Source organism: Molossus molossus, unplaced genomic scaffold (genome assembly GCF_014108415.1).
Source record: "Molossus molossus isolate mMolMol1 unplaced genomic scaffold, mMolMol1.p scaffold_m16_p_23, whole genome shotgun sequence".
Taxonomy (NCBI): domain Eukaryota; kingdom Metazoa; phylum Chordata; class Mammalia; order Chiroptera; family Molossidae; genus Molossus; species Molossus molossus.
Window position 1 is genome coordinate 18,018,114 of NW_023425359.1, and position 72,089 is coordinate 18,090,202.

Sequence of the window (72,089 nt, forward strand, 5' to 3'; positions counted from 1 at the left end):
GATAGGCATTGAAATGCGTCCAATGTTATACTGATCAAACGAACGCCAAGCCCGGTTCTATCCTAGGATGCGAATTCTCTCCTGACTCTGTTTCCTAGTTCACATTTTGTTGAGACACGTAGCTCCATTATCGGAGCAAATGCATGGAACAAAGTGACACAACACGGACCCTTCAGTTGTGCAGAGGGAGCCTAGAGATGTCTCGGATTTGATTAGCGTCCCTTTTGTCACCAGATCTGCAGGGAATAACTACAGTAAAATGTCCTTGCTCTAAGTTAAAGTGCCATGAAAATGTAAGTTCGGAATCATTAAAATCTGAAACTGTGCTCCCCAGTGATCACTGTCACCCCAATGCCTGGGTAGGGTTGAAACGCCGTTGGCAGCTGTAGATGGGAATGGATGAAATTCCTTTGGAACCCCAGTGGGTGAGCCTCTAAACGTCCTGAGATGCTCGTCCCCCTACCCAGCATGTTCAGATGCTTCCCAGTTGTAACTTGATTTCCCCTTTGGACCCCGGAATTCTGAAAACGTATACTGAAGATGAGCTCTCTCAAAAGATCATAACCTGAGTGACTGACTGAATGAACAAATAATAAACTGATGGCCAACAGGCCTCTTGCGACCTGTATCACGGTTGCTACCATGGTCTCTGCCTACGGAATTGCAGGCACAATGGAAACTGGGTCTCAGGGACATGTTTCCAGGTGGAGACTCCCCTTGGGCGCAGTGCTCACGGACAGAGCTGTTGATGCTGCGCTGCGGCCTCTCCTGATAGGGCCTCTTCCTCCACCCTGTGGTCCACAGGCAGACTCCCGCTCCACGTGGGGACTGTTGGGGCCTGGACTAAAGTGCTTACCGACAGCAGGAGCAGAGCAACCGGAGCTGTCCTCCCACCAGGCCGGTGTCTGACCAGACCCCCTCTGCTCATCACCGTCCGCCTGGTTTTCCTTCAGGAGCTGGAGCCTCCCTGCGCCTTCCTGCATATGTCTTACGGGGCATGTTCTTCCGGGGCACAGGCCCTACCTGCAGCCCCCGCCCCGCCCACACTGTGTCATCGCCACGGTGACCTGATCGTTAATTCCCAGTCTTCAGGGGCTGGTTTTCTAACCGGCCTTATTGACTTCCAGTAACGCCTTGGATTTCACACGGCATCCCATTGTCTTTTGCAGTTTGGAATCACTGTTAGACAAGTGTTTAATGGGAGTGGAAATACGGGGATCCTTTATTTGGCCCAGCTAATGTGCACCTTAATGATCTTTTGTAAATCTATTGATTACTGTCTGACTAGGGAAAAGTCCGATGATCACATAGAAATGAGCAGGCGAACACACTCAGCCACGGTGATTGGATTAAATGCCTGCAGGGAAAAGTGCTGTAATTTCTCTTGACTCCAGGCCTAGATGTAAAGAGTTAAAATATTATGATGTATTCTAGAAGCATACTTGAGGAACTGCCAAGATCTCCATTATAATCCTTTCATGTCAGGAGTTTATATTCTGTCACATTTAGTTTGGCTATAAATTGGAATATAATACCTAAATCTCACTTTCAAGTTTAGACTTTATTGTTTTAAAACTATTATATGTGCTAACACAAGAAAACACACACACCACACGCACACACATTGCAAGTCACCAACACATACTGAAAGTCACAAACACTCGGAGACAAAAATCCTTTCTCTCTCCCCCAAGACAGCACTTCTTCCTACAGGAACGTCCAAGGCCATCGGGACCGGCTCCCTGAGCCATCTTCACATCCCCAGCCCCCCCAGCTGCTTCTGGAATCCCATCTTGTCATCTATTTACTCTTTTGTTAGTTCAACAAACAAACTGTGCGCGTCCCGTGTTCCAGGAACTGCACTGGCGACGCGGTCAGAGCAGGGGAGCTGGGGCAACACCAAACCTCAGCAACTCCGTGTATTTAGAATCCCCCGCCCTGCAGGCTGGAAGGAATACGTTTCCGGTCACAGTGCCTGGCACATAGCAAACTCTGAGCGAAGGCTAACTGGTATTACCCAGCAGGCTCCCGGGCTAGGCCAGCGACAGAACGGTGAAGACAGACAAATAAGCTGGCCAGCGTGGCTCACTGGTACAGCATCAACCCCCACACCAACAGGTCATTGGTTTGATTCCCGGTCAGGGCACATGCCCAGGGTGTGGGTCTGATCCCCAGTGGGGGGTGTGCAGGAGGCGGCCAATCGATGTTCTCTCTTATCGATGTTTCTATCTTTCTCTCTTCCTCTCTCTCTAAAATCAATAAAGAAAAAAAAAAGACAGACAAATCAAATGATAATTACAGTAATTTATCCTGATGTACAAATTTTCTGGGACAGACCCCCATCAATGTTAATACCCTCTCGAGATCATTCCCTCTATACTCAAGATGACATCTGCCATATTCTTTCTCTTCTTTAATTAATTTCTGGTTGAATTCATACAGACAGTGGCCAAAATATATTTATCTAAATAATGGTAATAAGGTTATATGTTCATCTTCATAGTCCGATTGCCTTCTTTTGTATTAAGCTTATTTCTAAAATGGCTGATAAGGTTATCAAATGAGATAACATTCATATTATTATCTGTGCTGGTATAGGTAAAATAGGGTCCCATTTTATTTTGTTATCTTTTTTATTTTATTTTTTTATTTTCTGTGATGGTTTGGACATGGTAGAGCAGACAGTACATACAAAGTCGGCAACAGTTCCAGACCTTGACTTCAGGGCTAAACGAGTGCTCTGTGTTTTGGGTTATTCAGTTCGAATGTGCTCATAGAGGTAATTCTCCCTCAAGATGTTATTTGAAGTTCAGAAGAACACCCCTCAGGCAAACGATGGATCCGCCAAGGAAGGGTTACTCTGAAGGGCTCGTCACAGAAACACACACCCTGGGATCTGTAATGTCTTCAGACATCATCTCGCCCACACCTCTCATTTGGAACTTGAGGAAACAGGGGCAGAGAGAGGCGAGTCATTTGCCAGGAGCCATACACACTGTTCATGGCAAGGTCTCGAGGTCAGGCCTACAGATTCTCTGATGTAGATTTATTCATTCATTTTTTGCATGCACTCCATTTCATTCATTCAGTAAATATATGCTGGGCAACTTTTATGGGGCAGGGACGGAGCTCGATGCTGGGGAGAAGGAGGCCAGTGAGGGGGTTCTGCCCTCACAGAGCGTACACTGGGGAGAACACATCGGGGAAGGGAAGGCGAGGCAGGCGGACGGAATATTATACAAGGAAATGGAAGTAAAACGGAAAAGGAAGTACTGGGTGCCATGGGAACACTCAGGGGAAGCCCAGCTCAGTCTTGATGCTGCTAAAACACCTCCCGGAGGAAGAGAAGTCCAAGACGAAATCTGGAAAAAAAAGATGAAAGCCAGACAAAGGGAAGAGAGAAGATGTAGCTAAAACTAGTGGAAAGTTAATATTCGAACTGGACCCAACAGTAAGAGAACTCATAAGACTTTTTAGACAAAGGGGAGACATCGTCACTGCTCTGAGACAGTGCCATTTGTTATCGTTATTGACACTGCCGATGAATACTGTGGAGCTTAGTGTCCCGTTACCCAATACCGTGTGTTGATGAAGTATTTGGTGGCTGTTGGGATTTTGTCCCTGCCACTTTCTGTCTCCCACACACAGGGGCTGAGTCATTGTCAGGAGACGTCCTTGGGTCAATGTGATTCCCAAATCAATGTTACGTCGGGGGGTGGGGTGGTAATTTTCATGTTGCACTGAAAATTTAAACATTGAAATCTGTAGTTCATACAATCTGTATTTTCTTCTGTTGATTTATTCAGTACAGGGTCTCATCAAAATGTCCTCGACCTCGGTGAGTAGCAGGACTTTCGTAGTGGGCCTATCCATTTGCGCTCCGTTTTTATGTTGCTCTGGCCATTGATGCCCTCTGTATCAAACACTCAGTTAACAGCGTTGCTTTCTATTTAGTATTTTCCATGAACCCAGGTTCAGGAGTGAGGACAGCAACAATCAAACACCTGAAAAATGCTTTCTCTTATATTCAACTGGCATTTCAGTGATTTAAAAATTCATTAAAAAGTTCAAGTAGATTATTCAACTCTAATTCTGCCATCGTTTTGGTACTTTACACTGTCACAGAAGACTAGGGGAGCTTTGGAGGATTTGAAAAGTATAGTTTCTAGGATCACATGAATGAAGGGACCATTTTGGTAGAGATACATAAGGTGATACTTATATATTTTTTTTTTAATCAGAAGATTGTTTCATTCATAGACGTTCGATGAAGGTTTTGACTGAATGAGTGTCTGAAACTACAAGTGAATGTATGCAATTAACACGAGGTCTGATGTATACAACAAAAACCTTGCAGGTATTTGTAAGATAACTCTTCATACGAAACAGAGGTACCATTACTTGCTTTGAGATAACAGCGGATGCTAATTGCTAAAGCTGCCTACGCCGTGCATCTTCGTATCCCATTAGCCAATGAAATGTGTTGGATGAAACCGTGGCAACTGTTGAAATCTTTGCTTCACCCCTATTTCTCCCCACAGGAAACCACATCTTCTCACATCCAACACCCCTAGACAGTAAGAGCAGTCCCCTGCCTGAAAGAATCCTGTGCTCTTAAAGGGATAGAATCCAGACACACATGTTAGTGGATGACTTAAATCATCCCACATGGGATCCATGTAGTTCACATTTTCCTTTTTTTAATTTTTAATGTCCATATGTTTGTTTGGCTGGAAATCAAGTTTCATTACATGCTCCTATTATTCCACTGTATAACAATTTTATTTATAGGCCATTCACACAAGGACTAATTTCTTTGATACAAAGACTGCTAATGCTTATTTAAGCTCACTATAATGAGAACAATATTGTTGGAACTACAAATAAATGTCGACCCTTCAAGCTATGCCTTTGGTCCGTTCCCCGATCATGGAGCTCCACAATTCTTTTGGCTCCTACACAAATGTGCCCAAGGTAGACAGGAACTTTTTAAATTGCTGGCAACTCGTGTATAAAACAAGCCTGGTGCACTTCGTCTCTGTACTGGCGATGAGCACCCGTCCTGATGCCAAGGCTATGCTTGGATTTAGGACTCACATACATAATGAATATGTCTCAGCAAACTACGTAGGGAGTTCTCTTTCTGAAGGCCCCGTGTGTGCGCACGTACACAGTGGAAATGGGGAACCTGATTTCTGTACCACCATGCACACACGCCTGTGGTCCTGTCCCTCTCTCCAAGGCTGAACGTCAAATAGATGGTCTGAAATATTGAAAGCGTGTTTATGTCAAGTCAGATCCTGGCCTGTTTTCCCACACTGATCCTTAGGTAATTAGATTATGTTCTGTAAACAAAGGCTTGGCTTGACAACCTCGTTTTTTCATTCAGCGCGGTCTGGTAGTAATCAAAGATGCCTCAGTATAACTTTAGAATGTGTATGTTCTCAGTGAAAGAAGTTTTCTGTTTCAAGAATGTCACCTTTATGCTTCGGAGGCTTACGTTTTTGCTTACAGATGTCGCTGTGAGCACATACATCGGCTTGTGTGGTTTAATGGTGTGGTTATTTGCACTGCTGCAAAGTATCTTGTCAGTCATTGAGAACCATATGTTCCAAGTCAAGCCCCAGTAACATTTTAATTAAATTAATATTTTCTTTTCCTCAGGACATCTTGGTCAAAATGGATTATGATATACACAAATGATAGATCTCATATTGCATTAGGTAAGAACTACATAGCAAACCGGTGTGAAAATTTAATACTTTATAAAAATCATTTTGAGTGTCTCTGATCTTTGTCACATTCTTATTCTCATCAAATACAAAGATAAAGAAATGAGTGATCTTAAGCATTTTGCAAAGTGATATAACTCTCATCCTACAGGCTGTATAGACATTATCCATGGGCAAATATAACTTCTCTCAGGGACTCCACAATGTACACTCAGTAAATGTTCCTAAGTGATAGATACACCAGCTCAGTCATCAAATGTTCTGTTGTACAAAGGAACCAAATCCATTTCAAAATGTCAGAATGTCCTTCCTTGTCAAAGCTGAATAATAGTCCCTTGACATACACCCCACATTTTGTTTGTTTATTTATTCATCAGTGGACACTTGGGCCGCTTCTCCTTCTGGCTATTGTGAATAATGCTATCAACACAGATGTACAAATATCTCTTTGAGACTCTCCTTTCCATTTGTTTGGATATATACCCAGAAGGCATATATTGCTGGATCATAAAGTAATTTTATTTCTAATTTCCTGAGGAACTGTCCTACTGTATTCCATTCCAGCTGCACCAATTTTTACTTGCACCAACAGTGCACAGGTTCCAATTTCTCCACATCCTTGACAAAACGTGCTTTTTAAAAACATTTTTTTTTTTCCTTATTGATTTTTAGAGACAGAGGAAGGGAGAGGAAGAGAGAGATGAAAACATTGATGAGAGAGACCATCGACTGGCTGCCTCCTGCACGCCCCCCACTGGGGACTTGGCCTCCAACCTGGGCACGTGCCCTGACCGGGAATCGAACCAGTGACCTCTTGGTGCATGGGTCAATCGATGCCCAACCATGGAGCCACACCAGCCGGGCACCTCCTTTTTTTTTTAGTAGCCAACCTAATGAGTGTGAGTCCCCTTGCTCATTGTGGCTTTGATGTGCAAATCCCTAAGGACTAGTGAATTTGAACATCTTTTCATATTCTTGTTGGCCATTTATATATCTTTGGAGAAACGTCTACTCAAATCCTTTGTCCATTTTTTAATCTTGTTGTTGATGTTGAGTTGCTATTCTTTATATAGTCTGGATGCCAACCCACCTATCAGATACTTGGTTTGCAAGTATTTTCTCCCATTGTGTAGGTTGTTGCCTTTCACTATGTTGAGTCTCCTCTGATGTACAGAAGTGTTTTTATTTTGATATAGTCCAATTTATATTTACTTTTGTTGTCTGTGCTTTTGGTATCATATCCAAGAAATCATTTCCAAATCCCATGTTAGGAAGCTTTCCCCTATGTTTTTGTCTAAGAGTTTCATAGTTTAGCTCTTGTGTTTAGGTATTTGATCCATTTGAGTTAGTTTTTGTATACAATGTAATGTAAGGGTCCAATTTCATGTTACTGCTTTTTAAAAAGTGTGTGTGTGTGTGTGTAAATAAATTATAGTGAGGCTCTCTGAGCCTGGGCATTACTGTTAATTTATAGAAGAGCTGGGTCATTTGGAGTAAAGAATACCACTTTATCCAAATCTAGGTAATAAATATCTGCTGAAAACCCCCAGGCTTTGGGTAATAGAGGTGATACTTGTTTATGTATAAGGAAAAGTGTTTGTTTCTGAAACAAACACCTTATGATAGCTAAGAAGTTAAAATTTAGAATCTCAAGGGTAAACTTTGTTTCCTGAAATCAGGCAGTCAGTTTTATGGGGGAAAAAACTGCAGTAGAAACATGTAATTTTAATTACATATATATGGACAGAGTCTATAGTGAAAATTCTGTACTAGGTATTCTGTGTGCGTGTGTTTTGGAGAACAAAGGGGAAAAGGGCTCTATTTCTCAAACAGCTTAGTATTTAGTGAAAATAAGACAGCTGTATCTGCACCTAAGAAATAATTACAAGTAACACTGGTAGATGTTTGGCATAGACTTTACCCTTACGAGAACATACATGTAGTTGCAGGGGATATTGACGTTCACCATGTAAAGGAGGTACGCCAAACCTGTCAAGAAATGCCAAAGAGTCTGTAAAGAAATTGGTGCCGACGAAACGTCAGTCTGATTATACTTCCCCAGAGAGTGTTTTCCCATGATCCTTTTTATTTTTATGTTTTCTAGTTTGGGTGGTATTATTTTTTAAAAATTTAGAAAAATAAAGATGTAATAATGAACATTTTCTATCCTCTACTAGTGAGATATGTCCTTAAAAAATACACACACAAATATATGCACACATATATACAATGTATGTAATATATATAATATATATTGCATACTATGTGTGTTTATTAGCAAGCATGCTTGCATAAATTTATTTATATATCAAGCTCATCTCTTCCTGACAGAAAATACAAATATTTGTAGACCAGAGAAAGACTAAACGAAGATACCATGGGTTTTGACATCTTTGAATCCGTGCGTCGTTTTAGGGTTTAGGACAGTTATCTCCACTGCTTACACTCATGGTGTTTGATGTTTTCCACGTTGTCCTCTAGCATGTTGCAAACGACCCTTTCTGCATCCCCATCATCTGGATCTCATCCTCATGCGTGCAAGGCATCCACCCACGTGGCCCTCCATCTGCACAGAATTGTTAGGGGATCTTAAGGATGATTTACTTAAAATTCCAAGCATTTCCATGTACTGGCAAGAGAGACTAATTTAAAAGAAGAATTAAAAAATAAATAAAAGTAGAATTCTATTTCTTTAGTAATGTGCCATACAAGTTCCTTGTCCTTATTTGCTGCTTTATTAGCTATTTTCGAGGATTTGTAGAACTGCATTTTGACAAGTAATTTTTTAGAGGGGCCTCTGCAAATGACTTCTGTGTCAGAACAATGTCCACCTGGGTGGGTGGCCAAGTGGGATTTAGTGAGGCTGGCGTGACGAGTGGATTGGGACTTGTCCTGGCATGGTTCTCCTGCAGAACTCAGCTTCTCGTCTAGGGTTGCCCTCGTGAAAACTACTTCCGGCCAGCACCCTGAAAAGCTTCTTTGTACTGATCCGTGGGGATTCAAACGCCACAAAACTGGATCGCATTACAAACCAACGGAGGTCATAGAATCAGGTTAAAGGAGACACAGGTGGAGACAGATAATTACATCTGGGAGTTGGAAGTTGTCTACTAAACTTTGATTACAATTATGCCTAAGATTTTTAATGACACGAAGTTTCCTTTGTATATATTTTACTTGTCTTTTGCTCTTAGACGCTATTGAGATGTATGGTCAGGACAATACAATCCTAGCTACACTAATTTCCTCTGGACCAACGGGGTGGCATTGCTAAGCCAACCAAAGAGCAGTAAGAACCTCCCAGGCAGTTGTTAAGTAGTTGAATAGTACAAATCACTCAGGTCTTTTGTTCTTGCTTTCAAAATGGCCTCCATCTTGGCCTTCCAATGGGGTCCATAAGAGCAGACTTGGAAAGTTAGGAGAGACACAGATTAAAATATTAACCAAAAGTTAAAATAGTCTGCGGTAGGCCAAATATTTGTGCCTCCCTCATCAAATTCATATGTAAAAATCCTAATGCCCAATGCGATGATATTAGATGAGATCATGATTAGGTGCTTAGGTCATGAGGGAGGGGCCCCCATGAATGGGATTAGTGTCTCCATAGAAGGCCCCAGAGACCCCCCCTCTCCCCTTCCACCATGTAGGGCCCCAGCCAGCAGCTGTCGGTCTGCAGCCTAGACAAGGATCCTCACCGAGGCCTGTCCATGCTGGCACCTTGATCCTGAAATTCCAGGATGTGAGAAATAAATTCTCGGTGTTTATAAACCCCCATCCAATCTGCGGTGTTTTGTTGTAACAGCCCAAAGGACCTAAGACGGTCTGTGTTTTCTATTTCATGCTGTTCCAAAGCATCCAAACCGATAAAATGTCCTTTTAAAATAGACATTCCGAATAAGTTATTATGTAAACATGTACTATACCCCTTTAAGAAAACCATATTATGGAGAGTGATACAATAACATTCCCCTTTACTTCTATAAGGTGTCAAAATCCAAGGATTATTTTTTAATGTCATTCTTCGACCAATTATTTTCATTGCCAAGTCCTATACAATCTAAAAACATTCCTGTGGCACTTTTCCAAAACCATTTGTATAGCAAAAGTTTCCATTTAAAGTATAAGTTTTTTTCTTTTCAAATGGGACACACTAAACCGAAGGAAGGGTGCTGGTCAGTGTGCAAGACTAGAGAATTCTCAACACCACAATGGAGCAAAATGACAAAAATATGCAAAAATAGCATTGGGAATGTTAGTACTTAAAAGTAGGAAGAAGCCCAAGTTCGTTTCACAAACTAAGAAATATTAGCCAGGAAAAATATAATTTAGGTCAGAGTCAAAACACACCAGAAATCAACACCCAACTCCTGTTTTTGAAAGAGTCAAGCAGAGGGCCAGGAAGTAAGTGGAGGTAATTCTGGAAAGACCTGATCTTTTCTGATGAGATTTAGATTTCCTCCTTTGAAGCAGAGATGCGTCCCACCAGAACGTAAGCTCCTCCAGGGCAGGGACTTCTATCTGCGAAAGCGCATTGAGTTACTAAGTACGTGTTCTGCCATCTTGGTGGAGATGGGCCCCCCGTAGAGAGGTGAACAAGTTTACAAAGAACAAGTGTGGTTTGGGATACTGTCCACATAGCATTCACCCAGCAGAAAGACAGAAGAGTTGGCATAACTTTCAAACTAAAAAAAAAAAAAAAAATTATATATATAATTATAATTTTTTTTTTTAACAAAGTCCAACAACTTTGGCTAAGTAAGACTTCACCCTCGGGAAGGTGGGTTCCGGTAAGAGTCTGGGAACCAGGCTGGGCGGAGACGGCTGGGAGAGGTCTGGGAACGGCCGTGCTGCCTGAAGACGAAGTGGAAGACCGTTCTCATGGCACACCTTGTCTATCTCCTTGCGCTGAATGCTGGGTGTGAAATGCATTGTTTGGTCCCCTGGCAGCCGTTTGGGTGACCAGAGGATGACGATCGTCAGGGAAAAGGCCACCGTGCAGGGACAATGGCAGAATAAACAGACAGAAAAGGCTCGCTTCACGCCAGCCTTGGGCGGCTCTGCCAACCCGAGGACACTCTCCAGCTGCTGTGTGACATCAGAAACTGTTCCGGTCACAGTTGATCAGAATTTCTACAGCCAGAACCACTCTGTGCTGATCATTTCCACGTTCCACACGTTTCAGAAGAGTCAGAGGTATTACAATATCATACATGATCATTCGTTCAAGGTGAGACATTTATGAATTCAACTGACCAGGCAACAAGAAAAGAAAAAGGCTAAAATAAGGCTGTACCAGTGATAGCAGGGAGTTAAAAAGAAGAGGGTGCATAAGAAACACTTCACAACAGAACAACTCGATGTGGGAAGGTCAGGTGAATAAAAATGATTCTTCTGTTCCTCGTGTGGGCGACAGGGGGAGCTGCTTTCTTAGCTGCAGTAAGAAGAGCATCAGGAACAGGGCTGGGATTAGGGGAAGGAGGACCAGGTTGTCGTCTCCGGGAGCGGGGCTCATGGGGTGGTATCAGTGAGGAGGCAGGTATCTAGCAGGAAAACTGGGTCCGGCGTTCAGAAGCAAGATTAGTTTCAGTTGCAGATATGTGAACCAGATTTATAGGGGGGAGTGTTTGTCGATTTCCATGGTGTAAAGATTCCCGCCATGGCCAATTTCAAGCCACCAGCTTGTAAAATTTCTGAAAATTTTACAGTTGGGAGCCAGTAAAAGCTGGCTCTAAAACAACTCAGAAGTAGAATAATCTCTATGATTGGAATCGGGGGTACATGCATGAACTCATTACATATATGCATACGCGTATTTGTTGCATAATGTATGATTGTATATATAACATAGGCTAGCAAAATATATAAATATGCATGTACAGAAATGTAGTTGTAAATGTGTGTGTGTGTGTGTGTACATACATTTATCCCCAGTTCTTTCCACAGAGGGCCTGGGAAAACCAACACCCCAATAGAATGAGTCTACTTAACATCCAGATCTTGATTCTAAATTTCATGTTCCATTAAATTGGAACCAGCAGGCTTTGGAGAAATGATTGATTCAGTGGCTGGGGCAAGGAAAGTACAAGATGAGCCTGATACGTTTTCTGAGCTGCAAAATAACAGTGTGCAGAGAAGGAGAGAGACATGTGGAGAGCACAGCTGAGCCAACTCAGAGAGGCTCCAACTGGCCAAGCCCGGGACAACTTCAGTATCCAAAACAGAAACACACACGACAACAACACATGACAACGCACTGAAGAGGACGTCGGTTCTGATATAAGTAAATAAAGCAGTTAAAACTTCGATGGGGAATTGAACTGCCATGGTCGTCAAATAGGTTTTCAACCCCCCTTTCCCCGCTCATCCAGCCTCCCCATGATGCCAAGTTGCGGGTGAGCTTGGTGTTGTCCTGGAGGCCCCCGAAACTGTCCTCACTTTTTAATTTTAATTTTTTTTCTTTTTGCTGTTCTGAGTGGTTATTTTCTGCTTCCCTGTCTAAATTGCTGATGCGACTCTCTGGTTCATCTACACGACTGTTGATTCCCTGTAGTACATTCTTCATTTCAGTAATTGTCTTCATAACTGACTGGGTTCTTTCTAAGTTTCCTATGTCCATTTCTATCTTTCCTGTCTCCGTTGAAGTCCTAAGTTCCTCTCCTCTTCCCCTATGTTCACGGAGCCTCCTTGTAAGAACTCTATCTGGTGGATTGCTCGTCTCCTTTCTTTTAGTTCTTTCTCTGGACTTTTGTTCTGTTCTTTCATTTGGGACCTGTTTCTTTGTCTCCTCATTTTGGCTGTCTCCCTGTGTTTGTTTCTGTGTATTAGATAGAGCTGCTCCATCTCCTGATCTTGGTAGGGTGGCCTTGGGTAGCAGGCGTCCTGTGGGCCCAGGGGCGCAGTCTCACGGGTCACCTGAGCCGGGCGCTCCAGGAGGGTCCCGTGTGGAGGGGGTGCCCTCCCGTGCCAGTCGAGCCTCCATCGCTGTTGCCATGGCAGCGGGAGAGCTGACCCTCAGGCCGCTGGGCTGGGAGCACCCGCGTGACCACAGGGAGGAGCTGCCTGCAGGGTCGGCCCGCAGCAGGATTCGCTTTCACGGGGCCTGCAGTCCGCCCTCTGAGTGTGGCATCTGCGGAGGGGTCAGTGGGGCTCTGGCATGGTCTGAAGCCGCCACGGGTGTGTTGGTTCTGGGCCTCTGCAGAGCTGCAGGCCAAGGTCAGCGGCCACCTGGACCCTGGCTGGGACCACCTGGTATGAACCACAACGTGATCTGCGATTGGCTCCACTTGTGCTGGGCTGGGCGGGGCGGGGCTGGGAGAGGCCGAGCTGCACCCCGGGGCTGGTGCCCCCAGCGCCGGCCTGGGCTGCTCTCAGGACGTCCTGGGCCCGCGAGGCCAGCTGCTGCTTGGCTGGGGCTGGTGGACCCTTGAGAGACTGTAGGAAAGTGCCCGGCCTGAGCCAGACAGGCCCTTGGATGGAAAAGCCACCGGAAACAGCCTGGGGGCCTACAAGCTGGGGGGCCGGGGCCTCAGGGAGCCACCAGGCGGGGATAGCAGGTGGGTGGAGGCTCCGCTGCGCCTCACTCCTGTGCCCGCAGGGAGGGCTCGCGAGGAGCGATGGCTTCTGCCAGCAGTGCTCTGGGGACAGAGCCGCCCCCCACCCGCCGACGCCAGACAGCTCAGCTCCTCCCGGCGGCCCGGTGCCTTTCGAGGCCCGGCCAGCGCCCAGCTCAGCGCCGAGCCTTCCCCAGGTGAGTCCGCGGCCCTCGGGGAGGGCTGCCCGGGACGCCAGCGCCTCTGTCTGCCTCGGCCCCTGCCCGCTGGCTCTTACAGCCAGAAGCTACGGGGCCTCCTCCTGGCCCTGGACCCTGGCTGGGGCCCTGGTGTGGGGCTGGGACCCCCGCTCCTCTGCCGCTGAGGCCCCCCCAGAGCTTCACTGCCCCGCGGGGTGTGGGACCAGTCCGTTCGGCGTCTCTGCTCCCCCTCGCAGTCTGGACTTGGTGTGTTTACCCCTAGTGACGGGCCTTCTGCTCAGCTGGGCTGGAGTCGGTGCTCAGTGACGTGTGCTCTGCAGCTCGGCTGTCATCTGCCGTGGTTGTCACCACAGCACCGCGCTGGCCTACTCCCCCATCTTGACTGGAAATTCACCGACATGCTTAAAAAGTTTACTTAAAAAAAACTGGGGCGGGGGAAGGTAGTTGATCACTTTATGTAAGTTTCAAGTGCACGGTTCTGTCATGTACATGATGCGCTGTGCCCACCGCCCGAATCCTGGCCTCCTTCCATCTCCATGTCTGACTCCCCCGTGGTCCCCTCTGGTAACCTCCCTCGTTTCCTGTGTCTGTGAGTTTCCCGTTGTGTTTGTTGCTTTCTGTCTTATACTCGACACACGAGTGAAATGAGACGGTTCTGTTCTTTCCCACCTGACACTCGGTTCAGCGCCAGACCCACCCGTGCCGCGAGTGGCAGTGTTTCAGCTCTGGTCCTGGCTGAGTGGTCGCCGCAGCATATATGTGCCACGTCTTCACCCATCGCCCACGGACGGCCTCCAAGACTGTTTCCACGTGTTGGCCACTGTGTTGACTGCTGCAGTGAATACAGGGGTACGCATGTGTTCACGAACAGATGTTCTCAAGTTTTTCGGGTACTCAAAGCGGGGTTGCCAGATCATATGGTAGCTCTCTTCTTAATTTTTTGAGGAAATTCCGCTCTGTTTTCCACGGTGGCTGCACCAATTTACGTGCCCTCCGGCAGGGCACGGGGCTCCTTTCTCTCCACCCTTCCAACACCTGCTATTCCACGCCTCCGGGGCAGCCTCCCAGGTGCCAGGAGGAATCTCACGGTGGTTTTGACTTGTATTTCCTCCTGGCTGGAGAAGGTGAGCGTCTTCTCAGACATCTGTTGGCTATTTGCGTGTCTTGGTAAAGTGTCTGTTTAGGTCCGCTGCCCATTTTTCACTAGGCCTGTTTGCTCTTTGGTTGTTGAGTTTTATGAGTTCTTTATATATTTTGGGCATTAGCCCCCTATTGAAAATGTTGTTTGCAAACATCTTTTCCTATTGGGTTGGCGGCCTTTTTGTTTTGTTGATGGTTTCTTTTGTGGTTATTTGCCAACATTTTGACTGCAAGGTGTCTTTGTAAAAATTAAATCTAAACTTAGGGGAATGAAGGTAAAAGAAAGGACCACATCCCTAGATTCTTATAAAACAAATTTAAAAGAACATCCAATGAATTCTATCAGAGAAAGAAGTGAGCAGGACATAAGCATGTTATCACCCAGTTATTGCATTTCTGTTGTATACCCATCACTGTACTAGGCACTGAGGAGAAAAAAAAATTATATACCCTTGGGTTGGGAATTTGGAGTGGGTGGAGGACCCACATATGCAGGACAGAGACAGGGACAAGGAGGACAGAGCGCCTTTGGGCAGACTGCTGGGTTACTCAGAACCTGTGTCTGGAGAGTTGCGATGTTGTCAGTAGAAGGAGGCGGAGAGGGCGTTCCAAGTGGAAGGAATAATATAATAGAACCAAAGTTGTAAAAAAGCTTGGCATGGCTACGGAGTCTTGGTATGGCAAAGCACTGGGAGTGTGTGTGTGAGTGTGCATGTGAGTGTGTGTGAGTATGCATGTGCGTGCACACGTGTGTATATGCGACTGTGCATGTGTGTGTGCATGTGAGTGCGTGTGAGTATGTGTGCGCATATGTGTGTGTGCATGAGTGTGTGTGTCTGTGTGTGCACACATGCACTTCGAAGAGAGGCGGGATGAGGCTGAAATACTAGGGAGGGTTAGACTTTGAAGGGATTTACTCCTTAGCTAACACATTTTAATTTTGTCCTGAAGACAGGGAGGGGCCATCAGGGGAGTGGGGGCGGGTAGCACTGATGACATGCTGGGGAACCAGGAAAAGACAGTGAGGGGCCATCAGGGGGTGCAGGGGGCGGGGGCAGGATGAGACCCCCACCGACGTAGAGAGGATGAGGATGGGTTAGAGGGCAGAGTGAAAGGGTGTTTCTTTGACAGAACATCAGAGAACTCGTGGAGGAACATGATGAAGAGAGGGGAGGGGGACCGTAGAGCAGGACACAAAGACACTGTCATGTGGAGGGACAGACATCAGAACAGAGCACACAACAGGTGAAGCCGGTTCAGGAGACAGAATCATTCTCAGTGCTCTGCGGGGCTCCTCACACTGTGCTTGGTGACGAACCCAGTCTAGGGGTGACTGGTCGGTGGAGACATCACAGACATCCTAACCGACCACACGCTTGGGGAGTGTGAAGTGTTGCCTTGTTCTGAGGGTATCGCATGTGCCGTGGCGGTGGGCAGACCCAGCAGGACGTCTGGCACACAGGCGTGGGCTACAAGGCGAGCCCGGGGCTGCCGTGGTCATGGAGCCAGCGATCGGAGCCACAGACGTGCACGTCCGCCTGGAGAGAGGACAGAAAACCAGAACCAAAGCGGGATCCTCGACATTGAGGAGCTACCAGGGAAGGGGCCACTGGAAGGGACGGGGCGGTCACCGCCCAGAGACCCCAGGAAAGCCAGACTGGAGGGCGCGAGGGTCTGGAATCGGGGTTAAGCAGTGTCAGATTCCATAAAGATGTCAAGTGAGCTACGGCCCGAGCAGGCCACGGGACTCAGAAATGAGCAGTGGTGGAAATGGTCCGTCATCTGTAAAACTCGGAAATGGAAACCATGACTTGAAAGTCAGGCCTGCGTCACACCGGGGCAGAGGATGAGGCCACTGTGTTCCTTTAGGGAACAACGGAAGCAGCACGGACGTAAGATTCTGCAAAGGAGAGAAAATAGCTCTGAATCTAACACGATTGCCACTGGTACATCTGTGGCCGAAGTTCTGAACTTGACGTCTGTGGCAGGGCGACCGGAGGGAAGGGCACCAGAAGGGAACTGTGGTTCAGCCCTGCTCACGCAGAGCCGGGGACATGTCGCTTCGTCCTTTGCTCAGTGTCCGGCGTGTGGCACGGGATCCGTGAATTCCCTGCCGCACGAGAGCATGTGCGACTCGACGGCACCACACAGACAGTGCTAACTGGCTGCCCGAAATCTCACTTGACATTTCACGTTAAAAAAAAAAAAGCCAAAAAAAAAGCATTTCAGCGACTATTTGGAAGCGATATATTTTTCTCATTTGCCATCTTAAATCCTATCTGTAGACTCGGCTTGAGGTTTATGGCTGTAGAAGTGACATTTTTAAAGACAACCATTTAATCTGGCTGATGTGAATCAGTGGTTGAGCGCCAACCCTGCACCAAGAGGTTGATAGTTCGGTTCCTGGTCAGGGCACATGCCCAGGTTGTGGGCCTGATCCCCAGTGGGGGGCATGCAGGAGGCGGCCAATCGATGTTCTCTCTCATCGATGTTTCTCTCTCCCTCTCCCTTGCTCTCTCTCTGAAATCAATAAAGGAAAACAAAAAATAATAGAACCATTTATTTGCTTCTACCAGTTCACCAGGAATGTGGCTTTTTAACGCTTCTCTTGTTCCGCGACGGAGAAACTGGCGTGATGGTGAAATGCCCGAGGGAAAGACTTCTGACCCTCACGAGCACCAACACCAAATGTTCCCTTTCAATGATTTCACTGGCAAAAGAGAGCATACCAGGATTGGCCAAAATTAATGTCAAGTAAGATGTCAAGTGTATCTCTAGTTTCAATCGGACAAGCCAACAACTGACTAGAAAATAACTGGGAAGGGAAGCAAGAAACAAAATGACAACAGAATGATTTTAAAAGTAGTACTATGTGCCCAGCCGGTGTGGTTCAGGATTGAGCGTGTCCCATGGACTGAGAGGTCCCGGTTCAATTCCCGGTCAGGGCACATGCCGGACTGTGGGCTCGATCCTCAGCAGGGGGCATGCAGGAGGCGGCCAATCATGTTTCTCTCACATCAATATTTTTCTCTCTCTCCTTTCCCCTCTCTCTAAAAAATCAATAAAAACATTTTTAAAAAGTTCTATGCCCTTAAAAGTAGCTAGTGAAGCACCAAAATAAAACAATTATGAATTAGATACAATAACAAGAAAATGAAGTAACAAGCTATTTTGAAATCACTGCTAAAATGAATTTAAAATAGAATGCAAAAGCATCAAACTTTCTCATCACTTCTTAAAAAAAACAAAACAAAAACAGAGTGACCTCCCCCAGAGGCTCCGAACTAAACTATTGGCAAAAACATAAGTCATTAATGGGCATTTTGCCCAAAATATGATTTCTTCAAAACAGGATGTCCACTATTCATCATAGAACCATTAATTCTATTCCTAATATAAAAATCACATATGGTTTTCACAACCAATTTAAACAAAAGGCCTAAATAAAATCACAAAGGCAATGCACATAATAACTTGAGGGTAGTGCAAAGCAAATGTTTTATTTTTTAAACAATATTTTACACTTTTGTAAAAGCCCACTCAATACTTCAAAAGGAATTTCACACCCACACTCTAACTCACTCAAGGACCAGGAAGAAAGAAGGCAGGCTTGGTGGGGTGACACGAAGAGGATTTGAGGGCAGCCCATGGGAAACGGTGGAGACCATGTTGACCAAGTTGTATGGTAAACTGGGGAATCAATGGTTTTCCATCTTATCTCCTCTTCATGAGGAGAAACTAGGGAGGCAACTGTATATTCCCCTGCAGTGGTCCATGTGGGCCAAAATGGGGGGCATCTAGGTCTCTGTAAGTTTTATAAAAATACCCAGCCCTCTTGCACGAACGCTGCAAGTAGGGACAACTGGAAAAAGGTGATGTTCCACCTGCTAGAACAGGACATAAATTACTTGTAAGAGGAGGAAAAGCGACAATTATGGAAGCTGAGGAAAGGACACCTGCGATTCCCGGAGCTCACAGGGAAGAGGAAACGGTGACACTGCCTTTGAGAATGGCCCTGGAGCCGTCCTCACGTGACACCCTGATGCAGCTTTCCCAGACGCCACAGCAGCGCCTGCCATCCCTGCACAGAGGACTGCCCTTTCTTTTTAAAATAATGTGTTTTTCTGTATTGATTTTATAGAGAGAGGAAGGGAGAGGGAGAGAGAGAAACATAGATGAGAGAACATTGATTGGCCGCCTCCTGCATGCCCCCCACTGGGGATCGGGCCCACCACCTGGGCATGTGCCCTGACTGGGAATCGAACCGGCGGCCTCTTGGTGCAGGGTCGATGCTCAGCCACACTGGCCGGGAGTGACTGCCCTTCTTAACCTTACTAAGGAGTCCATGGAAACAGGAAAGGCTGGCCCCAGCTCCTGGACCAATCCTCTCCCTCACACACACCCAACACACCTGCCAACACACCCTCCCCAGGCATCCTCCCCACACCTCTGCCCCTGGCTGGCACTTAGTCCTTCTGCGGTACGGACAGACGCCACCCGCTGGTGCTGTGGACCAACAGCACAGGCTCGGGTGGCTGCCCTGGGTGCCCCCCAGGACTAGACTCAACCGTGGATCTGCACTGGGAGCCCCAAGCTCACCAGCTGGCAAGAAGTCCGCACGGGAGGCACCGTCCGTGCCCATGCCTGACGTCACCCCGTCTGGGGGCTGAGCCCTGCGAAGTGGGTGTTCACTCTGTTTACTCTGGAAAACTGACTTTCGTCTTTCACAAGAGACTTCTGAGTGTTTCAGGAAAACCACAAGTAGCTCATGTCGCTCTCAAATGACTGTGGAGCTCTCTCCCAGATGAAGCCGGCCTTGGTGATTCGGGAGGCTTTCGAGACCGAGGAGAACCAGGTCTTATCTGTGTGCAGCCTGAGGGCCGTGGTCCCACAAGGGAACCGCCAACGAGAGATGGTGCGAGACCTGTGCCTGGCTTCAGCCGAAGTGATCAGTGGAACCCTCTTGTCCCTGGAGACACTCGGGTCCCCTCGAGGCCATGGATGTTGTGAAGGACACGGCATCCTAGGCTGGGTCTTTGCAGACCAAGGTGAAGTCTGTGTGACTGGTCACACATCCTGCCTGCACGAATGCTTCGGACCGAGTGGGAAGGTCCATACAGGACCTGAGGACAGCTGGCCCCAGGTACGTCCTCACTGGGGGGGACCAGGAGCCTGAGGAGCACAGCGGAGGTTGGTGCCCCAGTGGTGTCAATGGTGCTGGAGTCGTGTTCAGTTGTCTTAACGCTGCAGGACACCAGTGTGCTGACGTGGTCCCAGCAAATGGCCCAGTTTCCAGGGTGTGGCGGAGAGTAACACGGTCTGCGTCTTACCCCAGTGTAGGAACAGGCTCAAGCGACACCTTCCTCACAAGAGTTCCTGTGTGTCTACAGACAGCACCTGTTCTCTGCAAATCCAGGTCTATGTCCTCGTGTGAAACCACTCGGAGTTCAAGCCTGGCGGACCAGCTGTCTTCATGGGCCGTATCACCTGGATTCTCTTGAGCTGTCTGCACACTCTTGATATTTTCTTGAAATGTTTGTATGGCTTTGGCAAACCTGTTCTTATCGTCTATGAAGAAATCCCTTCTCTACGATGAAGACTTTTTGTTTGAATGGGTGTGGGGTCTGGACGTTCTCTGGCCTGTCCAGGCACCAGCACCTCAGCAGCCCCGCTGCCAGCCGCTCCCGGCTCCGTTCTCAGTTCGTTCTGCTGCACCTCCGTGGGGACCCTCCGCTCCCAGAAAGGACGTTTCGTGTCCTTACCTCGGACGACGATCTTCCTTATTCAGTCTTTAGTGGAGGGAAAAACGCGATCAGTGAATGGTTTACTTCACTCTCAAGATTACAGGAGTAATAAAGCTCATTATAAAAACTCAAGTGGGAGAGACAGAGACGTCTGCCCTGTGCACAGCCTTGCTGTCGTTCCACACGGTGTGACCTGCTGACCTGTGCTTCTCCTCAGCCACATCCCTCCTCCCAGGGCGAGCCCTGAGGCCACTCAGCCCCCTCGTCTTGGGACTGTTTCTGTGGGTAAAGCAGCAAGTGGCTCTAGGAAGGGACACGAGGCCGGTGGCTGAGTGGTTTCGTGGGAGGATATACCCTTATCCCTGGTGTTCCCACCTCAGCCACGACTGTTCAGGCTTTAAGGGACCACACACATACGGACAGTAGGTGTCTCAAGATTAGTGAGAACTGGACACTGCACACCCCCTCCCCCCCGTATATTTTGTATGTTGCCTTGTGCAAGGGGACCCAGATCTTGCATGATTTGGAAAGAGGTAAGAGCTCACGATAACCGAGAACGAATGACTATCGGTCCAATGGGTAGGGCACCAGAATTGAAGATTTCCACATAAAATAGCTACATATATATCCTGTACACAGATTAGTCTGTGGGAACGACTTGTAACCATTACACGCACACAAGTCTCCATGTCTGGCAAAAGTGCGCGAGTGAGGCCTCAGACGTGTTCACCTCTGCAGGCACCCAAGGCTTTCACAGGTGCTCACGTGATCCGCACACAAGCGCTGCACCCAGGAGCACAGCTGCAGCCGAGGCGGAGGTTTACCCAGGGCCAGTGTTCCCGGGAAAACACCTGGATTCCCTCCCGTCTCTACGTTCGGTGTGTGCACTCCACACCTGCAGGCCTGACGCCGCGTCGTGACCTGTATATATTACTCTTAGGCCACACTGTAGCCACGCGAGTTTTAAACACGAGTGACCCATGTATAGGAATCCAATGCATTTAAAACGTCAAGAAACTGAAGGTCATTCAAAGCTTAAGATAACTAAAATACAGTTTTAGATTTTTATTAAATTCTGTCTCTCCCCCTCCCTCTTTAAATGTAAAGTTTCTAACTTAAATCAAAGAGGAAGGAAGAGACTTCTGCTTATGACCAAGAGGGAGGAACAGGGACCAGATGGCCTTGGACCTGAAGCAGCGGGGACGCTGGTGCTCTCTGGTGCACCCCACCGGGGACGCATGCGGAGCTGCACAGAGGCCAGCGTGCGTGGGGGGCGGGTCTGCGGCGTGGGAGGCGTCTGCGGCGTGGGGGCGCGTCTGCGGCGTGGGGAGCGGGTCTGCGGCGTGGGGTACACGTCTGCAGTGTGGGGGGCGCCTCTGCGGTGTGGGGGGACCCACGCAGCCAGTGGGCAGACAGCGGCTGGGCGAGCTGCAGGGTGCCCGAGCCCCCGGACCTGCTGAGGGGAGCACGGGCCACCTGCAGGGACCAGCAGGCACGTCACGGGTCCGCCAGGGCCTGGAGGAGCTGCGCTCCGCCAGCACAGGGCCTCACACGTGTCCGAGCCGGTCCTGCCGCAGACGCAGGCGCTGCCTTGTTCCCCCTCAGGGGTCAACAGTGGGCGCTCTTCACAGCGAGGAGAGAGAACATTTTTGAATCTCACTGACCTGAATTCTAGGTAGCTTTCAGAAATCAGGGAGAAATAGCCCTTTCAGACGTGCAGCAGTGGCAGAAGTCCAAGCGCGGCAGGGCCTGCACGCCGTCGTGTCCGCCACCGAGGCGGAGGGAAATGCGCACGTGGGAATCGAGCCATGTCAAGGAGTGAAGCGTAAGGGAACAGGTAAATAACTATGTGGGTAAACATAAAAACTTAACAAATGACTTTAAGAAAGAGTAACCAATGACATTACAGGTCGCAGACGATCTGATTTCAAACTTACTACAGAGATCAAGTCAGGGCAGGCTTAGCATAAAGACAGACAATAACTCCAGGGACACAAGAGTCCACAAAGCCATGTCCATGTGCCTGAACAACTGACAGTCAACGCCAGCGCCAGGCAGGTCAGTGGAGAAGGGGCAGTCTTTTCCACAAACGGTGCTGGGATAACTGGATATGCAAAAAAATGACCCTTGGCACTCTTCCTATGTACAAAAGTTCACTTGAAAGTGACCAGAGACTACATATAAGATCTAAAACTATAAAACTTCCAGTAGAAAATACAGGAGAAAAATCTTACTTACCTTGGCTTTCTTATGATTTCTTAAAATATGGCATTAAAAGCACAAAATATAAATAAAAATGAATAAACCGGACTTTATCATAGTAAAACCTTCTGCTCTTTGAATTACACTGGCAAGAAAAAAAACACAAGCCACAGACTAAAACAAATTTTTGCAGAACATCTAACAAAGAATTCTTTTCCCAAAAAAAGCATTAGTATCTAGCATACATTAAAAAACAAAAAAACAAAACAAAACACCGACAGTGCAAAACGACAAATAGCCTAATAAAAGGGGACAAGAGATTTGATTAGATAGATAACAAAACAATTTACACGGATTACAAGTAGGCAGAGAGAACTGCCTACCATCACTGGTCACCAGGAGAATGCACCCAGGACACACCGACGAGGATGGATGAACGGCCCCATGGACCGCGCGTCCACACGCAGGGACCTGCTGCACACCTGGAACGGGTCTAGAGCAGAGCGCTCCCCGAGCATCAGCAGCTCCGCTGTCCAGCCCTGGCCCCCGGGCCTCGGGGAAGGCTGTCGTACTTCTATCCCTGCGACCAAATGCCAGTGGGAGCTGCTAGGTCTGTTTCAACAGGCTCTTGTGAGGATCAGGTGAGATCATATGAAACCACTTTATGAACATGGAGTATTAATGTTATTCTGCCAACAACATAAACATGAGTACCTTTGGAAAGTCATTTAAAGAAAGTGGTAAGAAAGGTAAATAATACCATCTGAAGTCTTCATGTTTTCTTATTGCCCTCATTTACACTAATTTCAACTACTTTAAAACATTTTAATATTTAATTACTTGAAAGGTCTACAAATATTTATAAAAATGTATCTCAAAATATACAAATGTTTGTCTAAGTTAATGTTTACCTTAATGACATTGTACTATTCTCTATGGTGCTATATTACAATAACAAGTCAGTGCACTATTGGTATTTCTTAATATTTTAATTATTAATCACATAATTTGGCAGTAAAAACAACTTTTTACGAAGACATTATATGTGTGTTAACAAATCAATCTTTTTTTAAATTGATTTCTTTTTGAGAGAGAAAGAAACATCAACTGGCTGCCTCCTGCATGCCCCCCACTGGGGATGGAGCCCGCAAACTGGGCACGTGCCCTGACCAGGAATCGAACTGTGACCTCTCAGTTCATGGGACGATGCTTACTCCACTGAGCCACACCGGCCCGGCAACAAATCAATCTTGATTCACTCCTTTTGCGCCCCCGTCTCCCCAGGTAGCCTGGTAAGAATCCAGGACTTCAGTTTTTCCAGCTCATCTGTGCTCAGCTCGTGGTGAAGCCCCGGGAACGTATGGAGCGTCGTGCGCACGCCCAGGGAGCGTAGGGCCGCGTTGGTCTCTTGGCCCCAGGCGTGCAGGACGAGCTGGTCCGCGGCCCCGTGGCACTGGAACAGCTCCGGGAGCTCGCCGCCGCGCTGCCCCAGGGCCTGGACAGCAGGACACACGAGCGGACAGGTTTAAGAGCATCATTCTTGAAATTCAGAGCAACTGGGAAAATTCTAATTGTACCAAAGCTTCAATATTTAAAGGGAAGAACGAGGCAGTGGTGGTGCTGTGCGCAGTCGCACTAATGGGCCCGCGGGGCTCGGCTGCTTGCTGGCACGTGGGCTCCATGTACGTGACCTGCGTGTACTCCACAGAGGACCACGTCAAGAACCGCCCACGCATTTCCTCGAGAGCCTGTGGGACTCGGGAAGACAGACCTCTGCACACAGAGTGGGAGGAGGGGACGCAGGGTAGAGAAAATACTACATTCTAGTTCTCGTTTGTACATCTGCTGTTTCTGCTGTTGATCATGAGGCTGAAACACTGTCACATTCATAACTGAGGACACGGCTGGGAAGCAGGTGTCCACACTGCGACTGACCGTTTCGATTCTGCGCACGACATAGCAGACTTAGCCAGTCATCTCCAGCTTCCTGGCTACAAGGGCTCCACGTGCACCACGCATGGCCTGCTTCTACCCTTTCCCTCTGACACTTAACATTCTCTGCACAGGACATTTCCTGAATATTAAGGATCAGCCTGGTATAAGCCACACGACTAATTTGGCTGTGATATATTACTTATCAACTTTGTTTTAGTTACAATGGTTTTGTTCCTGTTGTTTTTAAAGCTCAAACTTACCTGGTAAACAGCAGACGTCTTATTCAGGAAACTGGAAAGCGCAAACACTCCAGCCACGTCCCGATGATTTCTATACGCCACGTGCATGGCCATGCACCCGCCCATCGAAAACCCTCCTGGGAGAAGCAGAGGCGCGCATGTCAGGAGAAGCACAGTCATGCAGCAATAATTCAGGACAGGATACAGCTATGTCAGCCTAACCTAAATATTCTCTACAGATATCTGAGGACCTTTACAGAGAGGGCGCTGATTTAGTCTACTTTAGATCTCCCAGAGAAAGACCAGCTACGAGGGAGCAGCACTGGCCCACCTGTGTCATCACTGGTCAGGAGACTTGTAATAAAAGCAGCTAGAATTAAAGCAATCATTCATTGAGTAAACAATGTATCATCATTCAAAATATGAGTCACAGTACGTGTTATTTATTTAAATTTCTAATGTATTCACTTACATTGTTCACACTTAGGAGTCTTCACACTGCAACCAGAGTTAGCAGCATGCACCTTTGGCCAAGTTATGGACTCTATGAGGAGCTATACTTCTAGTGCCCACCACACTAGATGCTGAGTGGTCTCTGGATTAGGAAAGATGCTCAGTGGTCTCTGATTTAGGAAAGATGCTCAGTGGTCTCTGATTTAGGAAAGATGCTCAGTGGCCTCTGATTTAGGAAAGATGCTCAGTGGCCTCTGATTTAGGAAAGATGCTCAGTGGCCTCTGATTTAGGAAAGATGCTCAGTGGCCTCTGATTTAGGAAAGATGCTGAGTGGTCTCTGGATTAGGAAAGATGCTGAGTGGTCTCTGATTTAGGAAAGATGCTGAGTGGTCTCTGATTTAGGAAAGATGCTCAGTGGTCTCTGATTTAGGAAAGATGCTCAGTGGGTCTCCTTGATTAGGAAAGATGCTGAGTGGTCTCTGGATTAGGAAAGATGCTGAGTGGTCTCTGGATTAGGAAGATGCTGAGTGGTCTCGGATTTAGGAAAGATGCTCTAGTGGTCTCTGATTTAGGATAAGATTGAGGGTTTAGAAAGATGCTCAGTGGTCTCTGATTTAGGAAAGATGCTGAGTGGTCTCTGATTTAAGAAAGATACTCAGTGGTCTCTGATTTAAGAAAGATGCTTAGTGGTCTCTGGATTAGGAAAGATGCTGAGTGGTCTCTGATTTAGGAAAGATGCTCAGTGGTCTCTGATTTAGGAAAGATGCTGAGTGGTCTCTGATTTAGGAAAGATGCTCAGTGGTCTCTGATTTAGGAAAGATGCTCAGTGGTCTCTGATTTAGGAAAGATGCTCAGTGGTCTCTGGATTAGGAAAGATGCTGAGTGGTCTCTGGATTAGGAAAGATGCTGAGTGGTCTCTGATTTAAGAAAGATGCTCAGTGGTCTCTGGATTAGGAAAGATGCTCAGTGGTCTCTGATTTAGGAAAGATGCTCAGTGGTCTCTGATTTAGGAAAGATGCTCAGTGGTCTCTGGATTAGGAAAGATGCTCAGTGGTCTCTGATTTAGGAAAGATGCTCAGTGGTCTCTGATTTAGGAAAGATGCTCAGTGGTCTCTGATTTAGGAAAGATGCTCAGTGGCCTCTGGATTAGGAAAGATGCTGAGTGGTCTCTGATTTAGGAAAGATGCTGAGTGGTCTCTGATTTAGGAAAGATGCTGAGTGGTCTCTGATTTAGGAAAGATGCTGAGTGGTCTCTGATTTAAGAAAGATGCTCAGTGGTCTCTGATTTAGGAAAGATGCTCAGTGGTCTCTGATTTAGGAAAGATGCTCAGTGGTCTCTGGATTAGGAAAGATGCTGAGTGGTCTCTGGATTAGGAAAGATGCTGAGTGGTCTCTGATTTAAGAAAGATGCTCAGTGGTCTCTGGATTAGGAAAGATGCTCAGTGGTCTCTGGATTAGGAAAGATGCTCAGTGGTCTCTGATTTAGGAAAGATGCTCAGTGGTCTCTGATTTAGGAAAGATGCTCAGTGGTCTCTGGATTAGGAAAGATGCTCAGTGGTCTCTGGATTAGGAAAGATGCTCAGTGGTCTCTGATTTAGGAAAGATGCTCGGTGGTCTCTGATTTAGGAAAGATGCTTAGTGGTCTCTGATTTAGGAAAGATGCTCGGTGGTCTCAGAATTAGAAAGATGCTCAGTGGTCTCAGAATTAGGAAAGATCATCAAAAACTTAGGGAGCTAGTTAAAACATTTTGGGGTTACAATATCATTTTGAAAACTGACGATGCTATAATTAAAACATATATACCTATACAAACTTTAAAAGTTTTCAAAACCAAGCTACTCATTGGACAAACCTGATGGTCTTCATGTGCCCAGCACTGCGCTAGACATCGGAGGTGCACAGAGTATCCACATGTGACGCCTGTGCTCCCCTGGGCAGCACGTGTGTGAAGAGGCATGGGCCCCGTGTTCGAGGGGGAGCAGACCTCACAGAACATGGAGACACAGCAGACGGGGCCCGACTTCAGGTTAGAGGCTTGGTGTGATTTTCCAGGTCTTGAGTCAGAGTTAGAAGACATTTGTATTTTGTGAGGAATACAGTAAATCACACAGCCACACACTTGTGGAAATATGAAAATACACTTTGGTGTAGAATTCAGAGCTTTTCATTTCCAGCCTCCTGCTTTATTTCAATTAACAAAGCGCAAAGCTGAGCCCTTGGAGACCGTAAATGTGAGGTTGCTGCTCACTCCTTATAGGTGGAGGGAGGTGACGCCACCGGAGACTAGGTGACCTGCTTAGGCCACACCGCAACTTCAGCTGTAAACCCAGAGAGCTTGTAACAGAGTTTAACGTACTCGCCACTATTTGCTGATATTCATTAAAATACAACTACTTTATCTGGGAGAGCTGGTAATACTATTTTGAACCCAGGATACAAATGTATGAGTAAAAATTACTAGCCTTGGAAAATTTAGATTTTTAAAAAGGGCCTAATATGTAAATAATTACAGTGTATGAAAATACTGCATTTGTGGATTTCAGCCGATCAGAAGGAAAGAACAGGTCTCGCCAGTGCAGCAGCTCACTATGGATGAGAACCCGAAAGGCTCTATCAAAACAGCCCGAACAACCCAGATGCAGCTACATCTAATTAGAGGCTCACAAATAAGCTTGGCAGGGGAGCCGGGAGCATAAATATCCTAAAATTGTATGTAAACTTTGCATCTGTACATCGGACCCCCCCCAAAAAAACATTAAAAGCCATAGGCATCTTTATCTATGAATCTGTGCATTAATACATGGTTGACGTGTCCCATTAAAATAGGAAGGGCTTGCCCTGGCCGGTTTGGCTCAGCGGTTAGAGCGTCGGACTGCGGTCCGGAGAGACCCGGGTTCGGTTCCCGCTAAGGGCATGTACCTTGGTTGCAGTTTGTCCCCAGCCCTGGTTGGGTCGTGTGGGTGGCAACCACTCGATGTGTCGCTTTCACGTCGATGTTTCTCTCTCTCTCTCTCCCTCTCACTCTATCTGAACAAAATATCGAAAAATGTCCTCGGATGAGGATAAAAAATAAAAAAAATAAAAATAAAATAAAATAGGAAGGGCTTACTGTAGACAAGATTATTTCATTTCTGTAAGCGTAGATAGCTGAACAAGAAGATCTCTAGGGTTTCCAACAAATTTTAAAACTTATTCTATAAATGCTTAATAAGTACTTGTAAAAGTTAAAACAGCAAGGACCTTCCGCATTTGGTTGCTAGAATCACAGAGGCCCACTCCCTGTGTGGGAACAGGCCCCATCTCAGAACAGCCCAGCCCTCCTGCAGGTCCGGTCTGGAGCTCAGCAAACGCTCGCTTCTATTCCTTTTTCCCGTCCGAGCCCCGAGCACCACACTGACAGAATGAATTCAAGACCGCTCAGCGGCAAACACTGTTCATAAATTACACGTTTAAAATGAGGGAAAATGTGAGGAAAGGAGATAGGGGGTTGGAGAGAGAACAAGAGAAAGAGGTGCAGACCATAACCTGGGGCACAGCATAATTAGGGGCGCAACCGGACATACAACTGCTTCCCTGTAGCAATACTCTTAAGCAGAAGAAATTATACCAAACTGTACTGGAGTCCTGGATGGATTAGCTCAGCGGTTAGAGCATCAGCCCGCAGACCAGAGAGTCCCAGGTTCGGTTCCCACTAAGGGCATGTACCTTGGTTGCAGTTTGGCCTCGGCCCCGGTTGGGGTTATGTGCGTGGCAACCACTCGATGTGTCTCTCTCACATCGATGTTTCTCTTTCTCTCTTCCTCCCTCTCTCCTTCCCACTCTATCTGGAGATAAATGCAAAGATGTCCTCGGGCGAGGATAAAAAGAAACAAATCATACTGGAAACTTTCCTTAGTACTGAATTCCTGGGTAGAATTTATCAAGTAGATCTTTATTAAACATAAAACCCAAAATCAGACATTTTGCATACAGTTATTTCTGCTACTGACTCTTTTATAAAAGTTCCGGACATAAAGACAACCTTTACAAGCCTATAAGGTTCACGTGAGCAGGGATTTTTGTCTGTTTTACTCACTGATGTATAATCCCTATGCTTAGAACAGTGCCTGGCGCATAGTAGGTGATTAATAAATATTTAGTGAATAAACGAAAAAATGTCAGTTGCAGTTCCATAAGGATATTTCTGCAAGGAGACAAACTTATATCATCGGGTCAGGTAGCCTAACAATAACAACAGACAGAACATTTTCCACATATGAAATCTCACTATGAACAAACACAAATGCATCCTGCAAACATTTAACCTCGTGTTCAGTTCTCATAATTCACAAGGAAGAAAAATGTCCTCATTGAAATCTAATTATTTACAAATGTAATGCACGTCCCTCACCCATGCACACCCTTGGGAGGCAATCTGCAATTTCTCACCAGCATCTTTGACAATACAATCACCCTCAGCATCATACACTACTGTGAAAAGGGTATTTTTTTAGAATAGAAAAAAAATTTAACACAAAGAACTAGTTATTTGGGAGTTCAATTTCCATCTAAATGTCTAAAATGCAGTATAAAATATACTGTTCAATAAGTAAATACTAAATAGTAAACTCATTGTAGGTAATGGTTATAATGTATATTTATAGTTGCTGGCAAAGTATTAAAATGTCAAGAGTTAACATTTCAACATACATTTAAGATTAACGAGCTGAATAAAACATGTTAAAAAATAATAAACCTAGCTTTTATGAACTCCTTAAATAAAATAAAACAGAAACAATATATAAAAAACTATACTGGGAAAAATGTTAATCTATCTGAAACAAAATCCAGAGGAAAAAATACTTACAATTCAAGTTTACTATCAATTGAATAGGATCTTTAAAGTGTAATAAAATCTGCCCTCCCTCCAAATTTCAACAATTCTTCCACTTAATTATATATTATCCTTCAGACTGAACTGTGATGATTCTCAAAAGATTTGGGAATGCAGATTTATGTGCACAATTTCTCACACACAGTTTGCATATAAACAAAGTGCTGCCACCTTCTAGGTGAGCTGCACAACAGCAGGTCCACTGCTCCGAAGTGCTCATCTGTTGTCGAAGCAACATAAGCGGTTCCATCACGACACATCTGAGCTACAGCAAGTAGGATGCTCTCATGCCTACGTTTTAGCTCTAACAGAGAGCTGCTGAAGAAATCTGTATACGGTCAGGACAAGAGAGTCTGCAAATTCTGGTTATAGGATTCATCTTGGTAATTCCGATTATCCCTTTGTTGTTATTTTAAATCTTGTATGATTAATGTATTAGTATAAACCCATTATGTAAAGTGTTTCCACCATACAGACAGAAATAAATAAAATGAGTCATTGAAAATCTCACTACTCATACATACGTTTGACATGTTTTAAAAAATTAACAGTTAAACATTCTGAATATATAATTGTATAACTTTTTCATGTAATACTGACTTGAAAGTCTTTAAAAAGAACTACAAAACTCCCTAATTACATTTTTATTCACTGAACGTATACTTACTAAATGCCTTCTATGTGTACAGTATATACAATATTTAGTAGTTACATACTCTTCATTTGCATTAACCATTTCCCTCATGATGCGGTATTTACAGCATCCATGTAAGTTACTCAGGTATACGTCCAGAAGCATTTGCTTCTTCCTGCTTCAAAAGTCTGATAGCGTGCTCATATTATCAACATTCTTATAATCTGGTCATAGCATTTGTCAGGTTCTATACATCCCAGATCAAACTTAAACCTAAATTATATCAATTTTCTCTTAACAAACCATCACCACCTAGTGGCCAAAAAAGGAATCTCATTCTGTACTAAGTCCTTGACTGAGTCCCTGGATCTGGGTTCTAGTCCCAACTGTATTTTGCCTTAGCCAGCAATCTCTTTGATTTTTAGTTTCATCATAATTGAAATGAGAGTAAGTTCCCATTTTACCCATTACAAGGCTCAAGAGAGAGACTGTAGATGAAAGCAACGTATATACTTTAAACTATGAAACAGAGTTTATGAATATGAAACATTATGATATATAACGGCAACTGAAAACTCGTCAAGTGTAATGTAAATGCCAACCATTTTGGAAGCATCACTACCACATGTACTTTCTAAGCACGACAGCACACGCAAGGAGAGTGACCTGCCTCTCCCCGATTCTCATCACACGGAAGCACGCGGAGGAGGGCAGTGGGAGGCAGACTCTGACAGGGCAGGCTGTATCTGCAACATGCTTACGTCCTGCACGCTCCCACGTTAATCACACCAGAAGACCGGACACTGCAATACCACTAATAGTTTTCTCAGAATACAGGGCTTGGACTCAGGTTTTATTATAACTCTATTGCCAACATTGAGAAAGTAATTCAAAAGTCACTGTTTTATTGCCTGTGCTCCCCTTTCATCATACCTTCTGTAGAATCATGTTTGGTGTAAATGTACACAACTAAATAAACAAACTTCTGTCTGATACTCCGTGTAGAGAGCGAGGATTCGCAAACGTCCGCAAGAGGCCAGCGCACCGAACAGCCTCTGCCTCGGACACTGCACTGGGGGTGAGCCCTGGTCACTTCTCCCTGTCACCCCTGGTGCACCTCCCCACAGGAAAGCCCTGTTTCCACTGACAAAGACTAGAAAACAGTTTGTTTCCGCAGCGAACACCTGCAGTCACTCTGATGTCCTCGTGTCCTCGCACGTGTCGAGTCCAAGCCCCGACAGTGCGCCAGCCCCGTCCCTCTGCGGGCTCCAGCCTCCGCACCTGGCTGTTTGGCTTCACGCTGGCCGGCCTCCGGGGTGCTGTAGGTACACCTTCCTAAAAGGCATACCCGTCATGCACTCTCTGCACGACGCAGAACTCCTAGGGGTTGTGCGGACACCAAGCTGGTGTTTGCTGAGGGTCCGATGTGGCCCTTGCCTCCCCCATGGCCGTGCCTCCCGCTGAGCCACGTCTGACTCATCCTTCGCCTGGCTGGAGTCACGCCGAGGAGAAGCGGGGCCTGGCTCCCTGAAAGCGTCCTTGTTCCTGCCTCCCTGCTCACTCTGGACCGCGGCACAGCTCACAGCCACACTTGCACTGTGTTCGGACACTCGATGCTCTACTCCCTCATTAGACTGTACATTTTCTGAGAGATTATTTTGGTGCTCCGGGCTTAAAAATTTTATGAACACCGTGGAGACTGACTTTAGTATGAGAAGTACCATGTTTAACTTGATCAAGCTAGGTGGACTACCCAGAGAAAGTTGGATACTATAAAAAATTGTTTTTAAAACACTAAGTTCAATACCATAAAAGGCCACTAATCAAAATAAAACCATGGGAAAAGAATGGGCTCCCACCTACTCAAATACAGAGACTAGTTTTGTTTACAAAGTTACACTGGTTGCAGTTATAATCTCAGAGTGTATTCTGTGTGATATTAAACTGGAAGTTTTATCACATATTAAAATCAATACGGACAACTTATGTATCTATTATCTCCATTTTTTCCTTTTCAATCATAATTTTCTAGTTTTTGCTCTCATAATTTATTTTTATTTATTTTTAATGTTTTTATTGATGTTTTAGGGAGAGAGAGATAGAAACAAGGATGTGAGAGAGAAACATCGATCGGCTGCCTCCTGCACGCCCCCTACTAGGGACTGAGTCTGCAACCTGGGCATGTGCCCTGACCAGGAATGGAACTGGGACCTCTCAGTCCATGGGACGACACTCAGTCCACTGAACCACACAGACTGGGCGCAGAGTTGATTGTTTAAAATAACGTAACCTCATTATGGTGTGTGAGTATTTAATAACATTGTTCAGAATCTCAAAGTTATTTTTCTGTGACTTCTCATTGAATCCCTCCTTCATTAAAATGTTAGGAATAGTACTTAAACCCTGTTAACATATAAATTAAGAGTGCTAATTAGAATATTTTTCTACTTTTTTATGGATACAGAGTTGTAATTTTTTTAAAGCAACTCTTACCCTAACCTCCTCCTCCTCCTCACACTGCTTCAGAACCTCACCCTCCTCAGAGCCGGCTCGGCGACCGGCATGTCCCGCCCAGCTTCAAAGGTCTTCACTCGCTCCTGCCGCCAGGTCGGTTTCCCAGAGCAAGTTCTCGTGAACAAGAGGACGCGAAGACCTTCTTTAATTACCCTCACCAACTAGCTACGGAATAAAGGGTGAAAGGGAAAACAGAAAGCATTTATTGAGAGCCCAGAAGGAGCCGAGTGCTTTCCAAACATCACCTCCCAGTAAACACATGACTATTATTACCTCCCTTCGGATGCGGCAGCAGAATCCCGTGGAGGCCGAAAGTGGTGAACCGGTCAGGCTCCGGTAGGCTCTAGACTGGAACTGCTCCTGTCACCATGTTATGATGTCCTCAGCCTCTCGGTCCAGATCCCAGAGTCAACAAGGCATTTTCCGTTCAGACAGCAAACTTCCTGCTGAAGCCATTTAAGGTCCAGACAAAACGAGCACCACCATGCCGTGGGCACTGTTGGTACCGTTCTCTATGCCCAAACCTCTACACTACGAAGTTACCATTTTACTTATCTGTGCATCTCCAAGTCCCCAGTGTCCCTGCTTCCTTCCCACTAGACATCTCTTACAGCCTCCCTCAGATACCTACGGTGCCTTCTCAGTTCCCGTGGTACTTAGTTACTGAACACACCACTCCCTAAGCAGGCCATGCCACTCAGCACTGGCCTCCGCATCTGCTCCGTGCCAGGGACTGTTGCATCCTGGGAAATAAAACTGCATGCCCATGAGCCTTCTCTCTGGGGAGCAGTCACACAGCTGCGGGCGCTCCTCACTGGCCGCTCCCTTTACAGTGACCGCTGTAAGTACCTCATGGGCTCTTCCAGGTCATAAGCAACTGGAGATAGATCCGGTTTTACTTAGCTGTGTGCCCCTTGGAGCATCTAACACTGCCTGGTACACAGCAGGAACTTGGAAAACATTCGGTAAACAATTGAGTAATGGAAGTGGTCATACATTCACACATTTTGAATTCCACCTTGTAATTATTCTGTCGAACCCCTAGCCGGATTGGGTGACCTTCCCTGTGTTCTTCCCAGCACTCCCATGATGCTCCAGATTTGTCTCTATTCGAGTTAAACACAGAAACAGACACGCAGAAACAGTTAACTACAGATGCAGAAATAGGGCCACAAAGGCGATGCTACTGGAGAGCACGCACGTGGAACCAGCAGTGGCGAGCGAGGCGGGAGAGCCCACTGCAGCACGTCCCTCTCAACCCATGAGCAGCTCAGAACTCCAGTGAACACGACAGACGTTTACCGGTTTATCCAGATCTTGTCAGCGATTTTAAGTACATATTAACGTTATTTAGAACATCACAGAGATGTTTAATTTGCTTTATATTTCATTATCAACAAAACTCATTATAAATTAGTTATGTTTGAAAATAAAATTCCTTCACCAAAGTATGTTCTGTACCGTGCACGTTCTAAACATCCAATCTCAGTGTTGTATGTATTACAGAAACAGAGATATTACAGTTTGTGTATTTGATGATTATTAAAAAACGGACAATAAGTAGAACAAAGGGTTTACATAAAGGTACGTTATATCCCCTGGGAAGAGAGGTTGCTAAGTGTCAGTTCACAGAAGTTTGTAAGTATCTTGTTTCTGTGATATTAACTCTGAAGACTTAACTGTCCACAAACTCAGTGTTATCTTCTGACTATGTTCTCTGTTTTAATTGTGGCAATAGTACTTTAAACATATTTATAAAACTTAAGCTAGTTAAAATAAATTGTTTAAAAAACTAAGACGAATAATCTCACGTTTTATGAGCTATTGTTTATAACTGTAATCACTTTGAAACTCTTAGTATATGAAGTTTATCTGAAACTATAAACAGGTCAAATGATATACAAGTGCCTCTAAACAATACCCCAAGTCAGGTTCAATGTACAGGATTGAGCAAAAGTAGGAGAATTAAACTGCCAACATTCAAGGGTCTTACCTATTAAGATCCTGTTCTTCTTGATGCCACTGTTCACTTCGTCATCAATCAACTCTGTCAGCACCTGGCACATGGCATCGATGGACTCAAGGTGCTCCGGGCAGTCGTTCGATATCCTCACTCTGTCGAACCACACGTTGGAGATCCCTCCTTTCATAGGAGTATATGGTCTGTTTAAAACCCAAGATGAAAGGGAAAGATATTCAAATAGTTGTTTTAATTTCTAAAACATTGGTGTTTTGAATAAATCATTTCAATTTCCTCCATGTTTTGTAAATTGAAAAATTCGTATTAAAAACACCCCCATGTGTATGACATTAACTCGCCTACACGTATATTGATTCCATGAACATTTACTAATGCCAATACAGCTTTATTCTCTGCACCTTTTAGGATTCATAAATTCTCTAGAAAATCTTCACAAAAAATGGCATTTTATATATATTATGTATGTACATAGTATGGGTGTATATATTTTTTCTGCTCAATTAAAAATGATGGATTAATAAATCTATTTTAATAAATTGTTCTTTGATTCAATTCTTTTTCCTTTAATGTAAAAATGAGTATTTCAGTATTCACAGCTAACTGAATGTTCGTCCGTGCAAAAAATACAACGGTAAAAATACAATTAACCCATGCATTTTTCAAAGTTGGTTAATTTACAGCACTCAAGTATGAAAGGTGAGCTAATAATTTTTTGCCTTTCTTGATCATATTCAGATAGATCATCCTTAGATCGGGAGTGGTCCATTTCTTTCTTTTTTTAATCAGGTTTGGAACTATTTTTTTTATCTTCTCGGGAACTTGGAATGACAAAGTTGAATGGGATACCAGTAATCTTTGGAAGCACTTATCATACAGATATTCGACACTGTTTGCATTATTTAGGTCTCAGACTGGGTGCTTTGTCAGACTTATATCTTACATAATAAGATGCTGTGATTTGGTGTCTTGTTGAACAAGGTTAATCTTATGAGATGCTTTACATTTATGTAACGGTCGAATGGTTACAGTACGTGTGAATCTTAACCCATTCACTGTATGTTCACACTCTGGAATGCTGTTCAAGTGCAAAAGGTACCCATCACGATGGGAAGAAATGTGAACCACAGATGAGGTGTTCCTCCTACACCTACTACTTGCCCCATTTCAGAGTTAGCTGCACACTTTCACCTTCCAAAGTCAGAGAGAGAGTGAAACGTACGCTAGAGCAAAACACTGCTAGAAATACTGAATTCTCATTGTCCTACCCATTGGATCAAAAGGACCCGCCCTTCTGTGCAGATGCCCTGGGGAAGCGCCCACTCTTCGGGACCAACCAGTGGCACTGTAGGGGCAGGAGAGCTACCCCACCATTTTCCTGCTCTAGGATCAGGACACGCCCAGGTCAACGGCATCCGCCTCACGAGCCAGGAAGTCAAGGGGAAGATATTTGGAAAGTTTCTCAGACAAACTGGAAGAAATCTGGAAACAAGAGCTCATCTGCACAGGCTCTTTTGTTTATTTACTCCAATAAAACCATGTTATAAACACTACTTTGCAACATGCTTTGTAAATTTGAATGTATATTTTGAATATCCCTGTAATACAGTATATAAAAACCTAACATTTTCTCTCTGTTTATGGAGATACATGGTATTTTATGTGTGTGTGTGTTTGCATTGTTTTCCTATAAATCTTACTTATTTCTTGCACTAGTTTCCCTCGCCATGCTTACCCCCCCACACTTTCTCTCACCCTAGGTAAGCCATCTTATGATCTGGAATGCATGCTTGAATGCTTTTCTTGTATGTGCTTTTAAAAAATTAAGTAACCCATTTGTTTTTCTTGTGTGCCTTTTCTCTCTTAATGATACCCCGTGGAAACCCTTCCACCCCGTGCAGTGCTAGCCTGTCCTTTCCAATGGCTGCGTCCTATCTCATGATTGAGATGGTCCGCGGTCTGTCAGCCATTCTAATGAGCACTGACCCAGACTCAGGTTATAGCCACTGAGAAAGCTACATTTACACATTCGTGTATGTGCTTTTACGTACTGGCACTTTTATTCCTATGAAAGAGTCCAAAAAACAGGACTGCTGGGTTGGAAGGTATAATTTTTATCTTAAAAGATGCTTGAAAGTTACTTCCATAAAGGATATAAAAATTTCCCTTTCGACAGGAAGAGAGAATGTCCTTTTACCCACAGCCCTCATAGCAGTCGGTACTAACTTCCTTCAAACGTTACCCTTGAAGGGTATCAACTATAGTCTTATAATCAACTTTATTGAGGACTGGTTTACACATACAAACGTACTCATTCTAGGTACACAGTTCAAAGACGTGACAACGCCACCACCCTTCCGACAATGATACAGATGTGCCCTTTGCCTCAGAACAGCCCTTCCTGTCCCTTGGCAAGTGACTCTGTCCCCTCCCAGGCCACGCGGGGCACTTGCTCCCTCGACCCGAGCTCCCGCTCCGTGACCCACGTCCTGGGGCTGCCTCCGGCCGTTTGCTGTTTCCTTCCACTGTGCTTCCAGACGTGCTATCAGTTTGGAAGAGAACTTTATTACTGACACTTAAATATTTATCATTTGTATTCTAAGAACTTTTAAAAATCTATTTTTATATGTTGACATTATATATTTAAGGTGTCTTTTTAAAAAAATCAGATAAAAGACTTTACATTTTATGTAATCTGTCTTTTGAAAAATGAACTCCTGTGTCAAAGGGCAGTTCCACTTTTAATTTTTAAAGAATAAGGATCTCTTACCCTTTGTGACATCATGGATGGACCTGAAGAGTATTATGCTATACGAAGTAAGCCAATGAGATAAAGACAAATATCACTTGATCTCACTCATATGTGGAATCTAATGTACAAAATAAACCAAGGAGCACAATGGTCCAGAGGCATGGAGCAGACTGACCGATCTCAGAGGGAAGGGGCTGGAGGCAGGAAGAGACAAACCAAAGAACTCACGTGCATATATGCAAAGCCCACCGCCACAGACACTAGTGTGGCGAAGGCTTGGGGCAGGGCAGACACTGGGTGGAGGGCAGCAACGGGGTGAGGTGGGGGGCAAACATCTGTAATACTGTCAATTAAAAAAATTAATTTCTGTGTCTCCTGATTTGTTTAAAAAGCTCTTCCCAATCTATAATTTTAACATACGGAATCCAAGATTTTCTTCTAAGATTGTTGTTTTGGTTTTTACATTTAAATCTTGAAGTTTTCTAAAATTATTTTTGGATACAAAGTGACCTAAGAGGGTTCAAGTCAATCTTCTTTTACAAGGATAGTCAACTGGGCCTGGACCAGCATTAAAGAAAAAAACAAAAACCTTCTCTCACAAAGGCAAATCCCATCTTTGCCATACATCTGATCCTCAGTTCCGAGTTCTCTAGTCTCACCACGGTTCAGGGAGAGATGAGCCCCAGTGCGACCACCCGCACTACACAGAAGCAGCGGACCTCCCTCTGGCGCATCCAGGATGGTGCTCACATACACTGCCCTTGGCAACGCCAAGGAGACAGGCCCCGAAACTGCGCTCTGCAGTCTGTGGTTTGGGTGAGGAACACGAGGTGAGAAGGCTGTTTTGTTGCTGCTGCTCTCCTGATCTCCCCCACAGGGTGCTGGGGTCACGCTGACAGCACTCCTGTGGTGTGACAGTGTGCTGAGCTGGGTGATGGAGACCCCCCTCCGACCATGGTCACCACTAGGCTCTTGCTTGACCTGTCCTGCCTGTTCTCAGGCATCCATTCTTCTGAACTTATCCAAGAAATGATCAAATATTTACTAAATTTTAAAATAATTTCAAATAATTCTCCTGAAAAGTCCTGTTGGGATTTTAACTAGTACTGCATTATGGAACAGAAATTTACGTTTTGGGACTCAGGTCCGAGAGGAGGGAAGAAGTTTACAGACTGAGCTCTTTCTGCCACGTGCTGAGCCTCACCGAAGGCTCTCCTGCCCGGCCCCAGGGCCTCGGCGGCGGCAGGAGGAAGCCTGCACCCTGTGCAGGACCCGACGCAGCCCCGGTCCCTCGCATTCCTCTGAGCCCCTGGCCTCAGACAGGTGAGTACCCTGGAATCCCGAGGGGAGAGAAGACAGAAGGCATGTCCAGCCTCTCAATCCCAGAACCCCTTTCTCAGGATGAGCTTTCTTAAAGTACTCTGAAAATGAAAGCGGGTGCTTTCCCTACTATCAACGTCACGGTCAGACAAAACGAATTCCGATTTGTCACACAAACCAGATCTTCTGAATGAAGACCGAACATACCACTCACTTTGAAGTTGAATTCGACAGTTACTCTCTTGAATTATTTCTACTTCCCTTTTCATTTTATTCTGCTCTTTCTCTAAGTGTTTATTTGTCTGTCTAAGCACTTAAATAAGGATGAAATCATAGGCTAAGATATGAATCATTCTGGGAACTCAGCCATTAATCGAAAAAAATGACATTTAACATTTTGTCCATGACAGTACCTTGCATAATTAGCAGTAGATGCTCCATAGAGGTGAAATCCCAATGTAAGTTTTACTAATCTAGTTGCTTTTTGTTCTATTATCTAAGAAAATTAAAATTCTGTTCAAAGAAGGTAATTGGGAAAATTTACTGAGACAAGGAGTAATTCAGAACTTTTCGGTTGTGAAAACATCATCAAGAATGCATAATTCTCGTAAGATGTTAGAATAACTGCTAAATAAAGCATAAAAGTAAGATTGTTTTTTAAAACAGCTAACAAACTGGTACATATGTTATCCTCATTTACCTTCCTCCTCAAATAAATCACTTTATTAGTTGGTATAAAAGAGCTCAGAGGTTACCACAATAAATAAGTTAGGCAAAGAACATCTGTGTGGCTCCCCAATCAATCAATCAATCAATCACTGGTAAAACATTAAGCTGGAATAAAATGCCCATGTTAATAAAAAAAAAAAAGAGTTGACATTCAGCCAGACAGCAAGTTCTGTTTTGATCTATGTTCCCTAAAAGTCATAAAACCGAAAGGTCACGCATAACCTTTAGGATACGGCCATCTGACTCAGTGGTCCTCTGCGTCCTCAATGCACAGCGCTTCCTCCGGCCACGTGCCCTTCTTGCTGTCCTTCAAACAGGACAGCCGGGACTGGTCCTGGGCTTTGCGCCTCTCTTTCCTCCAGCTGGAGCGCTGTCTGTCTGCCACGTGCCTGCATGGCGGGCTCAGCTCAAATGTCATTTCTGTAGCGGAACCTTCGTCGACCCTATAATGTAAAGTATATCTTCCTTCCACCCTATAATGTACATATATAGTCTCCCTGTATCTCCCTGTCCCATTATTCTACTTAACTCTAAGGAATTCATCACTATTTGAAAGTAACATGCTTAATTCCTTTTCCCCATTTCTGTGTGAGCTCCCCAAGAGTGGGGACCTCCTTCCCTACAGCGATACCCTCGGTGCCAAAAACAAGTATTTGCTGAATAATGAATGTCAACGCTCATTTGTGTCACTTGGATAATTATGTCACCTAGAAATAAGAGAAAATCTAAAATTGTCTTATTTTGCTCTGAATTTCTTTTCACTTTAATTTTTCTAAAATCCGTATGGTGATTTCTAGGAAAAGGTCAAATTTTTCTTTTGTTATTTTTTTTCCAAAACAGAACATGTTTCTAAGAAAAGAAGTTTTTACATCCTAATAGGTATTTAAATATGCTGTCTAAAATACTTACCACACAAATAAAACTATTTCTTCAAAACAGCTGTTTGTAGCAGGGACCCTCACCAGCGAGGTGTATCCGTAGTACAGATGTACGTACGGGGAAAGAGGTGCCTAGCATGGAGAGTCTGATGGAATCTTAAGTGCCAGACTACAGACGAATTCATTGTTTACTAAACCTAAATCCAAAGTGCCCAGCACTGTTTAAAAAAACATGTTTAATGAAAAATATAAACATGCACTTCATGTGAGAAAGTGATGAATCGAAAAGTAGAAGCATTATGCAAATCTTATTACTTTTAGAATTTTTCTAAATACCAAGAGAAACTATATATCATCATATAAATTATTAATGGCTTGTTAAAAAATTATTATTTAAAATGGAAATTCTAATAGTAAACCCATACCAAGAAAACCTCTAATTACAAATACAATTAAAGTATGTCACAGAAATAAAAATATTTATTGAGGACTTCAGTTAAATAGAGTCTAAATTAACATAATGAAAAAACTGAAGCAATATTTTCCATTTAAATCAACACAGCAAGCTAATTGCTGACTCTTACTTAATATGCCCCTAACTGAGCTGATTAAAAACATCTATTAAATAAGGTTGAGGTAAAGGAATACCTTATAGCCAAAATGGCACTTTACAATTTAATCAAAACATACTGATATGCTGTAATAGACCACAACTGGGTAAATATAATACACTATTGTTCTCCTCTTTAAATTCTTTCAAATATGTATGACCATTGAAAGCAAATATCATAACCTTGTTTGATAAAGTTTTCAATGTTTGCAGATGCGATACACATGGCAAGTATAACACAAGGAGGAGAGGGTAAAGGATCCTGTATGGTTGTAAGGTTTCTACATTTTGTGTAACGTGGTTAAAAAAAATTAAATAGGTAAAAGGTTTGATATATATCTTGTAACCTCTAAAGCAATCAGGAAAAACAATATAGATAAATGAAAATGGAGTATTAAGAAAAATTCTAATAATCCAAAAAGAAATGGAAAGAGAAAAACAGGAAAAAAGTAGTAGACTTAAATTCAGTCATGTCAATAGTTACATTAAATGCAAATGGTCTAAACAAATCACTTAAAAGACAGAGACTATTTAGATTGGGTAAAGAAAAAAACAAGCCAAATACATGTTGTCTATAAGAAGCCTGCTTTAAATATAATGATATAAATAGTTTAAAAGTAAAAAAGATGAAAAAAAATACATACTATGTAACACTCATCAAAGGCAGGCAAAAGGATGGAAAAAGATTAAACAAAGTACATGTCCAGGTATTAGTAGAGATAAAATGAACATTTTATAATATAAAAGTAGCTATTAATGAGGAAGACAATAATCCCACATGCACCTAATAATATTACTTAAAAACACACACAGAGAAAACTGATAGAACTAAGGAAAGAGACGAATCTACAATCTTAGTTGGAGATTTTAATACCTAATCTTCAAGACCTAAAGGAACATTTTAGAAAAATAATGACTAAGCAAATATAAAATTTGAGCAACAGTATAACCACCTTCAACTACTGACATTTATGAATTCTATACAAAAAAATGCACATGGTATACTCACCAGAAGAGATCATATGCAAGACTATAAGGGACAGTTAATCAAAAGACTGAAATTGTATAGAAGCTCTCTGACAACAATGAGATGTAAGATGAACCAAGACTACATACAACACCTCAGTCAATAGAGACATGGTTCATATTTGAAAAGTAAAACATTTTAGATCTTGTAATTTTAAATTACATATTAAATGAAGTTTCTAATTACTCTGAGAGTCTGAGACATCTAGAATTAAAACTTGGTCATGTCTGCACTTCTCAGAAAATGAAAGAAAAATAATTTCACAATAACGTTGAAATACATTTTCTAATATGATAAAATATTAAATCAGTCTTGTTTATTATACTGTTCATAAGAGTCCTTTGACACTTAGAAAATGCTACGTCAAAAGATCTGCAGCCATTGGCAGTCTTTGGTCAATGACACTTGGTTTCCAATATGGAAAAGGACCAGTGAAATACAGCAGAGCTACAGAGTATACAATCCAACATAACATAATTTTGCTAGGTCAGCTTAGGGTTTGGTGTTTATATTTGAAAGCAATAAGCATGTTTTACAAACTTAATTTGTGTGTTAGTAGCAAACTAACTGACATTATTATCCTTAATTATATATGCTTTATTTCACTGTTTTATTTAATGAGACCTGATCATGGATAGGGGCCCAAAATGTAATATTATACATTTTGTAGGATCCTATTTATAGTCAAAACACATATATACTCTTTCTGAATATTTTTGAAAAGCCCTTGAGTTCCGGAATAGGAAATTGCAAATTGTACTAAATTGTGAGCTCTTTATTTTTTGATTTCAGGAATCTTAGAACCAGTGCAAACAGGAAAGCAAATCTTTACAAGTCCATGCTCACAAGAGTGAATTTGAGACTAGAAAGGCTTTTGAAGTGGAATTTTGTTTTTAATGTTTCTGACCTAGAGTAATTAAGTCTAAAAATAAAGAAGCCTCGTACATAAAGACCTGTTCTTAGATGCAATCTTGACTTCTTTTTGTATTGATTCAAAGACAATAATGCCACTCATACTTTAATTAGCTCAGATATTTGTTTTTCAAAAACATAAGCAGTTGACCACACTGCAACATTTTTTCCCCCTGAAGGAGAAACAAGACACTAATACTCTAGTATGTGTCGGGCAGAGGTGTAATTTCAAGCAGGGTGTCTCAAGCTAGGCACCACTGAGAGTTGGGGCTGTCCCCTGTGAAGTGTAGAAGTTTTAGCAGCATCCTTGGTCTCTACCCACTAGATGTCAGTAGCTTTTTACACTGCTCTTCCTCCCAGTTGTGACAACCAAAAATGTTTCCCAATGAAGCCAAATGGCCCCTGAGGGACAATCATCCCTGCTTGAGAAGGAATGATTTAAATCATCTCATTAAAACAAAAAATCTTACAAGTTCAAGAACTATAACTCATGAGAAGTTTGAGTAAAAATGATAATATGATCTAGAACCGTACTCCCCACCATACTATAATGGGAACTCCTTTTTAAGGTTTAAAAATATGCTGTCCCTAGTCATATATAGCTACAGAAAAATTAAAAATATAGTTAGTGTAACTGAACTGAACTTTTAATTTATTAATTAGCCTACAGATTCACATGTACTTTATAAGTAAAATGCACATAAGATTTGGAATAAACAAAACGTAAAATATCACTTTAATAAGTTTATATTATCACATGTTAAAATGATAATATTTTAGATTTAATGGGTTAAATAAAATATATTAGTCAAATTAATTTTACCTGTTTCTTTTTCCGTTTTAAATATGGTGTCAAGAAAATTGAAATGTGCTTATGTGGCTCACTGGTCAGCATGATCTGCCCAGAAGCTGCTGACTAGGAAACATGTCACATCAAAGAGTCACCATGAAATATTAGTAACTAGTATTAGTTCAGTGAAATATTTCAATGGTTTTATATTTTACTAAGTCACAATAGCACCCACAACTAATACTCAGTGTACATGGAGAATGTTGGTCTCAGAAATATCTCTGGCCTAAAATTTGAGATACACTGGTCTCGAGTTCCTTTCACATTGGTGATGACATTCATAAGCTGAAATATAGTAATTTCTCAAATCATTCTTCCAATGAGCTTCCACTCCATTTCATCATATAATTACACTCATATTTAGGCTGAAATGAACTTATCTTTCCCATCCCCACTGCCTTTCTCCTTCCCAACTTACTCCACCACCCTGAAAACCAATAGCAAATCACAGGCTCTTCCGACATGTCCAAAGCCACTCAACTTACAGCACAAAAATAATCCATTGGTCATTAGGTCAAAATTTTATCTGTACTACCAAACTACTAAACTCTTCTAAAATTGTATTAAAATAATAACTTTTTTGAATCCTAACTCTTACAACAAAAGTATCATTTTATTGTTCTCTTTCCAGTCTATCAACTGAGGCGAGTAAAGTCTTAATAGTGCATATAAAAAGGTCCTTGAAGATCTGCCTACTTCTCCTTAACGCTAAGTTAATAAAATAAATAAATAAATGAAGCAAATCATTTGCGTAAGCACACTGTTTAAAAGAATAAACCAAGACCAGGTCATGGAAAATCAGGTTGGGCTGCACAGCTCAGCAAACACTATTTTGCTCATACAAAGGTTCTGTAAGCCCCACTGTGGAGCACATGTTCAGAATAAAAACTATGCAGATGATAACTTAGTAATTATGAAAAGCAGTCTGACTTCAAAACTAGACTGTTCTCATGATTGTGCATTTTGTTAAATACATCTACAGGCTGTATAATCAAAATTTTTATTAAGTAGTTAATTCCATATTCCTATTCTGGCTTACTGATTCAAAAACTTAATAACATTATTTCTAAAACCTTTTAAGTGTTGAAAGAATGCCACAAAAACCTTTTGCAGAGATTAAAAACTCTGGCTTAATTAAATTATTAGAAAGGTTATGCTGCAACTATTCGTTTCTTTTTGGGATGCGTGAGGGGAAAGAGTTTGAAAGGGGAGCATCTGCAGGCCGTGCTGGGGACGAAGTGAAGTCAGGGGCTCCAGGGAATGCTTTACGAAGGGGGAATAGACTACTCACCTAGCAAACTTGGCCCAATAGTGTAAAGAGGGAGGGGGTCTGTAAAAAAGTACCTTAATTTAAAATATTTTTACATACAGAATTAAGCTTAATGAATGTCTAGCTGGTACATCTATTTATATATGTTTTATACCAAAGAATTATCCTGCACTGAGATCAATGACTACTTACCTGGGAGGAGCTGTTGGATAAATAATTTTGATGTGTGGGAACGTTAAATCTTGATTTAAAACCTGCTTGATCCACCTTCTCAATCCTTGTCCAGAATCACCTGATAAGTCACAAAAATATAGATGAAGATAAAACATTTTGACAAGAGTATTTAGAATCAGTCTATAACTTTCATGTCATACAGAGGATGGAACAAGGAATAAAATAAAATCTCCATAAAGATACCTGTACGGAAACTGATCAATTAATATGAAGTGACCAGGCATCAATAGGTAGGAATAATTTTGATTATTTTATTCCTAACTTCACCATTGGTCACTTTAAAGGCCTTGCTTAAGACTGAGTTATAAGTTCCTCATTTGTTTAAAGGTTACAATAGGAACAAATAAATGAAATTAATTTTTCTAAATAAAAATTCTATTTTTTTCTGATTTTAAAGTCATTTCTTAGCTTTACTCTTAAAAATATTAAATTCCAAAAGTGCTTATAAACTTTTGTAGTTGGAAAAACCTAAACCAATTTTCTTGGGTCAAAACAATAAAATCTTTCAAAGGGGGTATTCAGCATGTTTCCATTTTTAACCTAAAAAAAAAAAAAGAATTTTGATAACATGTTTACATGACCTAAAATGATTATATGTTCCAAGGCTGAAAAATCACCAAAATTCATGCAAGAATAAATGTATGTGTATTCCCATTTAAAAAAAAAAGGGGGGGGGGGATATAGGTCTATCTTATGTTGTCCTGAAGAGGACATTTTATCTTTATTATTTTTTATTCTTTTTTTAATTTAATCTCATTTCGTTACAGATGTTTCTCCTTTTTCCCCCTTTGCTACCCTCCTTCCCGCTCCCACCACCCCTTTCACAGTATTGTTGACAATTTAAAGATAACAACTTCAATTTTTTAATCAATCAATTTTAAAAAATCTACTGAACACCTATCAATGTGTCAGGCACTGTGGTCACAGCCAGAGAGGCAGTGATGGGAGGGTGGGGGGAGAAAACCCCTACTCTCATGGAGTGTATGGTTTAGTGAGAAACAGACATTAGTCAAATAATCATTTACAATTACGTGAAAGACAAACGTAACCACTGCAAAGGTGAGACATGGGGCTGCCAGGTTCACTGTGTTGGACACAACCAGTTAAGGCGCTCAGGGATGACATGACGGGAACACACGCTCTGCAAGGTTCACTCTGTGTTCTACCCACTGAGGTATCTGTTCATTTAATGCCCAGCACAGGACTGATGCAACCTCGGCACCACACACAGCTGTTAAGTGGTTTGAACTCAAATACTCAGGACAGTGACAAGTGGAGCGGAGAGCACCTCAGACACAGTAAAGGCAAACGCGGAGACCCTCTGTAGGAAGGAGCGTATGACAGCTAAGAACTGAAAAGCAGAACGTGAAAGGAACAGCAGTGAGTGGGAGATGAGGTTAGAGACGCCCTTTAAAAATAACTGCAATATTTACTAGAGTTCGGCTAGCCTTTGCCCAGTTCCTAAGAAAGGTAACCTCTAAACCCTTAGACTTTCTTGAGTGATTAGAGTGTCTTTGTTATTCATGGAAGGGCCCTCAAACCACAGGATAGTTTCACTAAGGAGATGACTCAGGGTAGGAGCTGGCCAGCCAGAAAGACCAACCATGTGATTAGAAGGTTGGGGCTTTGAACCATATGATATCAGTCTGACCTCCAGGGAATAGAGGCTGGAGATTTGAGTTCAACGCCAAATCAATCATGTCTATGCAATAAAACCCCAATAAAAACTCTGGATAAAAATCTCAGGTGAAATTCCCTTTGTGACAATATGCTTTTGAATTACCTCAATGCTGGGAGGTAATTTATCACTGAGGACGACAGACTCGGGGTCAGAACCCTCCCAGGCTTTCCCTGTGTGTCTTTGCTTTTGGCTGGTTCTAATTTGTGTCCTTACACATAATGAAACTGTAATTATAAGAAGAAAACAAGGCTGGATTAATCCGGAGAGCACAGAGAAGCTACAGAGATACTTTTTGGCAGGAAGGTGGCTTGTTTGTAAGGATCACCCTGGAAACTGTGAAGACAGAACTGAAGGACAAAAGGAGATGTGGGAGGTCATTCAGGAGGCTACTGTTCAGGTGACAGATACTTAGACTAGGGTAACAGCAGTGGAGTATACAGAAATAAGAACTGGAGATATTTAGGAGCTAAAATAAACAGAATTTGGCAATAGATTAGTTATGAGGGGGTCAGTGGTGAATGGTTTCGATGACAGTGAGGTTTTTGGCCAGGACAATTCTACACAGAGACAGGAAACCCATGAAGCAGCTATTTCTTATCCTTTCTTTTATTTTTCATAGAACTCACTGTCTCCTACTATATACTGTTTCCTCCACCAGAATATAAACTCCAGGGGCGCAAGGATTTTTGTTTGCTTTGTTCACTGCTGTATGGCAGAGTCTAGAACAGTGCCTGGCACTTGGTGGCCATTAATGGCTATTTCTTGGATGGATGGATGGATGGATGGATGGATGGATGGATGGATGGATGGATGAGTGATTACTGGGCTGTTGGCTAAACTTGTCTTAAGCTCTATGGAACCCTAAAATGGAGACACACATTTGTGTCTCCTGTATATAGGTAAAACTAGAATCTGTGGACTTACATAAAGTTTAGCCCAGGGAGAAAAATGTGGGATGAGAAGAGGACCTAGGACCAAACAGTGAGGAATCTCAACATTAATGGCCAGATAGAGAAGGATGAGTCTGCAAAATAAACCAGAAGGAGCAAACAGGGGAAGAGAGAACCAGCAGAGTGTTTCAGGAAAGCTGAATGCTGCTGACAGTTCAAATATGAGGAAGACTGAAAAATGTCCATTACTTAGCAGCTGGCAACCTCAAAGGCCAAGCCAATCAGCTGGCTAAGACTTACTGAGATAGGCAGGCTACTACTCCCTGGGCCCAGCCTGCAGAAAGCCAAGACCTTCCCTTCTACTCACAACCAATCAGCGACCAGACTGAAGTACACTGCTGACTGTAAGATTTACTCTGGGGGTGGGGGGCTTAAGTTTTTCCCTTTGTTCACACATCAGCCCTAGCAAGAAAGACTATCCTTTAACTGCTAAAAAAGTACACCCCTGGGTGGAGATATAACATGCTAATGAGACATGTGACATGAAGGAGCGTGTCGTCACACTGTACAAGCACCAAAAAGCCTCGCCTCTACACCCCTAGACATCGCTTTTCCCACCTAAGCCTCTTTAAAAGTCTCCCCAGCCTTGTTCGGGGAGCAGCCTGTTTCCTTTTCCTCTGCAGTGCTGGCTTCCTTGTGCACAAGTAACCCTTCTTTCTCTGTGGCAGGGTGGGGAACCACTTTTCTGCCAAGGGCCATTTGGATATTTATAACATCATTTGAGGGCCATACAAAATTATCAACTTAAAAATTAGCCTGCTATATTTGGTCAGGCTAATTTCGTGAGGCATGTGATGTTAGCTGGTATTGATTTCGAGGGCCGGACGCTCCCCACCCCTGCTTGATTTCTGGTGATCTTTTTTGATTTCTATCCGAAGAGATTACAGGAACCCCAAATGGCTCAGTGACAGGGCCCTTCCCTGCCATCTTGGAGGCCTAGGTTTGAGCCCAGGTACTGGGTTCTGAACCAGTTTTTGGTGATCTGTGTCCTGGGAGATCACAAAAATCCAGGGTGATTCTGTGGTAGAATTCTCCCCTGCCACCTAGGAGGCCTGTGTCCAATTCCCAGCCAACAAGTCAGGCTCTACTGATCTCTGTTCTGGGAAATCACAAGAACCCAGGGTGTCAGTAACACAACATTACCATACCTGGAGAAAGCAAGACATGCACATGTGGGGCCTGTATGAACCTTATAGCTTAGTATAAAATACAGACATTAAATTAGGAAATTATAAATCTGATGTATACCATTGAACTACAGTTTCCTAAGGAAATATATAACAGAGTGAATAAATCTAGTCTGGGAAGCTGAACAAAACTAATTAAACTATTATTTGTTTTCATCATCCTGAGAAAAGATACTTCTTTGGTATTTTAATAATAGGAAAGGCTCAAATTGAGTTGGCTTTATATAACTACATTCCCATGTATTCTTCTATGACTGCCACATATATCCTAGAAGACAACCTCAGTCTATTGAGATTTATAAAAACCCCCAAAACCTAAATCAGCCTCTAAATACTCTTTTCGACCTTAGAAAGCAAAGCTGAATGCTACCAAACAACATCCACCCATCTAGTCACAAAGTCCCCTTTTAGAAAGCCAGCACCTTATTCCAAGAGTATGGTGAAACTATTAAGATTGGTTTACCCATATTTAGATTAACCAGAAGCCAAACATCTCCTATAATATAACCACATATATTAAAGTCTAATATAAAACCATACTCCTATTAAGAGTTTATTTACTAAAATGGAGTTCTAAATATATAAAAATTGCATTATATTTGCATAACTGGTGGAACTCTTTGGATACATTCTTTGTTCAAAGTACAAAGGAAAAAATATATAGATATACAGTGACAACTCAGTTTCAGAGATATACAATTACAGGTTTTTAAAATGTCATAATTTGAAATTGAAAAAGAGTTAAAAATAATTTAAGTAAAGTGGTCCAGGAAAAAAAAAAGGAACTAAAGTCTAGGAGTATTTCCTAAAGATATTGTAAAATAATTAACTTTTATTAAAAGTTAATTTGCTTTTACTTCTGGGTGCTTATAAATGAATACCCTTGGAGCCATGAATAGTTTTAGTAATAGCTGCCTAGTTGTAAAGCTTCAGTGTTACCTTAAGACACCTTTAAGTCTTTCCCTTTAAACATTATTGGTCTTTTTCTATTTCCAAAATGATACATCCTAGTTCAATTTGTTATTTTTGTTTTTGTTTTTCTACCTTACCCCTCCAGAGCACTGATTTTGGACACCCAGAGCTCTAGATTCAAGCTCCCATTCCACCGCTACTGAAAGGTAGTAACAGCCAGGTGGACAAGCTGTTCAACCAATTGGGACTCATTTCCAAACTGACAAAACTTCGCACAAATGCCCATTTCCGGGTCCTCCACCCTGCACCTTCTAATCCCCTTCACCATCCAATCACCATCCTCTTGAAGCCTACCTACATAACAAGTCTCAGCTCAGAGATTGCTTTCCTGGTTAAATCTGACAAGCTCTTAATCTTCCAAATGCCTTCATAAGGCCTAACCACAGCTTTTCCCTCACCATTCCCTTGGCAGTGGACCACGCACCATCTTGTGACCTCCCCTCCACAGCTGACTCAAACTCATTCAATTGTTTTTGTTTTCAACTTTAGGTAGGCCCCCTGAGGTCACAGACTGAATCTCATTTCTTGGAAAAAAAAAAATCTTTCCCCCAAAACGTAGGCTGGGCCCAGCACGAGGGATGCAAAGATTAAAACTAGGGTCCCTATTCCGGAGGAGCCCAAGATTCAGGGGGAAGAGAGACATAAGTAAATTACCGATGAGTTTCAGAAACGCTATTGGGAATCAAGCACCAGTTACCAAAAGCAGGCCTCTTGACTTGGTGCTATACCTTGGGGTATTTAGTGACAGGAGGGGGAATGGGGGGGGGGAGCTGGAAAGAGAGAATAAAAAGTATTTAAGTTAACTGTGGCTCTCAATTGCCTACATTACTGTGGGAGACTGGCCAGAGATGTGGCAAGTAATGCAATGCAGCTGAAAACTCAAGTCACTAATAGCTGACCCTGAAAAGAATTAATTGTCTCTAGTAGAGGACTTACCTTACTAACTTGCTCTGTTTAAACTTGGGGGGAGGACTGGGGGGTAGCAAGGGTGGCACGGTGACAAATGTCGTGGATGGAGGGCTGGACACATGGGCCAGTGACCCCAAGACAGAAGAAAGGAAGGCCAAGGGGGGCGGCTGGGGACAGGTGACCATGCTGCCCGCGTGCCCGCAGCCACGGGGCTAGCGAGCGGGCAGCCACCCTCCCCGAGCCCACCGGCCCTATTCGGGTTAGGGGCCCGGAGCCTCCTCTGCGGGGGCAACACTGGGGGAGTAGGGGGTGCGGGGAGCATGTTTCTCAAGCTGCAGAAAACAAGGACGTAAAACTGTAATCCACCTGAGCCGTGCAGGAAGATCAGAGAGGCGCTGTGCCTCCCCGCCGGCGACACCACGCACCGCTGCAGGCGAACTGACCCCGACGCGGCCGCCATGCTGCTGCCACGACCTGAGTTTTGCGGGCCCCGCCCTCCGCCGCCCTGCGTGCCCGCGCACGTACGCACGCCGGGGGCGGGGGCGGGGGCGGGGGCGGGGGCGGGGGCAGAGGGGCGCCTGAAAACGCGCATGCGCAGGAGGACTGGCGCTGTCCTGCCTCTGGGTCCAGTCTCAAGCAAGCAGCTCTGAGGATGCTGTGAGTTTGTTTTGTTAAGAATGGTATTATACAGGTGACAGCTCAGGAATACATTTTTAAAAATTTTTTAACTGAAATCCTAAACTCAGGATTACTTTTTTTTTTTTTTGGAAAAATACTGATGTTAATATGTTTGAAATTGATCAGGCATCAACATATATTGCCTTCTACTTTGGGGCTTGAACAGGATGTAGCTCGCTATTTATATTCGGGATAAAATACCCATATAATAATAACTCTTTGTATAGTTTAAAAAATAGTTTACAAAGAAATCTAATCTGAAGAGGGACCCTTTCACACCCGTTGATTACTGAAAAAAAGGAAGATAAACGTAGACCATGATGTGGAAAAGTTGGGACCCTGTGCATTGCTGATGCGGTTGTAAAATAGTGCAAACAGAAATAGTTTGGCAGTTTCTCAAAAATTTAAACAGAATTACTATGTGATTTAATCATTCTACTTCTAGATGTAAGTGTAAGAAAGCAACAACAAAACAAAACGAAAGCAGGGACTCAAACAGATACTGTCTTCTGGTATTGATGATAACGTTATTCACAATCGCCAACCCAAATATCCATCCACAGATTAATGGTAAACAAAATGTGGTATCGACATATAATAAATTTTGATACATGCTACAGCATCGATGAATCTTGAAAACATTATGCTAAGTGAAGTAAGCCAGTCGTAAAAGGACAAATATAGTATGATTCCACTTATATGAGGCATAGGCGAATTTACAAGAAACTGAAAGTGGGTGTTGGTTACCAAGGCCTAAGGGGAGGGAAGAATGGGGAAATAGACTTTAATGACTATAGCCCCTGAACTATATACTTAGGGTCCAAATTGATAATTTTATGTTATGTATATATTATTATACTTTAAAAACATGCTCTTCTCCCAAAATGGAATTCCTTTCTATATAAAGATTTAACCATAGATGCATTTTAATACTGGATGCAGTAGCCCTAGCAGGTGGCTGTTTCCTGGTGTAAAATTCTAAAACGACCCAGTAGAACTTTTAAGTGCCATGAAACACCCGCCTTTCATGCGTTTTAGTCTGCGTCATATTTAAGCAATTACAACTTATCATTTTTGTTACAGGGAATCATCCTACTCCCAAGTGACTGAACTGCTTTTCATCATGGGTGGGTTGCCAAGACAAGCTCTAAACCATCACGCTGTTCTACCAGTGCTGTGGATGGGAATGGTCCCATGTGCCATTAGTTAACCAGACCAAAAAGGAGCTTTGAGTCCTTTCACTAAAACCTACAGATCTTGAGCTGAGAGTACTAGGAGTGATGTCCTTAAGGAGGACAGGCTGGGTTGAGTTGCGCTCTGATGATCAATTCTGAAAAAAATACCTCTACCTGCCTTCCCCACGTGAATCTCATTCACTTTCAAGAGCCAGGTGAGAAGAGCAAAGTGCTGTCTTGGGAGAACCACGTGGAGATGTGCCAGGTAAGGCTTTACGCTCTACTCTTGGAACTCTGCTGTCAGAAAACCTGGCTGTGCATGACTCCATGCTTTTGAGACGGCAAAAAATAAGAAACAATTGTTTAACAGTTATGATGATTATTATGGCTAATAATGATAAGCAACTGGCATTCATTGGACTTTCTGGATGCCAAGAACTGTCTTAAGTGAATTCCCATAAAACTCTGTTGTATTACTATCTGTTTCTGCCAGGGAGGCCCAGAGAGGTAGAACTTGGCTCAGGCTCATCCCGCCAGTACGTTCTGGACTCACATATAAGGCCTATCTGACTCCAGAATTCAGGCCCTTAACTGTTACCTACATTTACAGATTAGCTCGCAAAAAATAAGACGAGGAGCATCCCAACTATTTTATTTAAAAACAAAACTTTTGGGATTTGGCCTGTAGCCTTGTAGGATCTCTATTGATTGGGAGTGCCTGTTTCTTCAGGTGTCCCCAGTTCTCCTGGTGGTAGTTTCTCATTTGCTCCTCCACCAGAGTTTGAACAGTACCTGAAGGTTGGGATTCTGGGTTTTACCTAGAGCCTTCCCAGATTCAAGATCATTATTAAAATCAGCCAGATTCTTTCAAACTAATCAAAGTGCTCTTTTATTCCCAGTGATTTAAATGCTTAGCTATTGTTGCTATTCCTTTCATCTTTATTTATAGAACAAACAGAAGGTTTTGGATGACTATATTTAGAAATGCCATCTGGTAGGCAAACTATTGAACAAAAATGTTTTGTTCCTTTCATGTGACTGCATTACTTTGAAATGTAATTAAGTTTCAGGATGGTTGTTTGCTTCTTTTATGGTGGATCATTTGCCCTATTGAACTTGGGGGGAAAATTATCCCTGGAAGGTTTTTATTGGTACATCCTTTTATTCTTTGTGTATCTTTAAATTATTTTGTTGTTACTCATTTGCTTTCAGCCAGTTTGTATTCCCATAATGGATGCACTTCTTTTTGGTAACTTCAGTGTCTAAACTAAGAGAATCAAGTAAACAAAATAAAAGCAAAAAAAAAAAAAAAAACTCCCTTTTTTGCAGGATTTCGGTATCTATTGGGATCTAAATATATAAATGTCAGTGTCAGAGTTTCGTTTGCTGTTCCACTATGTGTTTAGAAATCCTTTAGGGCATACTTGTGGGCTTATAACAGGGATTGAAAGATTAGCCATTTAGAATAGTATGTTTGGTATTTTCAAATGATTCAATGAAATCACATTACTAGGTTATTCATGCAGACATTGCAATTATACATTTGTTGTTTTACTACTTTTTTTTTTTTTTCTTTTTGCATTTATCTTCAGATAGAGTAGGAGGGAGAGAGGGAGGAAGAGAGAGAAAGAAACATCAACGTGAGAGAGACACATTGAGTGGTTGCCATCCACATGACCCCAGCTGGGGCCAGGGACAAACTGCAACCAAGGTACGTGCCCTTAGTGGGAACCGAACCCGGGTCTCTCTGGTCTTTGGGCTGACGCTCTAACCGCTGAGCCAAACCAGCCAGGACTGTTTTACTCTTTTTTGAGCATGAGATTATACTCTCTCCACTGGTTGTTTTGACCTGTTGCATTATTCAAAGGGACAGCAAAACACATGTGCATGAACAATGCACACACGTTGGGTAGAATGCCTCCACATTTGATTTTTAGAATATTATACATTAACAATGTAAGTTTCTTTATGCATGCCCCTTATCCATATATGGTCCTGAATTCTTATAAAACAGAACTAAGCTCTTTAGAAAGGAATGGTTATGTAAGATTATAAACTTTCATAGAGCTATTGCCTCAGTTCTAGGGATCCTAAACTTTTTCCTGTTCTGGGCTACGATGCCCTGAATACCTGCCCTTACAGCAGGCAGGACCACGCTACACACAGCTTTGCACACTCGACCATTTACTTTTCTCTCTTTCCCCGTTCTCATACCGTGGGCCTACACACAATCGACAAAAATAAAGAGTTTTTATTTAATGGTGCCCACTGTGCTAAGTCCTTTGTAAGTAGTCTTTTGCTTGAAGGAAGACTGCAGGTGTGTGTGTGTGTGTGTAAAGAGAATTTTCACTTAATTTTTCTTCCATATTCCCCACTTGTTTATATTTGCATGGTCATTATAGAATGCATAATAGACAAAGGATATTCAAAAACATCGCTGACTACAGCTGTGTCAATAGGAAAAGTACAAGAGATGAACAAGCCATCTACTGAATAATTTACATTTATTTTTAAAGCACACTCAACCTCAGCTTTGGGAACCGTAATTGACAATTTCCATTTCCTGCTTCAATTTGCACCAATGATGGTCTTTGCAAAACTATATATCTGCGTAGTTTTTTCTCTCTCCTAACAATTTGTGTATTCTTCTTACTAACATTGAAGTCTAAATGGAAAAACATTAACAATATTTTGTTTATGAAGACAAGCGGGTTGGCTGTAATAAAAATGTTGATTCATGTCTTGCCTCTCAGTGAGATATGCCACCCATGAAGTCTGTTGGCACTTGAAATATAATTTCAAGAAAGCCAGAAAAAGTACATACCTTTACTTGCAGAAGTATGAATTATTTATTTTTCTAAACAAAACATGTAAAATGCATCAATGTTCACCTTAGGCTGAAAACAATTTAATGGCAGTTTTTAACCTAAACTATGTAAAACATTAAAATGGCTTTTACCATGTTAACAGAGACTATAAGAATGTAGATTCCTTTCTATGCAGCATAGACATAAAATTTAAAATCTAAAAAATTAAAGCATTAAAAGATAAAGAGTAATCAGCTTTCATTAAGTTAGTTATTTTTTTTTTATTTAAAGAGTAGATTCACATATGCTATATAGATTTAAATCTTCCTCTTCGCCATTAAAAAAAAGCTATTTATGTAGGTTTTTTACATTGTGCAGGTGGAGTTGATAGATGAAAAAGAGTGTTTCATGGTTATTAGAATCACTGAATATACTAACAATTTCTCTTGCCACTCTTGTTGGAGAATAGTTCTGTTCAGTCACATGGTTAACATCTGGAAGCCACTTGGAGTAATAGCTACCACCAACTTGTTGCTTATTCAGAAAAGACATAGTAGAATGGACATAGAGAAGGCAAATTCCATGTTTCCTTTGATACACACACCTAGACTCAGATCTCATCATTGTCTTTAAGCCATTATTTAGTCCAGTGAAAAGACCAAACTATTAATCAACATGTTCTTTGTCTTAAAACAAACTTCCAGAAAACATAAAAATGCACTACAAATGAAACCTCTTGATTCTTTCAGTTCACACCGGACACAATTTTCGTTCTGACCTGTGACCTTGGCCATAAACACAAGGTGAATGCATTTTTTCCCCCTACAAGTTGTACTTTGTGTAAAGTACCAAGTTTCCCTCGTAAGATCATTAAGGGGACTTGTGCATTTCTGACTAAGAAAAAACAGAGAAGAAAAATATAGAGTGTGATATGAAGAGGTCAGCCATACTCGATGTATGCTACAGCAATCATTTCTTAACTTGTTCCCCAAATCTGTCAGGCATTTCTAATGGGGTCCATCCAAGAACCTTCTCTAGGGATTTCATTTAAAAGAGTCATATGAGTTTTTAAAATTGGCACATAAATAATATAACTATATATATTTAAAATAGTGGACTATATTTGAAAAAATAGGGAAAAAAAAGCTTGCACTTTATATTCAGAGGGTATACTAATCATGGCAATTATTTGGGGATCTAAAACTTAGAATGAAGCTCTTTGAAAAGAACTTGACTTTTCAGCTGTGACTGTTGTCCCCAGGGGTCGTCATTGTTTATAATTATTGTCTCTCTTGACCTGTGGTTGACTAAATCCTTTCCTCAAAAGATGTCACATTACAACATTCCAAGATGTTCTGCTGAATGTCTTGCCCACCTCCCACATTGTTGGAAAAAATGCTTTATTGCATCCCTGAGAGTGTCTCTGTCTGGCCTGGCTGTTCGCAGTTGGTTCACGCAAGTTCACGTAGCTTATGGGTGTTGTGTGCCTATTCTAGGGAAGCTCTAGTGTGATGGTCATCATTTGAACCCATGCAGATGAAAAAAATCTCACAATAAGTGAAGTGATACAAAATCAATGATTTCTCATGCAACCAGATGTCTCAGGTTCTCTTAAAATCATCCAGTATTCACTACTCCCCAAATGTCTGCGTCTTAACAAAATTATAACAACCCCTCTTCCAGAGTGACATCAGGACTCTGTGTTAGCTTCCTCGAGATGATGTGAATATGTGGCCAACTGCCTTTACATTGTGAGCCATCGTAAAAGTTCAACTGGATACCAACATCTGAGTAACTGGAACTGAGGATTGGTAATTGGAACTTTTCACTAAACTCAACCTAGTTAAAATGTTAACAGCACTGGTGGGTTGAATCTATATGCTGAGCCATAAAACTAAGGTCATTGACGAGTCTTAAAGAATTTACATTTCTTTTCTGTAGCTCAGAATTTGGCAACAGGGCAATGAAAGAAAAGATAAATCTTAAAGCTACCTGCTTAATAGTTAGAACCTACTCCAATGAACCAAAATCCTTCTTGTGTCTACCATTTTGGTATATGCAAGGGTAAACTGAGTACTAACTCAGTTGTTGTAACCCTAGAGACTAATACAGTGACAACGGAACAGATCCGTTCCTGGAAATCAGCTGACATTTGCAGAATTTGCACTTGTTTACTTCAGTGATACATTGTATTAAATTATGGGAAATGAAAATGGTAACATGACTGCAGCTCATGTAATTATAGCCTTTAATTGTGTCCAATAAAATATCCTCAAATACTTTGGGGAATTTGAAAAAGGTTACTTTCCACGGTAACCTTTTCTTTAATGCAACTTTAAAATGTAACTGTACATTTTGAAAGCTGTAATCAGAATTCCCCCTTTTAATCCTATTATTTATTAATTGGCACATGATTTTAGACTACCCAAATGGTACTTCTCCCCCGTGTGAGGCATGCTTTTTAGTTTTCTCAATTAGTACTTATATTTTTGTCTCTATTTACTACTACAATAAATATCTGATACTTTGAATATTTGATTATATAATGGTTGAGTTCACTAAAGCCATTTATTCAGCCAAAAGATAGAGAATATTCGTAACGCACTCTGCTAAATACTATTGGTGAATAAAAGATGTATCAGACTTTGGTCCTACCCTGGAGGTGCGCACCTATCTATACTATAAGGCAAATCCTATTAACTCCTGTAAGAAGGTTATAGATAAAATTTTAACAGGTTCAGAGGAGTGAGAATATATTTCCAGCTTTGGAAAAATCAAGGAATGCATACCTGGAATGGAATATTACAGTTCTCTAAGTATTATAATCAGCCAGTGGATTCTCACAACACCTCGGAGCCTTAGGACAGGCCTGAAGCTGGCTGCTCTGTCTCTACTCTCTTCTCTGCAGTTCAGTCTGGGGAAGGAATGTACCCTGATAGTGTACCCTCTTGCCTCTCTTTTCTTGCTTACCTTCTTCTGGCTCCATCCAGTTGATTTCTAGCTCCTGATTAAGGGACTTCCCATGGTAAATCAGGGACAGCTTGCTCTAATGGCGTAGTGAGCGTGATTCAGTAGGCCGATGTGACTTGGACCTGGTAAACTTGCATAGATGTTTGCTGACTGAGTGTTGAATGAATGACTAATGCGTGACTGAGTGAAGGGCCACCAGCTAGGCAACAAACCAGCCCAAGGAAAACAGCTGGATCCCGATTATATTATTCAACGTAAGTTCCACGAGAACGCTTTGCATCCCTCTTTGAACGCGATTATAGTTATTCAATAAATATTTGTGGAACGTAATGTTCCTCAAAATCCTCAATTTGTGCATTTACATCACAGTATTTATCTTGTTAGGAAAAGCTCAGTCTCCTTGTAAAAGGGATAATCCTGTTTCACTACTGGATAAATAGGTCATTATGCGGTGTTTCCCACAGCTTTTCCTAGAAATGACCCCTTTGAGGTTCAAAAAGGAACCAAAAGTGATTAGATTTTATAAATGTTATGCCACTTCTTATTACATATAGTATTCAATAAAAAGAAAATCCCGCACGGCCGTTCTGTTTGCCCCATGGGGTCTCATACCATAAAGTTTCATTCTTACGGCATCTACATTTTGGCGTTTGTTTGTCAAAAAATGGGGTGGAGGTAAAAGTGTTCGTTCTGCTAGTTTATGTGAAGGCCATAAAGCAGCATTTTTCATTTTTCAACACTTACTAGCTCAGCTCCCCAGCTGTGCAGCGCCACGCCCTGGTGTGAAATGGAGAGGGAGAACTGACAAGGCTCTGTTGGCTTCAGTTTATGCCTTTTTTTTTGGGTGGGGGGAGGGTGGTTTGCTTTTTTTTTTTTTAAGGACATTATAATTGTGCCATTTTGCATCATAAAACTTCCATAACAGTACCTTATGGGAATGATTACCAGTATATCATGTTTGAGACTCCTGCACAAATATTAACAGCTGTGTAATAGAGGGAAAAGTGAAGCTGGGAGTTACTGGATTAATTAGTTAATGAATTAATTGACCCATTTAATCTAAGTGTTTTTATTTCCAGCAAACCATGCAGAGTCCAGTGCCTTGCATAACACATATGCTCAAAACTGCACCAGTAGAGAAAAATAAGAGCTCAGACTCTACCTCAGTAGTTGGAGTTTGATGTAATTCTTCATCTGCTGGCTTCAGATCTTTATTTTCCTTGTTTTCTGAAAAGCCGCTTCAAAGAGACCCAATTAAGTTACTTTCACACAAAGTTCGGGATGGCCAGGAGGAAGTGGGTTAAAACAGTCACCGTGACATGACGGAGCACATTGAAATGAAATGATTGACTACAAGCAAACAACTGTAAGGCAAACAAACTTTATCCGTGGCTTCTGCTTCCGTCCTCTCTCACACACCCTAACGTGTGACAAGCAAAGGGGAGATTCTCCAAGCATTTTTTTAAAGAGCCATCATGAATGAGGCAGGGCAAGTAAACTCACAGAAAGCTCTTTATATTTATATTGTGTGAAGAGCTTAAAAGTCAACACAAAATCAGGCTCTGTCTTCTCCTAAGTGATGCTTTACATTGGCACAGAAGAGCCTTGACAAATCCTGGACAAGACCTGAAAAATAAGCTCAGGTTCCCCCACCAGAGCCATGCATCAAGACTCGCACGGTGCCCAGACTGGCTGCGCCAGCCAGTGAGCATCTTCATGCACTGTCAGAAGCACCCGGAAGCCGCTTCAGTTGTCCTCATGGCTCTGTGCAAAGGGACCCTTGTAAATCTCCTAGAATCTCGACCATCCAGGGCCATCTTCCCCTGGGTGAGCTCTTGCAAACCTTACGCCCGTCCTCTTATCCCAGACGGAAAGCCCGGCCAGTCGGCATTGCAGCAGGCAGTTCTCAATGTGGCGTTAACTTCCTATGCCAAGTGAAGAGACTCTTCTACAGAACTAAGTGAGGCATCTTTAAGGGACCTTGCTGAAGCCCCGGTCCCAGCTTGGATGGCTGTGACACACAAAGAATCTGCAGTGACAGGCAAACGAGCAGTTGCTGACATGACGAGACCCAACCGGAGCAGAGGGAACTGCGTTGGGAAAGACGCGGAGCTCATTTCCTTGGCTGCACCCGGGACTCTGAACAGTGGGAGAGAATAGCAACCAGCCTCAGGTAGAGGCCACGTGGGTAGACTTTATGCACTGGCCTTCTTCCCCAGCCTTTAGGTATGCCCCTGGTTTAACCCGGGGGGGCACAACAGACTAGCTTTCAGAAACGTCTCTCAGATCAGAGCAGATTTTCTTTGTAATCGAAGGGTGACATGATCGTGTATGTGACAGGCTCGCTCTGGCCCCATAGAAATAACTTCCGGGACGATATAGTGAGTAAACTGAAAGGGGACACAAGGAGGGACCTGTTGGAAGTCTTTTGTTAGACCAGGGAGGGACAGGACGTATCCGAATTTAGGCAGTGATTTGCAGGATACAGGTGGAGGCAAATTGGAAAGGTAGACAGGTGTGGAAGTTGGAGGTGAGGTACAGGAAGTAGTCTGCAATGACTCTCCTCATGTTCTGTGAAGCTGTTAACAAAGATAAAGAATGCAGAGGAACAAGCCGGTGTAGAATGAAGACAACGAGTGCGACTTTGCACAGGTTATTTGAGATGTCCACAGAAGTCTGCTGATTGCTGGAAATATGGGTGTAACACTTAGATGGGGGATGGAAGTAATTTTGGGAGTCATCAGCATGTAGGAATCAGATAAAACCTTAGGAATTGAAGGAACATTTTGGGAGAAAATTAGTAGGAGGAAAGAGAACTTAGGAATAACTTTTTTTTTTTTATCCTCACCTGAGGACATTTTTGCATTTATCTTCAGATAGAGTGTGAGGGACAGAAAAAGGAAAGAAGGAAGAGAGAGAGAGGTACATTGACTGGTTGCCATACACACGACTCCAGCCAGGCTGGGACAAACCGAAACTGAGGTACGTGCCCTTAGCGGGAACCGAACCTGGGACTCTCTGGTCTGTGGACTGATGCTCTAACCACTGAGCAAAACCGGCCAGGGCAGGAATCATTTTTTATGAGCCATATTTAAAGGCTAAGCCAAGGAAGAGGAATCTGTGAGAAACAGAAGAAATCTCAGACGGTGAAAGGAGATACGAAGAATGTCATGAAAGCAAAGAAGAATTTTGAGATGTAGCTAAACAACTTTGGGGTGTCACGTGAGGAGGAAGGGGGTGATGGAAGCTCTGTTGAGATAACTGACACATGGCACTGTATAAGTTTAGGGGATACAGCATCATGACTTGAATTATATATTGCAAAATGATTGCTGCAATGAGTTTAGTTAATAGCCATCATCTCATTTAAAAATATTTTTTAACCTAAGATTTATTTTTGTAGCCACTTTAAAATATATCACATAGTAGTGTTAACTATAGTCATCATGTTGGACATTATATCCCCAATATTGATTCATCTAATGACTGGAAGTTTGTACATTTTGACCCCTTTCATCCAATCCCCTGCACCCCATCTCAAAATCACAAATCTGATCTCTTTTTCTATGAGTTTGTTTGTTTTTAGATTCCACATATAAGTGAGATTGTACAGTAATTGTCTTTGTCTGGCTTATCTCATATAGCATAACATCCTCTGGGTCTGTCCACATGGATGCAAATGGCAGAATGTCCTTTTTTATGGCCAAATAGTATTCCACTGTGTGTGTGTGTGTATGTTTTTGAGACCAATTTCAATAGAGCAGTGGGGCTTGGGTTCAGATTGTGTGGCTCAGGTTGGGAGGCTGGAGTAGAAAAGCAAACACAGCAGGTGTAGCCTATTCCTTTAAAACGTTTACTCATAAAGCCAAGAAGGAGACAGGGCTTAAAAAGGGGGTCTTTTAAAATATGGGGATGACTCAAGCACAATCTCAGTTGACAAGAGGAGCCACGGTAGAGGGAAAACTAGGATGATGACTTGAACAAGAACGGTAAAGAGATGGAAGGGGAAAGGAGAGAGAGCCTGGGACAGTAGACACCTCTTTCTGTACGACTGGAAAGCAATGTGGGCACATCTGAGTGTGAAGACAGCAAAGCTGAGCTTATGTAGCCCTCATGATGGCAGTTTGCTAAGAAGAAAAGGAATAGGAGAAATGGTTAAGGACTGACAAAGGAAAAGGAAGCTGAGTAAGAATAAGGAAGAATTACTAAGAAGCCATAAATGCACAGAGAAAATTGAAACGAGCTAATCTACATTGTCATCCCATTTATACCAGTAGCTACTGAATGAATACAGAAGAAATAAACAATTCTTTGACCTTGTGTTGGTGACAGCAAGGCCGAAGGTCAAGGCGCGATGGCACTGTGGATCGGACTGATGAGAAAGCAGTACTCCTGGGGGTGGAGAAGGTCCAGCTGGGCCACATAAGGCCCAAGAAATCAATACCAGCTCACCTCCCCAAATTAGCCTGATCAGATAGAGCAGGCTCATTTTTAAGTTGATAATGTTGTATGTCTTATGAATGATGTTACAGTAAATATCCAAATGGCCCTTGGCAGAAATTAGGTTCCCACACCTGCTACTGTCTAGGCTGAGGAGGAGAAGCATTAAGCCAAGGAAGGACAGATAGAGAGAAAAATAATGGGAGGATAAAGCCTGAATGGTCTCTAGTAGGGTGTCTGAGCCCGTTTAGTGAGAACCAGGGAATTCGAAGGTTGAAGGACAGGAAGTTGTATGGAGCACAGGACATGGAGAGTTAATTATTTCCAAGGTGGAATGTTACCATGGAGAGTATCTATCGCCTGTGAGAAGACTCCTTGAGGAAGTAGGGTTGAGCAGGATCTTTAAGAATTGGTAGAGTTTTTTTTTTTTTTTTAATTTTTCAAAATTGATTTTTAGAGCGAGAGGAAGGGAGAGGGAGAGAGAGAGAGAGAGAGAGAAACATCAACAGAGAACATCGATTGGCCGCCTCCTGCATGCCCCCCACTGGGGATCAGGCCCACAACCTGGGCATGTGCCCTGACCGGGAATCGAACCAGGGACCTCTTGGTGCATGGGGTCGATGCCCAACCACTGAGCCACACCAGCCAGGCAAGAATTGGTAGAGTTTTAGTGGTGGGAAGAAGGAGGACATTCTGTGTCCAAAGTAAAAAAGTAAATAAAACGTGGTGGGGTCAGGCCGAAGAGTAAGCAGGAGGCCCTGGGGGAGGGGAGGACCCGCTGGAAAGAAAGAAGAGAGGACACTGATGCATTCTGGGACACAGGTGGTGCTGGAGTTTAGGAGAAAAAGAAAGATGGGTAGATGAAGGCGGTTTGGGTTTTCAAAGTCCTCCACCTAAATGGGTTTCAAACCCTCCTGTGATGTTAGGAGGGAGTAGGGTTCCTATCTAGTGGACCATCGGGAACCATAACGAAACATGACGCAGGGGATGGCACGAGGAAAGGAGTGGACGGGGCACGTTTACCTGGAGGGAGACTGGAAGGGATTTCAGAGGGAAGGAGCTGATGCCGAGGGTGTCATCTGAAGGCCCGGGTGACGGGATGGGAGGTCTGAGAGGTCTGAGCCGGAGGGACGCGGTGAACAAGACAGCATCGAAGAGATGCTGGGATGCCGAGCTCGATGCTGGGGGCATGCGCAAGGCGCGCGGTGCCACCAACGCGCTCTGGCCGGGGCACCGGGTACCAAGCCCACTGCCAGGTGCGCGGGCGCCGGACGGGGAGAGCCTGCGGGGCTGGCATGTTCCAGCCGGAGATGTCCCCCTGCGCCGTCCACCCCGCGTCCTTGTTTGTGTCGTGAGAAGGTAAATTTCGTGTGAAGCCTGCGATGTCCAGAACTCCCAGACAGAGTTACCATCGTGTCGTTTTCTTCATGAAAACTGCCCAGTGACACAGCAGTGCGGCGTAGAAAGGTGTCAGTAGCAAGCATCAGCCTGGCTGGGAGATGTGTACCTGAGACCCAAAGAGTTGTATTAACCAAGGTCACCCCAATAAATTCAATAATAAAAAACAAACACACAAAGTTGGGCCCAGCCGGTGTGGCTCAGTGGTTGAGCGTCAACCCTGCACCAAGAGGTCGCCGGTTTGATTCCCAGTCAGGGCACATGCCCAGGTTGTGGGCCTGATCCCCAGTGGGGGACATGCAGGAGGTGGCCAATCAATGTTCCCGTTCATCGATGTTTCTCTCTCTCTCAAATCAATAAAGAAAAAATATTTTTAAAAAAAGAAGTTGGGTGACCCCTTTCGTCACGTGGAGCAGAGATTTCTGGTGAACGGGCTCTGTTAATGACGGCTGCGATCCAATTACAAACCCTTGAAGGGAGGATAATATGAAAAAGACCATTTAATCACACCTTGATTTTTTTTCAGTCACAGCTGCACAGGGGTAGCACACCGCATGCTGAGAGCCCTACCTTTGATGGCAAAGCATAAAATTTTTACTGGCTTTTTTTCCTCTCCTAATAAGTTAAAATTTGGGGGTCTCTTCTATGATTCATTTGGGTAATAATCCATGGCAAAATAGTCAAAGGTGCATAAACGGACCCAGCTAAAATATGTTTTTAAAAAATGATCTTTGGTGGACCCTAGTTATTTAGGTTGTGGAAAAATGTGGATTAGTGAATATTTTAAATGAACTTTACTGTGCAATAGATTTAAAACTGGGCTAGATCAGTAGTAACCAAAAGTAATAAAAATATTTCTTGAAATGGCTGTTCGATGGCAGAAATATGACAGTATTTTATTATATTTTTGGAATTCATTTTATTCTAAAATAGTTCCTTTAAGTTTATTTTTCTGGAACATGTCTTTTAAGAGCTTGTTGTTTTATAATTAAGTAGAAGTAGGCTACACAAGGCAAAAGTCTCTTGACTATAAGTAGGTTTTGTTCTTATTATTAGACCATCAAAAGTGAAAATAAATGTTGCCAGTAATGACTTGTGTTTTCTTCATGAGAAGTGTGATTAACAGAATTTTCCCCCCCACCTAGAGTGTGATTTATAGAACTTTTCATTTAGTTCTATATTTAGAATCTCTGATTCTTTGGTGAATTCTAAAGTCATCAAAATACTTTTTCTAATTCTTTATAGAACGGGCAGTAGGGGTGGTGTGCTGGTTCCCTCGGGCCACCGTGATGAATTAGTACAAACGAGGTTACTTAGAAAGACAAACGTTTCTTCCCTCACAGGTCTGAAGGACTGAGGTCTGGAACCAAAATGTTGGCAGGGCCGTCCTCCCTCCTGAGCGTCCAGGGAAGTGTTCTTCCCTCATCCCTCGAGCTTCCGGTGCCTCCTGGCTGTCCTGCATCACCCCGATTTCTGCCCCTGTCCACGTGACATTCTTTTCTGTGTCCATGTCTCTTCTGTGCCCGGGTATCTCGGTGCCCAGCTCTCCCTCTTCTTTCTTTGACAAGGACCGCACGCGTTGGGTTTAGGTCCACCCTAAATCCAGGGGAATGTTCTCAAAATCCTTAACTGATTACATCTGCAAAGATCCTGTTTCCAAAGCAAGTAACATTCTGAAGTTCTGGATAGACGCGCCTTTGGTGGGAGTCGGGGGGACAGTATTCAACCGACTGCCAGGTGATGTTGTCTCGCGGTCTCACGCCTGCATGATCGCTCACCCTGGAAGTTGTCAGCCAGACCAGCTGTAGGGGGAGGAGCAGCCGGCACTGCGGAGGCCTCGGGACGCAGCACAGGAAGTGCCCTGGGAGTTCAGCCGTCCCTTGGGCCTTGCGTGCTCCGTGGGGGATCTACTGGGCGAACCTGCGGCACGATCCTTGGTCTTGCAGGAGTCTTCCAGTCTCCTGATTCTTGCCTCCATGGGAGCGTACTCAGCGAGTTCTATTCTGACCTCTAAGCCTGATTCTCCACATGCTAGACCAGAGTGCAGCCCACCAGACTGGCTGTCTACTCAGGGCTTTTTTTTTATTCTCACCCGAGGACATTTTTTCGTTTTTTGTTCAGATAGATTGGGAGGGAGAGAGAGAAAGAAACATCAATGTGAAAGGGACACATCGAGTGGCTGCCACCCGCACAACCTAACCAGGGCCGGGGACAAACTGCAACCAAGGTATGTGCCCTTAGCGGGAACCGAACCCAGGTCTCTCTGGACCTCAGGCCGATACTCTTACCGTTGAGCCAAACTGGCCAGGGCTCAAGGCTGTCTTTTGTGTCTTGACAAGCAGGGCGAATAGCCTGTTTTCTCAGGAGCCGGACTCATACAGGGAGGAGCTGGTGAGGTGGGATTCAGAGAATAATGAAAGAACATGATGCTCACCTGGGAGTTCAGTGTTTTGTGAGCACCGAGGCTCTGGCTAGGAGGTCCCTACAGCAGAAACAGAGCGAAGATTTGCTGGCCACTGGGCCAGGGCTGTTAATTACATCATACGCCTTGTGCCTTCGTGGTCATGAAGTGGGGCGCTGGGACTGGAACCTCCGTTCCTCAGTTGTGTCTTCAAGCCTTGCACATTTCATGGATAGAACGGGACTAATAATAGTGAGTCCTCATAGATTCGTGGTAAAGGGAAAATCAGTCTGTTCCAGTATTTGGAACAGTGCCTGACACACAGTGTGTGTTTAATAATGTTCAATTATTGTTACTACAAGGCAATTTAGTTGAACAAGTGTGTATATAACCCTTAACCTCAGAGAGATGATGATGATTATTAATACGGCACGGTATTTATAACTTGTAAGACCCTTTATATGACCATTTTAAAAGCCCTTCAATTTAGTCCAGCCAGTGTGGCTCAGCGGTTGAGCATCGACCCGTGCACCAAGAGGTCGCTGGTTCGATTCCCGATCAGGGCTCATGCCCAGCTTGTGGGCCTGATCCCCAGTGGGGGGCATGCAGGAGGCGGCCAGTCAATGTTCTCTCTCACTGATGTTTCTATCTCTCTCTAAAATCAATAAAGGAAAAAAAATTTTTTAAAAAAACCTTTGATGGAGGCAGTAGAATTATGGGCTAGACAAGTGAACTTGAGAGGAGTTAGGTGACTTGTTGGTGTGCAGAGCTAACGGCCGACCGACTGATGCACTCGGCGAGGTTCTCGACCCGCAGGCCACACCACAGGGATGAAAGGAGAGAGGAAAGAAGTCGAATAGTCGGGAACTCCATCTCCGGCTTCGCTGATAAGGAAAACAGAACTGAGATGTCTCCTGTGTAATGGAACATACACTGGGTTAAAAGTCAGAAAACATGCATTTTCGTGCACTTTCCATCTGGAGCGTGCCCTCGCCTTCCCCTGCCCCCTCCACCTTCCCCTCCCCCAGGAGTGTTACCTTTGCCCCTCTCTCTCCTAAGCTCCAAGGGCCCTTTGGCTTCTGCACCTTGTCTCCCGAGTCTGCACAGCCCAGCTGGCTCACTGTTACCACCTCTTAACTTTCTAAAGAGACTTTCTCTTATAATTTGAAAAAGCAAGAAAGAAGACTTGTTGTTTAGGCTCTTCTCTGCCGTTTGAGCTGGGAGATGATGTCTAGGTTTTTGCAAAGTATATACTGCCTATTAATCAGACGAACCGTCACTCGTCGAGTCTGTGTGATGTATTTCGACGGAAGAGGTCTGAGTTGTAACATGCAAATTCCTTCTTCATTGGCTGAGTTGGTCTTTTCTGGGAAACTACAGCATGCGGCTCATGGACAAACTTGTTTGTGTAACGTGTTGGTTTCCATGTGTTCAGGAGATATTCCCATGTGCTGTTATGGATGCAACAGGGATGGGGCTTTTAAATGTTGATGCTATGGAAATGTCATGTGGCTGGACTTGGACAGGTGCCTGAATCAGACCACCCACCAGGTTTATTTTGCTGCCAAGCAGGTCAAACAAATTCAGTTGAAGGGCTTTGAACTTTCTTGATAGTGAATAATTCACATTTTATTTGAAATGCATGGGAGTTATACCGAAATATAAATGCTGAAAAATACTTTTTGGTGCATTATTTCCCTCCCCCCCCCCCCCCCCCCAGAGCATTCGCCTTTGTCAATTGTATGTTTAGGATTTGCTTAAAAAAAAAAAATCGTTCTACCTTGTTGAGGGAAAGATAATCTTTTTTTTCCTTAAATAAGTTTTACCGTGGGATGTTAATCACTGTTCAAGACCATCCCTCAGAAAAATGATCTGTCTGCTTGATGTCCTTTCCTGTGTTTCTTGACCAGATCTAGTGACCAGAGTTTGAAGTGTTTGTCCATCTCACGACACAGGTAGTTCTTATCTTAGCCCCCTTGTAAAATACCTGTGCCCTCGGACTACTGAGATCAAAGTCCCTCGTGTCTTATGGAGACCAATCAGCACCTCAGGAAGGACTTGTTTGATATCATGTCCCTCTTATCAGTGACAGTTGGGTGCCACAACCAGAGCTGTGCTGCCTTAATCTGAGAAGAAAGTGACTGCATCTCAGCCCTTCCTGTTCAGACTTAACTAGTGTCCGGTGCCTGTGGGCACGTACTGTGTCTGTATAATCAGCCTACATCTAAGGACTAACTTTCCCAAACCCCAGGGAACTCACCCTCCACTACTGCTCAGGCTGGTGAGAAGGAGGGGGTCTGGGGTCTGTACTTCCATATTCTTTCCATTTTGACAAATCTCACAGAACCTGGGCCAGCATCAAGGCAAGTAAACGCCTTGTGTGTCCCACTTTCGAGTGTGTCCGCAGCGAAGACTATTCAGATGTTCCCCTAAAACTGCATTTTTATTTGTGCTCTATGTGGACTCTTCAGTGCCACTTAGATAGTGATTCCTTTGTCTAAGCTTCCATATCACTCAGACTGGGAATCCAAACCCCCTTGATGACAATTCTTACTATGATCAACCAAAGCCACCAACTCCAGGAATGACGTTTGTGACTGGGGTGTAGAGGGTGTGAAAACAGCTAAGCAACGGTTGTCCAGGGGAAAGCTATCAACTCGTGTCTTCACAGTGGCCTTTAGTAACTCCCAGGCACAGAGGTACATCACTGGTTTCTTTTCTCAGAAGGCTTCGATGGCAGCACTCCGATCTCTTTCCTCCTTACACTCCTTAGAGCTCTGTCCTTTACAGTTTAGCCTAGTGGTCAAGTGTGTGGCTTTTAGAACCACACTGCCGGGCCTTGAACCCAGGCTCTGCCTTTTACTAACTGTGTGACCGTGGGCAAGTTACTTATCCTTGTTTATGCCTCAGTTTTCTCATCTGAAAAATGGGCCTGATAGCAGAACCTAATACATAGGAGTTAGTATGAAGATTAGAGAAACACATCTATGTAAAACATGCTTGGAACCAACCCTGGCGTGTCATAAGTACTCCGTACATTACAGCCGTTGTTAGTGATGCTGCACCACTATAACATGACCCCTCTACCACACATAGGCAACCTTGGGGAATCAGGTGGAATTCTAGACAGAGCAAACTCAGAAGCAAAGGGAAAGTTTAGGTCACAAGAACTTTCAGAACAGACGCTGTCCTCTGTGTCCCTGCTATTCACTGGAAACAAGAAGCCAGGAAGGACACTGACATTTCTCCTGGTCAGTGGTTTCCAATCTTGGCATGCCTTGAGTCTCTTGGTGAGCTTATTATATTAATATGGGAGAGATTCAACAGGCTAGACGTGGGGTCCAATGGAGTGCATTTAAACAAGGTCTCAAAGGGGTGAATGAAGCACGTGGCACCCAGATTACATTTTGAGTAAGTTCTCTTAGACTTTGTAAGGTACTGTTCTTACACATTCACTCATTCAACATGTGCCCTGAGCCTGCTCTGTGCAAAAAGAAAATCATGCTTGCTGCTTTGAGGATTCTAAAATGAATGGAACACTGTTTTCGTTTGTTAAGAAATCAAAAATATAGTAAGAGAGATATGTCATATAAAGATCTTTTAATTTTGAAAGGACGTGAATGAAACTCTCTCTCTCTCTCTCTCTCTCTCTCTATATATATATATATATATATATATATATATATATATATCTGAGAAGTGTAATTAGAGGCTAGAACTTGATCATAAAAACTAACTCTCTGAGCTCACAAGGGACACATCCAAGAATCTTAATTTAACAAAACGAATCCTATGATTTTAAGAAAGTGGGCCTTGAATGAACCATAACATTCAAAAAGTTCTCTATGGTAGAAATGGGAGGATGTTACCAAGGAAGGTTTAAAGAACACCGATCAAAAAATGGCTCTAAGTTACAACAACTATTTTCTTTCTTCATCTTTCACAGTTGAACCTTTATCTGCTCCCCCATTATGAGCATTAACTTTCCCTCCCCTGTGTGCATAAACCAAGCTACCTAAACTCACCACCAGGAAAATCCTGAGAGGGAGAAAGCTGTATCCAACATGGAACCATCTGCCACAGTAGAATGAAGCTGTCCCAGGTGTCCTGGTTATGAAGGTTAGAACAGAATAGCGTTTACACTTTCTCCTCCCCTTAGCTCCCACCTCTTTGATGGCCGTCTTATTTATTCACCTTTACAGCTTGTTCAATTACAAGTCGCTGTGAATTTCAAGTTACTGGTGTTATTTTTATTTTTTATATGTTTTTGTTGATTTTTTAGAGAGAGAGAAAAACGTCAATGTGAGAGACGTTGATCAGCTGCCTCCTGCACGCCCCCTACTGGGGATCGAGCCTGCAACCGGGCATCTGCCCTGACCAGGAATCGAACCGGGACCTCTCAGTCCATGGGACAGGGTTCAATCCACTGAGCCACATCGACCGGCCTTAAATTACTGGTTTTAACAAGCATGTGTGCAAGATACAACTGGCATTTCATTAATAAAGACCTCAGGCAGTATCTGACTTAACCTTGGAACGTGAAACGGAGATTCAAAGACCTAAGTGAGTTGTTCACAGGAAAGCAGCAGAGTGGTGGTCAGGAACCATGTCTGAGATCCAGGATTACGAGTCCAGGATTCGTCTGGTTAGATCGTGGGCTGCAAGCGTATTTTTTGGTTTTGTTTTGTTTTGTTCAGATAGAGTGGGAGGGAGAGAGAGAGAGAGAAACATCCATGTGAAAGG

General features: G+C 43.4%; 1 protein-coding gene across 1 annotated transcript; it reads right to left on the minus strand.

The window, feature by feature from the left end:
• Nucleotides 1-23,761: 23,761 nt before the first annotated feature.
• Nucleotides 23,762-51,937, minus strand: LYPLAL1 (lysophospholipase like 1). Its single transcript, XM_036277611.1, has 5 exons — nt 51,844-51,937; nt 45,737-45,836; nt 35,212-35,381; nt 24,764-24,879; nt 23,762-24,063 (listed from the first exon to the last, which is right to left on the minus strand). Exons 1-5 carry the CDS (start codon nt 51,935-51,937, stop codon nt 23,824-23,826), a joined length of 720 nt encoding a protein of 239 aa, XP_036133504.1. The 3' UTR covers nt 23,762-23,823.
• Nucleotides 51,938-72,089: the final 20,152 nt, after the last annotated feature.

Bases quoted from the DNA above. Each gene is read 5' to 3' on its own strand.
- LYPLAL1 (XM_036277611.1), bottom strand. From the start codon at position 51,937: ATGGCGGCCGCGTCGGGGTCAGTTCGCCTGCAGCGGTGCGTGGTGTCG. The intron at 45,837-51,843 runs GTGGATTACAGT...GTGACTTATCAG, and splicing joins GATCTTCCTGCACGGCTCAG to GTGATTCTGGACAAGGATTG. The intron at 24,880-35,211 runs GTAAGACCCTTG...TGCTTCTCCCAG, and splicing joins GAAGAACAGGATCTTAATAG to GAGGGTTTTCGATGGGCGGG.